The sequence below is a fragment of the Phaethon lepturus genome, unplaced genomic scaffold, assembly GCF_000687285.1.
Source record: "Phaethon lepturus isolate BGI_N335 unplaced genomic scaffold, ASM68728v1 scaffold11966, whole genome shotgun sequence".
In the NCBI taxonomy this organism is placed as follows: Eukaryota; Metazoa; Chordata; class Aves; order Phaethontiformes; family Phaethontidae; genus Phaethon; species Phaethon lepturus.
In genome coordinates this window covers 1-60,330 of record NW_010544136.1, presented here as the reverse complement: position 1 = coordinate 60,330, position 60,330 = coordinate 1, and the positions used below count along the sequence as shown (strand labels likewise).

Here is a 60,330-nt window from a genome sequence, read left to right as displayed (position 1 = left end):
TGCCGCTCCGCAGGCGGAGGAGCGCTTGGTTTCCCGCACGCTTTCCACTTGCACTGCCGGCCTCCAAGCCAGAGCCAAGGATCCGGCCCCCTGGGACCCACCTTCAGCCAGGAATAACTTCTGACTTGAGGCAATTTTAGTAGGTCACTGAAGCTGCTGGCTTTTCCCTTTGGCAGTTGTGCCTCTCTTCCCCACCCTATGAAAATCAAGTTTTCTTTCAAACATGAATGTGCCCCTTGTAAGCTGATCTGCAATATAATTATTTTCTCCCTTGCTCAGCAAAGTTTGTGAAACTGGACATTTTCCCCGTCAAAGCCAGACAATGAGGCCTTGTCTACGCTGGAGCACGGTAGTAAACAATTCCCACTGTGGCTGCCATCCGTTCAGCTTGCCTGGTGGGAGCCATTTATTAAAATTTCTTCCTGGAGACTAAGCCTCCCGGTTCAAGTTGATTGCCCCATATGTCAGAGCCACAAAACAGTTGTGGAGTGAGATTCTGCAGGAAGACTTTTGTCTTTTTTTTTTTTTTGCCATGGACATTCAAAAACTGAGGAAGCAAATGTAAAGCTTTGCAAAGTGGTCATGAGCTGGAAGTCTGCTTGAGCCATTTTTTTCAAAACCAAATAGTCCTTGAAACCTAGAAGGGAGAGCACCGGTTGAGGAGCCCGAGTTAATCATTACTATTGCAAAAGGTTTGCAGGCACCTCCTTTTTCCATCATGCTTTTGCAGCCAGTCACCTTAACGCAAGTTATAACAAGATCACATCAAATCTACGTCATTAAAAATAGAAAAGCATCGAGATAACCAGAGCAGGAAAATCCTTCCTGCTGTGTTATCCATCTCGTACATGGAAACGTCCACGCACATTTGAACTTTCTCAAGCTTGGCCTGTACAAATTTATCCAGCCCCACAGCCTGTCCCAGCCCCTCAGAGAGGGGCTAGCGGCCATCAGTGGGCCCCACCACTGTCTCCCACAGACTCCAAAACCAGCAAGCCAGCGGCTGCCCCTCACCTGCATCTGAGGGGCACATTCTGCAGGGGCTCCGACCAGCCTCCCACCCGCCCCAGCACCTCGCTCCTGCAACGGGGCTGCCTGGGCAGGGGGGACCTTGTCCAGGCCCTGCTGCTTTCACAAGGCTGAGCATACAAAACGTGGCTCCAGCCAGGCCCTGAAGGGCCACCAAGGGTTTATCGAATCACATTTTCCTCCAGCTGCATAACGTTGTTTTATAGCGAAGTCCAGGTCCAGCATGGCTTAGAAATAAGGCTTAGCGTTAGCTAATGCACTTTCAAGGCTGAGCGCTGCCTGTGCCTCCGGCTTAGGCCAGGACGGACAACGCTGTCCAGCCGAGAGCTGTGCCCCACGCGACGAGGGCCGCGGGCTGATGGCTGAGGCCGGCGCAGCTTCATCCGTGCCAAACAACAAGCGGCTCCTGCAGGAAGGGGCATCTTCAGCTGCTGTTTACCCCAACAGCTCCGGGCTTCATTCGATACCCAAAGAAACCAGACACCTAGTCACCACTGGTTTTTTTTCCTTCAGGAGAAAAGCAACTCAGCAAGGAATTCCAGGATCCCTTCAAAAATTTTATCGCTGTTTTAGGAAGCCTCAGGGTGGAAGGCTGTGAATAAAAGAGCGCAACCGGCAAGCCCTCAGTCACACGGCGAGCCCGAGGGACGCAGAAGGGAGCAGAGGGCTTGCCCCGATGCGGCTACCCGGCCAGACACGGCCAGAGGGGTGCAAGATGTGCACTTGCTGGTTGCAGGGTAAGGGACGATAGGCAGCACCCGAAGGAAACCAGGGTATAGCTGGATAGATACAGAACACGTAGGAGGCCAGTGCTGCGGACCCGCTGTTTGCAGCTTTCAGGGCCCTGCTGCAGCCCCCTCACGCTGGGAGGCTGCCCCAGTCGTGCTCTCAGACGACAAAACCCAGCATCTCCTTAGCACCTGACTTGAAGCCGGAAGGCGAACGTAGCCACGGGCCTGGGCTTTCAGGCGCCGTTGTGTGCGTGTCACGGCAGGCCAGGGCGGAGCACGGGAAGCAGCAGGGTTTGAGCCCCTTTTCCTTATGCAGAGGCTGGGGACTCAGAGGTCGAGGCCCAAGCAGGCAGAAGGACTGGTGGAGGAAGGGGAGCACCGGCCCCTCAGGCCACGACCGGCCTGTGCAGCCCCTACAAGGGGGACTGCTGGCAGACGGGCCCCGCGGAGGCAGTGAGGGATGGGTGGTGCAAGAGCTGGCGGTGACTTCCCCAGTTGCTTCTGCCAAACTACCCCGGGGTCACAGGGGTCCAGGGGAAGGGCGAGGGTCATCATGGTTGCCCAGTCCCCATGGGCTGAAAACACACTGCTCCGTTCCAGAAACCAGTGAGGTTTTATCATGCATTCATCCTCCCATTTCATGTTTGAAAACAAACTCTGGCCCCTCTTTTTTAAGCTGACTGGTGATAACACAGAGCCTATTTTAATTCTTTTTCTAATATCAATCACGTATGACTAGATCCCAAAGTCCAGGGACCCAAAGTCCATTTTCCGGGTCCTTCGGCACCTCGGCGGTGTGAAGTATTTGATATCCTTGCAGGGCTCAGGGGCCTCAGCTGCAACTGGAGCATGTTGCTAACGTCCGCTCTGCAGACCCACGCCAGCCTACAGACCTTGCCCAAAAGCTTTGAGCCCAGAGAGAGAGGGGCAGAGCCGCATGGCTCCCGGCTTTCTCTGCGTGGCCGCAGCAGACACCGCCCTGCCCCAGCAGGCCCTCACAGCCCGGGTTTGGCCGGAGAGGAGCGGCTCAGGAAAAGCTGAGGAGCCAGGCAAGTTGTTTCATACAGCTGTTGTCTAAGGATTTAATCAAAACTGAAAGCCACTAAAAACAGCGTACGGCTTATGCTTGTGTATCTTTTTTTAGCTGCTCTTTAATTGCCTGGTTTTAGCCCACAAGGCATGGCGCGCCGCGATGCTTGTGAGGGGCACCCCTCTGCGTCAGAGGGGGGAACGACAGGGGCCCCGAGGCCGGGGGGAGGCGGGAGCCCTGCCGCCCGCCAGAGAGGAGGAGGAGGAGGAAAGTCAAAAAACACGCAGAAAAGCCCATCTCCTCCTCCGAGCTGGTCCCAGCAGGCTGGCACAGGAGAGGGAGAGCCCTGCACTTGCAGCACCACAGCCCGCCTGCTTACACCCGTGCAGCTTGTGACTGTGGCCAGACAGGCACGTCTGCCCTTACCGACCCCCCCTTCACATCCCACAGGGGCAGGGGTCCTGGTCTGGCTGGCAGCTACCCTCTGGCCGAGAAGCAAAGGCTGCACAGGCAGCTTCTTAGAAAGTGGCCTTCGGCTTCAAGTCCCTCAGCTTTCATTTCCAGCACCTGCTTTTCAGCAGAGGAGAGGCAGGGCCACCAGCTGTAACCTCAGGGAACCAGAGTCCCATACAGATGGTCCTACAAAAAACAGGGAACCCTCAGGAGAGCAAGACAATCAGGTAAGCGAATGCTGTTAAAGCAAGGAGAGGTCTCCGCTTGTGCATTGTATCACCCAAATCCTGCTGCCAGCAAGGGGCTCTTAGAGGGCAGCCTCACCGAACCACGGGCGGGCGGCGGCATTCACACACACGCTAAGGCAGGTCGGACGTGACTACGGACAGACATAACCATGGGTCCTGGAGGCCCTGCTGGTGTAGGGACGTGCTCACGCTGCTGAACGTACCGGAGGTTGTGCGGCTGCAAACCTGGGGCAAAGGGGCTTTGTGGTTGCTTAAATGCTGCGCGGGCCATTTGTGCTGGCAGTCTGCGAGGTCCCGGCAGCCGCTGAGAAGGACAGTGGCTTTCCTCTTCATCAGGAAAGACTCAGACAAGTGGAGACTCCAGATAATTTCCAGAGGTAGAATTCTGTTTCAAAATGAAGAGGGGGACCTCTGAAAGAGCTGTCACCTGTCTGGGGGCTCCAGCTCCCAGGAGACCCAAGACAGACAACACAAAATTCCAACGCACAGGAACAACCAAGCACACAGTGGTGTGACACCACCTTCTTGGTCTGTAGCAGCAGGTAAAAGGGCAAATGGATGATGCACCGAGCTTAAGTGATCACAGATGGCACCACAATTCCTCCACTACCATCATCCCAAATGACAGTAATTAATGTAGATTCCATTTGTTGCTAATTATGGACAAACTGGTCCTCTGCACATTTTTGGGTTGCTTTTACGGACTCAAATCTGGCCTTAAATCAGTTATTGCAAAGGCTCTCCAACTTCTGAGTCCACTAGTAACTGAGCTTATTTGTACCATCATCTGCGTTTCCGAGAAGACAATGAATATGCTGGAAAACACAGATCCTCAGCACTTGGGACTCTATTGGTAAGTTCTTTCCATTGCAAGCCTGACTGGATATACCTTACACTTAACGTTCCTTTCTATTCCAATAAGTAACTTTACCCCTTAAAGTAAGGAGGCCTTGCTGAAAGGTTTCATCAGAAGTTTTCAAAAATATATTACCTGACTGTATCACCCATTTTTATTCATTCTCTTATGAGATCTGATCTTCCTGTTTAAAAAAATTAAACATTTGCAACATCTCTTCTCCAGTCCAGCACTTACCCTCATGCATAATTGTTTTCTTCATTGTATTTTCTCAGGTCAGCAAGTCAAACTTGCTCATTTCTAGACGTTTCCTTTTTTTTTTATTTAGCAAGTGTTATTTGCCATTTAATGGTTATGGAAGTGATAGACGGTAACTTTTGTTACAGGCATTTTACCTGTTTCTTCTAAAACAGCATCTTTCTCTGACACTTCACTCGGAGACACATCTTCTAACTTGTTCCCATGAAGACAGGCGTGTTGTAAAACTTTTCTAAAGGAAATGGATACAGAGGATTAACCTAACTTTGGGGCTGGGGGAGGGAGACTGGAGTGTGATTTTATGTGGACATACACTGTTGGTGTTTTTTTTCCTTTTTATGCCATGATCAAATGTCAACCCCATTGGCTTCCTGCTTAAGATACATTTTGGTGAAAATAAAGCCCCTTCAGCATCTTTTCTGTGTTTAGCATGTCAAAATCCCTTTTTACAATCAATAACATTTCCTGCATACTGCTCAAGACTGAAGAGAGAAATCTCCTACGCGTTGTCCAATTACTTGAACCAAAAAACAGATGTTTGCGTTACCAAAGCTTCTGCCTCCGAGCATATGTGTATGCCACTTGCTCAGGTCCAATGCCACGTGTCACCATCAGCACGCCACCACGTCATTTCTGCTCCCTCTCCCTCCCTGTAATAAACTTGCAAAGCCAGTTTCTAGTTGATCTCGATTGGTTTATTTTAGTTTTACACTTTGTCCCTCACATACAGTTATTTAAGAGTTCTGTACTGTTAGATTTCTACAAAAATATCAATTTTTCAAAAGCAGAAAAGAGGGAAAGATATATTTTAATATATAAAAGGAAAAAAGCTAAATCTGACATTTCATTATATTCTTAAAAACATTCCAGTCTATTTACAGATGCGTAAAAAACAAAGAAAATCTCCATGTCTCTTGGTCTAGTGAGAACGTGCGCCTTGCAGGGGTTTCCTTTGTTCTCTTGATTCAAAAATCTTTTCATTATGTGTCATATTCTTGCATTATTGCCTCAAAAGACAGCATATACAATTTTAAAAAGGTTTGTTCCAAACCAATGTGAGTTTGAGGGGAAGAGTGAAAAAAAAGTCAGCATTTAAATTCATAGCAAAATACTAATCTGCAGACATGAGACGGTGGAACAAGGAGAGCAAAAACTAAGAGCATTTCAAACCTGCTTTGTTGCCTGGTAGAACCCATCATAGATCCTTCTTGGAACTGCACCAACTACCACTTTTTTCAGCCAAATTTGGGGTCTGTTCTTAGTTAATTTAGTAATCACGTTCAGGAACCAAAAATTTTTCCTGTCATCTTTAAACAGCACATTTTTATTGCAGTGTAATTCCTTACTGCCCAGTGCCAAACAGTAAACATACCCAAGCATTTTCCATTACCTTGATAATGGACAAAACATCCTCAGAAGTACAGCGTTTATTTTAGGTTTTCATGTTGCGGCTTTCTGTCCCGCAGAAGTGTGCAAAGCACACGTACTTTTAAAAAAGTATTTACCTATAATTAGCACACAATTCTGTAATTAAAATTAGCCATTTGGAACCACAGAAGGATAGGCTGCAGAAAGAAAGGCCAGTGATTAGGAATTTGAAAGGAATCGCAGCGCAGTCCTGGTTGCTGTTTCACGCATAGGAGGAGTGAAATCTATTGGCAAAACAAACTGCCATAGGTTAAAAAAAAACAAGCAACTTCAGCCTATTAGAAATGCTCAGAACCAGATTCCCAGGTAAACAAATTTAAGTTTGATGTACTGCTACTAAGCTGATTTAGTTACTCCGGATTTAAAAATAAGGTTAAACAGGTTTAAAATAAGGTTAAAATTCTTCAGTAATAAGCAACGTATGTCTAAATACTTAATCATATTGTAAAGTCCCTTTTCTAAGGCGTTCAGTGACAACTGTAAGACCCTCCATGGCTCATGCTGACCTGTACTCTCTTTTCCAAATCACTAACCCAGGACTTGTATCAAATATTAAAATAGGAAATATGCAAAAGGCAATGAAGAGTTGGATGTAACTGCTTTAAAACACACCATTTAAAATGGCCAGGTGAAGAACCTTTTTTATGTAGGCTCTGGAGTAACTTTACACATACCAAGCTTGAAGGGCTTCTCTCCTCTGCAGCATTATTATATCATCAAAAAAAAAGACAAGGAAACACCCGAAGTACGTGTATCCCCGGGTGGATCTAACCTAGGCACAGATCCAGAAGATGCAGCTTACTGAACAGGGCATACGGTTGCACTGTGTACAAACATTGCTCCCTAACTGTGGAAGAACATCACTCTGAACACCTGCACCATCTTCAGTGCTGGAAAGATGAAATTCCTACATTACTGCACCGCCAAAGACGGGGAATTTCGGGGCAGGGGGGAATCCCAGCTGCTGTTGCTGGAACAGTAAGACAGGGGATTACATTCCTACACAAAGCAAAATGCACCACCAAATTCTGTGTAATTTTGATGGCAATGTTTTTTACCTTTTCGGAGCAGTTAAGAAGCCCCTCAAGCGCACCGTAACTCATATTTACAAACTTGATAGGAAAAGATTGTGTATACACTCATTAACAAATCATCTCTCCTAGGCTGAAAATTTCATTTGTCAAGAAAACTATGAAAACAAAAATTGTGTACAAAAATATAAATATCTTTACAGTCTGTAGGCCCTTCACATCCAACAGCTGAACAGCGAAGAGTATCTACAGGTTATTGAGTAAGCAGTGGCAGAGAAGAATAAAAAATACATCTTGTGATTCAATACTGCCCTATTTCCCTGGTAATGAGCATTTTTGTTGACTTTTTTTTTTTGCTCTACACAGCTTGTGCAAATGCAGTGAGGAACCTCTGAGTACCTTTCCTGAATTTATAAAGAAATTGAAGGTTTGGAAAGATATACACATATTTTCATATATACATTCACATATACACCTCGCTCATTTATGCTAGGCTACAACAGTCCTGAAAGCATTCTGTATTTTTATGAAGCAACACTTCCTATTAACATTCCTAGCCACCAAATACATCTTGAAGAATGACAGGAGAAAAGAAAACAAGAACTGGGAAAACACTCAAGCTACTTCAGCAACGTATTTAAAGACATAGCAACAGGGTGCCCAGATTTCCTTCTACTCTCTCTAATTTTTCCTTCCAGATGCCCTAAGCATCAAAGGAGGGAGTATTTGTACAGGTTTTTTAGGCAAAAGTGAGGTGTTTGGGTTTGTGTTTTTTTGTTTTTTTTTTTAGTAGTTTTATTAAAGTTAACATACTGTCATACTTCTAATCACACTGGGAAATATCATATTCTTCCCCATGTAGTGAGAGTTATAGATGTTTATTAAAATCTTTTGCGCGTAAGCTCCTAAAAAGTCTCCGACAGAGAACAATCTAGCACCAAAGAACAAAAACTTTTCACTTCAGCCCTCTGCAGTGTCTCAGATTTCCCTTCCGCTGCTCTAGGTAACAAGTTCAAGAGTAACCGCAATCTCATTTCTGCACATTCATCATATTCTGCAAACATCAAAAAAAGCAAATGTGAACAATCCCATTTCTGCATAGATAATTTGCCTGGTACAAAAACAAATAATCCAGATTTTTTTCCCCAACAAGACAGCTGCCTCCCTATGGGGGTGGGGGAAGGAAGAAATCTCTTTCAGTAGCCTAGGTTTCTCAGTCCTTTGACAAACTATTTCTGTGAAGGACTCCATTTTGGAAGGATACCATGTGCCCAGCAATGGTTATAGATCATCCTTCTTGTTTTGTGAAGGGGAAGGAGAACACCCAGAATACAGCTGTGAGGTAAAAATATGTCAGCATGCTTAAAGTTTCATAGCACTTATTTGTCAATTTGGGGCCTGCCCTCAGATGAAGAGAGTGCTGATGCCATACAGAAAACGAGCATTGCAGACAAGGGAGGTTGCCGAACTCCGACACTGGTTCACACTGCTCCCAATTTCCATTCCGGTCTCTGATAAAAAAATATATGCATTTATTTGCCTGCTGAATTTGAAGGCAAGGTCCCAGTAGTATTCAATTTCGTAACCACAGGTGCTAACGTGGGCATCACTTTGTTATCCTGTCCTTCTTGAACAGTTGCAGATAATGAAGTTTTTGCCCCACTGGGTGCCAGTTTTGCAACTACAGGTGCCAATAAGGGCATCACTTTGTTACTCTGCCCTTCTGAGTCCAGTGGCAGACTTGCCACTTTCAAGCCAAGTGGTGCCAGCTTGGGCATGGGCCTCCACAAAGTGTCGGCACTACTAGCTTCTGGACTAGTTTTCATCTGCAAAACCGGTGGGGTCACATTAGTGGTCTCTGACAAGGTTGTTACGGTTTTGCCATTCCCACCACTGGTTACGGACAGATTGGGAAGAGGATCCTTCATTTCAGCACCTATTACTATCTTTAAAATATCTGCTTCAGATGAAGGCTCCCCGGAGTTCTTGTCCCCGTCAGTAAGGTCATCATCTTCCAGGTGCAGCAGGAGAGGGCTTATAGAGCCACCACTCCCTGGAACTTCAGAAAGGTCTTTAAAACCACCTCCCAAATGGCCAAACTGGAAGGAAGACCCATCTGCAGCAGTGAGATCACTGGCTGTTCCCCGACGAGCTTCTGCATCTTCATGAGAGAACTCTGAGTTTAGAGTATTGGGCAGTTCTGACATAGCTGAAGCATCATCGTTCAACTGCTGATTGAGGAAGGCAATCTCATTGAGCAGTGAAGTGAGGGTTTCATCGGTGTCATCACTCTCCTCGATGCTGCTCAGCAACTCACTTGCATCCAGTTCTGCTTCCTCCATTGCAGATGCTACTTTCCTCAATTCCATTTCTATCCTGGAGTCTTTGATCTGCAGCTTGCGGAACGGCAATTCTTTAGATTTTAATCTTTCCCCTCCGGGATCCCCATCTTTCCTCCTGGCTTGGCTTCCAACAAACTCACCAATGCAAAGCTTTTTGCTGAAGGACTCTGGAGGTTCCTTTGTAGATGATACATTCCGGAGCTGTGGAAAGCCATCTTTATTTTCAGAGAAAACTTTTGTGGGACCTGTGGCATTTCTTCCATCTCCACCACCATCTCCAGGACATGGTTTGGCTTTTTCTTCTGAAAGGATGTTATCACTCTTCCTACTTTCAAGGGGTGTTACAACCAAGGATTTCTCAGAAGCCTGAGCACCTGCAGCTGTTGTTATATTAGAATTTTTGTTTTTGTTCAGGTTTAGACTCACGCTTCCCTCAGCAGCCAGTGATGTTACATTAACAATCTTTGGCATCATGAATGAATCTTCGCTTTCTGCAAAACCAAAAAAAGCAGCATCCATCAGGATCCATGCTAACTGCAAGGTAATTCCTAATTAAATATAACTTGCTTACTTTCAGGTCTTCCTCAAGGAAGCTGCTATTCACAATTTAAATCACTTACACAATTTTGTTCAACTGAAGCCTTAAAACACTAATAGTTTAACTTTCAACCTGTAGAAAAAGAGCAAGCTCCACATCTGTTATCCCAGAACCACTTGCCCAGTCCCTTCCTCCAGCAGGCTGGTACAATGCAAGTAACTGTAATGCTTACAATTCTGACAGTGATGCACAAGGAAAACAGAATGACAATTTTCCCCCTTACTGTTTTCTCATGCTTTACTTTTATGCTTATATTTTGCAATACTGGTTTTGTGTGCAATACCACAGAGGCATTTCAGGGACTACGTGACTACTGAAGTGAACTTTCCTTTTTCATTATGACCAAATGACTACAATGAACCCCACGATGTTCAACAAGGCCAAGTGCAGGGTCCTGAACCTCGGTCAGGGCAACCCCAGCATTAATACAGGCTGAGGAATGAAGGGATTGAGAGCAGCCCTGCCGAGAAGGACTTGGAGGTGCTAGTGGACAAAAAGCTGGACGTGAGCCAGCAACGTGCACTCGCAGCCCAGAAGGCCAACTGTATCCCACGCTGCATCCAAAGCAGCATGGCCAGCAGGTCGAGGGAGAGGATTCTGCCCCTCTACTCCGCTCTGGTGAGACCCCACCTGGAGTCCTGCGTCCAGCTCTGGAGCCCTCAGCACAGGAAAGACACGGACCTGTTGGAGCGGGTCCAGGAGGGCCACAAAAATGGCCAGCTCTCCTGTGAGGACAGGCTGAGAGTTGGAGTTGTTCAGCCTGGAGAAGAGAAGGCTCCGGGGAGACCTTCTTGCAGCCATCCAGTACTTAAAAGGGGCTTGTAAGAAAGATGGGGACAGATTTTTTAGCAGGGCCTGTTGCGACAAGACATGGGGTAATCGTTTTAAACTGAAGGAGGGTAGATTTAGGCTAGATCTAAGTAAGACTTTTTTCACATTGAGGGTGGTGAAGCACTGGCACAGGTTGCCCAGAGAGGTGGTAGATGCCCTATCCCTGGAAACATTCCAGGTCAGGTTGGACGGGGCTCTGAGCAACCTGGTCTAGTTGAAGATGTCCCTGCTCATTGCACGGGGGTTGGACTAGATGACCTGAAAAGGTCCCTTACAACCCAAACTAATCTATGATTCTATGAATGAAGCAGAAAGTGAGCGGCTTGCTTTTAACACAACAGACAGCCAGCAGCACACTATTGGCAGGAACCACCCCACGCCTAAACCCAATGTACAGTACTCAGTCTTGAAAATCATCTCTCCAATGGGCAAGCAGAGCTGGCAGGGTATTGGAAGGGGTTGTGCCAGCGCAGAAGTCTGGATATAACAGGCAAAGATTTTCAACAGCCTCCCCACCACTTTGTACTGCAGCTTCCACAGCAGGATGCATTACACCACAGACACATTCCAGTCCCCACTTACTCTCATTTTGCTGAGGGCAAGGAGGCTCAGTAAGGTGAAGGAAAGTTAAAAAGCTCTCATCTCTAATCCCCTAGAGGCCCCCCTAACCTGTTCAAAACATTTAACAGCTATTTTCTTTGAATACCCAAACAATAATACCTATCATTACTTCATAGTGAGAAAACAATTTAGCTTCATTTTTGCATGGGTAATGTTCCCTGCATGCAAGCAAAAAGATCCATAAAAAACAAAGAGCCTACCTGAATGGGGCTCTGTAGCCGATACTACTGTTGAGGGCACTGGGTTTCCAGCAACAGTTGACAGTGTAATGGGAATGGTAGAATTAGTAAGGATTCCTTTTACTTGGACAGGAACTGTTGATCCTGGCAGCTGAATCATCACAGAAGCAATACCTTATCCAAGAAAATGGGAAGGGGGAGTGAGGTGGAAACAAGAGCTTTTCAGATACTCAGTCAAGCCTGGAAAATAAGGGCCTTGCACTTCTAGGCAAGACTTTACACTGTAATACCATCTGAAAGTGGTAAAAAATAGAAATATGGATTGGTAGGTGATTAAGAAATCTTCCCTATGTTTCCCTAATTTGGGAATAATGAAAATTTAACAGATTTTACTCACCTGTTGATAAACTGATATTTTGAGTTATTTATATCAAATCTCTCTTATCAGAAGCAGGTTCTACCTCAGTCAGTAAAGTTGTAAAAAAAAAAACCAAACCCACAAAAAGCCAACAACAAAACCCCCCCAAATTAAAGCAAAAATTAAGTAACATGTTACTTTGTAAACAGCTATGCACTGCTATGAACAGCATTATACTGATTTTCATTAACATGTTCTCATGTGATCATACCTGGCTGTGCTGCCATGGTAGTACTGACAGCTCGAGGCTTTAACTCAGCTTGCAATAGCGTGGACGGAACAGCTGCCACCTGCCCTGGTACCAGTGGGCTCTTCAGTGTAAGCACCTGCCCCTGCGGAGTCATCACTAGGCTTGCAGCAGTTAGTGTAAGAGAGGATGAGGTGTCCCCTGTAAAAAAATATGTAAATCAGTAATTTATTCTGGCATAGCACTCTTGATGGCAAATGATATCCTGCAATCCAGTGTTAAGTACAATTGTGGAAGGAACTCCAGTTAGAAGGTTTACAAGTCCTAGATTAGAAAGCTGCTAGAGAAGCTACACAGGCTCCAGGAACCTCAACTACACAGCTAGAACCAGGCTGTGCTACCTTTTTGTGCAGTGTAACATAATCCTAATTCTCCAGAGTGGCATCCTGATCAAGCATCAGAGCAGTCTCGCTGAAATTATAAAGGGGACTTGTTCACTCCAGAGAAAGAAAGGAAGTTCTCTCACCAAATCCAAATTCTGATGCCAAACTTCCCCAGGACTGGACAAAAATGAGGCTTGGGAAACCAGAATGATTAGTTGTTTATGTAAGCCCAAGACCACTTCAGGTATGGTCTATTTGTTTTTACTAAAATAAGAAACATCACCAGATCCTTACAGAGTATTCTAGTGGTACCATCATGAAAGTTTGGATTTCTGCCATTCTTTTGTTCCTCACTACATTTATGGTGTGAACATCTTGATAAATGCCAACTACTTCTCCACAAGTTCTCAGCTCCAAAAAAATTGTCAAGTGTCTAACAATTCTGCCATTTAATTTAAGAGCAAGTCTTCTACAACCTTGAGAGCTAGCTTGTTTGGAGCTGGATGTTTTAAAAACTGAATCTATTCTAGCAGCTCCAGTATTCTGGGGGTTAATGGAAAACAACCACTTTGACTCTCAGAAATTACTGCAGTGAAACTCCGTAAGACCAAAGGGCAACTTAATAAGCATTTACTTCCCATCATTCTGAAACTCGTAAGTCATGCTCATCTGAAGACCTCAGTACTGCTGATCTCATCCTTACTGAAAACAAATTGTTTCCACACCTACTGGATGAACACTTCCTGGTCCTGTACCCAATTATCCTTCAAGAAAGAAGTTTTCTGTATAAGCAGGTTAGAATTCTCCCATCCCATGGGGTGCTGCTTCAGTGTCTGCCTCCCCTTTATGCAAAAGGTGTGTCGCTTTTAGCCCACCTGTGGCACGGCCTCCTTTTCTGGTGAGTATCAATGGCTTGCCTCTTCTATTTGTCATAGTCATTTGGGTCAGCTCTCTGGAGGGAGCAGAAGATCCTTCTTGCTGTGTGCTAGCAGTTGAGGTTACAACAGATTCCTCTGGCTCAGCTTGTTTCTTCTTTTTTTGTGCTTCTACTGCTTTTTGTTTGGCATAAATATATTCGAGCTTCTTCAGGACAACCTCTTCTGTCTTCCCTACAGAAAAATTACCAGAGGGTCAACCCATCTTCAAACTCTTTCCAAAACTAAAAAGATGAAGACAGAGCTAAAAGTCCATTAAGTTGACAGCATTCAACTACCATACAACAGACAACCACCAACCCCACAAAGTAAATAGCAAATTTAGTAACAGAGGGGAGTAATTACCTATTTATTCCAAGATTTTTTTTTCCCTTCAGAAACATCCATACATTTCAGAATTTATCAACTGCAGCTTTGATGAGCAGAAATCAGCCTGGACAAGCACTAGCTCTTGCTGAACAAGTACCATTTGAAAATATCCACAGCTGTGAAAGAAACCCACGTATCTCCTAATGATGAATGTATGACTACCAGACAAAATGTTACCTTTACCTGGTATGAAACTTCTTGGACTAACAGACCCTGTTACTCAAACGACATTTAGAAGTAAATTCACATACAGTTTGCCATTGACATGCAAGTTGTAACCTTGAACAAACACGAAGTTTTTATAACTAATTTGTTTTCTGCAGATGCACACGATTTAATATGATCAAAGTTGAAATAACTATGCTGGCTTGTTTCCTGCTTAGTATTTATGGTCTAACATCACTGTCTATCTTTAATTAAGTCTCTATTTAACTATCCTGAGATGATGTTTTTCCTCATCAGTTTTGAGGTACTTCACCAGGAATGCAAAAGATCAGAAAACTACTTTATGAAGTTATTTGCTTTCATTCCCTGCCCAAAAGGCCTATCACACATTTCTGAATTAAGATGAGGGTTAACTAAAACACTTTTTAGTATTTATTTGTTTTAACCAAGTACCTCAAATATACATGAATTGATTCACATAAATACACAATACTTAAGTATCTTTCATTTCTACTTTACAGGTAGTCTCCTGTTTTTATTCCCAGACAGTAAGAATATTGCAAGAATAATTTAAGGTTTTATTTGCTCACACACATTTTGGTACTGGCTGGACATGTGTCACAGCTTTCCTACACATCCAGATGAGACAGAAAGACACAATAAATGCAACATGGTTTTGTCTTGAAATGCCTAGATGAGTAGCAGCTCAGAATATAATGCGATTTTGTTCTACAGCCAGAGCTGCCGCCTTCTAGACACTACTTGCACAAGTTCTCAGAAAAGCAATACAAGGATAGTTATTTGCAAAGTTGACCAAAAGAGTCTGAGGTTTTGGTCAAAGACAGCTATGCATACTTGTGAAACACTGAGCAGAAAAGCCGTTTCAGGAAGTGACCAATAACAGAATGAAGTGACTTTCCCCCTGACACACACACGCTGAAGCATACTCAATGCACAGGAACCCAAGCCTGTGGCTTACAGCAGAGAGATCATTGTAGACTTCCTTTAGGCATATAAAGGAAAATAAAAGCAGTTCTTATCAGCATGATGAGTGTATCACTGAGTCAGAGCTTAGCAGGTCTTCGTTTGGCATCAAGAGTCTAAATTTTATGTGAACTAATGACTCACCTGGATCCACAGAGGATTACTCGACTCACTTCCAACTCTTAAAAGCCTTTTCTTTCATTATTCTAGCTAGTCTGTATCCAAAAACAGTCTCACCTGAAAGCGTAGATACTTTTCTAATCAAAACATCCTGTTTGCGTGTCAGTAAGTTCTTCTGTCCAATAAGTTTATCTGCCTGATCAGTCAATCCTTGGATTTCTTCATAGGCCTAGAAAAGTGTCAGGGAACTGATTTATAAACCAATGATACACAGTAAAATAATTTTCCTTCCCAGAAACTTTTATAAAATTTATTTGAACGCTTTCATCATCTTGAGAAACTAGGACTCAGAAAAAGCATGTGCAGTACCATGTAATGTCAGCTTTCCCTAAATGCAAGCTGCAAAGTGATAAACATCTATCTTGTTCATTTTTCCTCCAAAGTTCACCTATTTTAAAGGAAAAACCAAACTTTTATCGCACAATTTCAAGGTATAGCTGATAAGCATAATTACGTATCTACAACTTATGCTTTGTTTCCTGTCATTTACATCTTTGCAATTAAGTTTTTAATGTCATTGTAATACTTAATGAAATGCTATCTTTTCCTGCATTAAAAAAGTAAGTTTTCAATGTATTTCAAAATTGGCTGATGTATACCACTAAGGAATAAGACATAACCTTTGATACTTTAATTAACAAAGAACACAGCAACGAGAGAGGTGATCTGAAAACATGCATCTGTGTCATCAAGATTAAGTTTTTAGGAATACAGATTCTTTCAGATAGTTTTATTCTAAGGAGTCCCGTAAAGGTGACACAAGCTCTCTATCCACAATATCACTGGGACTTCGAACAGTTCATACTAGCTTAATTACTCTGTCCAGATTAAATGATTCTCCTCCTCACTTAGGCTTCAAAATACTTACTTGCTTGAGAATGTAGCATTTGGAGACCTTGGGAACGTTGTGTAACCCCAGAGTTCTCTTCAGCTTTTCAAAGAGATCTCTCATTTCATTACGTCGCCGGCGTTCATTTGCTGTATGTGTCTGGCGGTAATGAGCAAAGGCTTCTGCCTCAGTCTTCAGCTTTCTGTTCCAGAATTGAGGTTTCTGCTGGAGAAGTAACCATATTGACCAGTTTAAATAAAAAAGGTAATGTAATGGCAAATAATGTTCAAAGGCATGCCTGATTTACAAGGTTTCTACAGACACCTGAAGATTTCAGGTCATGCTAGTCTCTTATTATGTCTTCATGAAAGTTCAGTGTCAGAAGCACACGCAATAAGCATGAAATGCTGACCAATAATCATATCAACCCTAAAGGAAAAGATCATGAGCAGTCCCTTCTATTCATAAGCTTTTATTTTTTGCAATACAAGGCTACTTAGGTAAACCACAGGATTACAGCAAAATCACGCATGTTTGAGCCTAATTTTTTTTTGTTGTTTGCTTGTCAAAAAAGTCTACTAATGAATGAAACAACCGCATCACATATATCAAATTGAATTTTTCCTTGGAGTTAAACCAGTTTGATTTCTATTTTGTTTCATGTGTACATATGGGTTGGGGCCAAGAGAAAGAGACATTGTAGGTGAAAATGCGAAAGACAGCATTGAAACTTATCACCCCAGACATCTACCAAGAAACAGAAAGTGTCAAAGACAGGCTCTGATTTTGAATTTGCTTAAGTTTCCAAAAAGATTGACGGGCAATAGGCGTAATTACTAACCTCTACAGATTTGAAGGTTTGTTATTTCATCATTACTCTTACAGGTTTTGCACAATTATGTTATTTATTTCATGATGAGGTAATACTTAATAAGTAGCATTAACGTGTTTTTTACATCATTTTAGGTCTGCTCCAAACCCCAGTGAATCAGTGGAAAGACTCCTCAAGTCCAGTGATACTATTTCTGAGCCTGCTGGCCTTAGGAGGAATCTGAAGACTGTCTCCTGAAACCTGGCTCTTGACATCCATTTTACACTGGACTGAGCAGACTAAGGCTGCAACTTGCGTTGGGCAGTAGGTTCCTTTCAAGGAAGGGCCTCATGCTGTAACTTCATGGGCAGAGAGAAGAATACATGGAGAAGGCGAGGCAGGCAGAGCATCCTGCAACCCATCTCCATCTCAGGCAAAAGCATACATACCAGTCTGCTCTAATGTATAAGACATACACCTGGCTCCCACCCCACCTCAAAGTCCCACCCCACCCCAGCAGGTAGCTGCAGATCTGACATCAAGTACATCACAAGATAGTTGTCATGGACAGTTAACAGAACTGGCTTGAAAGCCACCCTAAAGTACAGCATAAACTTCAGAAGGATTGCAATGAGTTTTGGTTTGTAAGGACTCTGCATTATCTTTAACTTGCCTAAGCACATGTTATTTGAACTACTGTTCTCAGAAATCCTTCATGCAGTGCTGTGCCTATATAATCCTACATACTGTCTTCTTCGACACATGAAAACATTTCTCAGTTGTTACATTATGGGTGCTGTAAAAATGATTTATGCCAAGAACACAAAATCTAAGCAAACTTACTAATAAAAGGCAGATATTCCTCCCGTACATAAAGCTGAACCTGAAACCCACGGATGCCAGTAGCAGTCCTTTTTATTTAATGAGATTTGGACTGAGCCCCTTCCCCCCATATTCACATTTGGCTTCTCGCATTTAATCATAAATATATGGAAGGTAGATAAATTGCATTAAGAGTTGTACTTGAGATGAAAGTTTATCTTTAAAATGGAGGTGTGATACCAAAAGGAAAGAGGAGAGCGAACATATACCTTCGTAGGTTTTTCTGATAATTTTTCATCCGAAGATTTACGAGCATGGTATCTGGAAGAAAGGTAAAAAGTTTTTCCCAACGCTACTCATCTCATGCACTCTATCCTCATTAACTACATTCCAACAGCCTAAAATTGCTCATTTTTATCCCTTGAAATTAACTCTTCCTTGTATAACTACATGAAAGCTGGCTACTGTTGAGCTTTCTCAGGAAAGTGAACTCTTATCTCCAATGCCATCATCCTGGAAAAAATTCAGCTGTTCTGAAAACTGTAAAATTATCCCATAGTACGAGACAAACTATTTCACTATGTGCCAAAGAGAAAAAATTCAGCCTGGGACTGTTAGCTGCAGGAACTTTTTTTTTATTACCTTTTGGTTGTTTTTAAAAAAACACAGATTCAATACAGATGGCAGAGCAATCCCTCCCACACCAAGAATAACCAACCAAAATCCTCGCATTTATTACTATCCAAATATATAATAACAGCTTCCTCATATCTCAAGAGCTTCAAGAAAACAAAGAACCATACACATTTGAAAGAATTATTTTTTTACAAAACATGACATCTTTTTCTCTCTCACTGAAAGATTTTCACAATTTATAGCAAAGTCAACACCTAAGGATAAAAGTTGAGCTTGTATCTTTTAAGATAAAAAACAGGAACTATCTGGGAGGTATATAATATCACCAATCAGATTTTTCAAAGTTTCTACAAAAAATTCTTCAAACAAAAAGAACTAAGGATGCAACATTCCCCATTCTCTTGTTTGATGCAACTGAGAAATAGCCATGAGCAGCTTTAGATACCTCAAGCCATGTCTTTTTGTCATTATAAATGCAAAAGCAGCAACAATAACAAAAACAAACAAGCAAACAAAAACAAAACAAAAACAACAACAAAAAAGCCAAGCTATCCAACCATGGCAGACTATATGTAAATAAGAAAACACTTTCTTTGCTGGGGCAATGGTCCCAAAGACAAAGCTTTCATTTACAGAACCAGGGATTAAGCCAATGACTGCTCCTGCCTAAAAATAACAAGTCCACCAGCAAGAATAAACATAGCTTGCAAAATCACATTTAAAACCAAGACGACCCTGCTCGTATTCAGACTGCAGGAAGGGAGGCGATTAACTCATAATAATTTTACATTACAAGATACACATCGCCATGAACAAATTAATTAAAAGGGGGGAAAAAAAAAGGCTAAGACACTCGAATCTACTCTTAGCTCTGACAGCCCCGTCCTCACAGACACTGGGAAGCACCAGTGCTCAGGAAGACCTGACACAAGCCTTACTTTACCTTACGATCACATTAAACCTTCTGTTTAATGGGTTCATTCAACTCCAGCTCATCAATAAAATGCAAAACTGTAGTGCTCTCCAAGGATGCTTACTTCTGTTTGGAAGGTCGGATATTAGCAGCTGTGGCCTTCAGACGGGCAATGTTAATCTTCTCTGAAAGCTCCTCCACGGTCTCAATGTCCACCTGCTCGTCATCCTCACTGTATTCACACGCATCCTGGAACAGTTTTTGTTTTGTTTTTTAAAATGAGTATCTACTTAGCAATAGAGCTCAGGCCAAACAGTTTCACTTCAGTCTCAAAAGATATTACATTATAACATTACGAACCATTAAAGAATCAACATCTCCAGCTACACTGGCCAATAAACAGTACTAAGCAGGTGGTTATTTTAACTGTCACCTCAAGGAATTCCTCCCACTAGCAACTCTGCAAAATGAACTGTGGTAAGGGCAAAACCCATCTTTGTCATTTATGCTTTTACTACGGGCAAGATAAAAAGCTTTTCACAAGGCAGAGCTTTCCTGCCTCCATTTTCAAGTAAGATTAAACTGCCTTTACAACCTATTACTGTAGACTCTTGCTAACTAACATGTTTTTGACAAGAGTCAAGATAGTTATCACCTTGGTAATGGTCTGTCATACCTAAGATAGCAACAGTCAGAACATCATACAGCAGGCTTCTTTGGGTCATACAGTAAACTGCTTACATGATGAAGGGTATGATTTTGGCTCTTTCCAAAACGCTGCCCAATAATTATTTTAAATATTTATGATATTCTGAAGAGTACTTTTTCTCCATGCTTGCCTGACCAAGAAAACTTGCTACCATCTGTGAAGACAGAGATAGAGAACAACTGCAGTGCTGTGGCAACTACAGGAGTTAATGTCAATCTCATTACAATCTTGTGGCCATTTGTAGTATCAGGTGATTCTCCCCCTCCCCCCAAACAGAACAAATCTTATTCAAGCAATTTTTTTTATCTCAGTTTTTATTGAAGTTTTTTTATATTATAATCTTTGGTCTGCTTACAGAATGCAGAACTCTTTCTCCTCCTTAAGCAAGAAAATGTAATTATACTTCCATTCTGTACTCTTATTTCAACCAGTTCCCTGAACTAACCCAATCTCGTCCTCCTCCTATTCTTCTCTTCTGTCTTTCCTTCCTTCTCTTTGTCCTTCTTTTCTTTCTTTTTGAGGAGCTGCAATCTCCTTCTTCTCTGAACTGAATACCTACCTGAAATTGATGCAAACAGTTAATCACAAAAAACACTAAGTGCAGAACAGGAAAAAAAAAACACCAATGTGCAATACTGGATCAGTAAGTGTCCTCTAATAAATGCTTTTCATGGTACTGATTATATGAAGTTATCTGCCACTCACACTGTTTTAAGGAACTGATTAGAAAAGAGAAAGCGTTGCACTTCCTCAGATGACCACAGATTAGGCTATACACAGCACTATAACAAAAACAAACAACAGCAGCCTAAATTACCACACAAGTATAACTAACAAGTGCTTAAGGATGCACATTTCCAATCATCAGTCATGAAATTTACACCTGTGAAATCTGCAGCTGTGTTAGTTTAAAAGGGGCTCAATTTATAACCAGATGGTAAATCTTAGCTGACAATATCCTTTTTGACAGGGAAGCAAGATCTCTAATAACCTAATGTTCGGTATAGTATTTGGCTTCTTCATACTGACTAAACACAACCTTTTCTAAACCAAAAAAAGACGACAAACACAAGCCTGAAACCAGCAACTTGTGGCAAGGCTACTGTCCTGGATTCAGCTGGGATAGAGTTAATTTTCTTCCTAGTGGCTGGTATAGCGCTGTGTTTTGGTTTTACGATGAGGTTAATGTTGATAACACACTGATGTTTTACTTAGTGTAAACGCTGCTCAGCAACAAGTCAAGGACTTTTCAGCTTCTCATACTGCCCTGACAGCAAGGAGGCTGGGGGGGCACAAGCAGCTGGGACAGCTGACCCCAACTGGCCAAAGGGGTATTCCATACCACATGACATAATGCTCAATATATAAACTAGGGGGAAAGCTGGCCAAGGGCTGCTGCTCAGGAACTGGCTGGGCATCAGTTGGCAGGTGGTGAGCAGCTGCATTGTACATCACTTATTTTGTCTATTCTTTTATCATTATTATTACTTTCCCTTCTCTTTCTGTCCTATTAAACTGTCTTTATCTCAACCCACAGATTCACCCACCCACTCCCCTCCGATTCTCTCCCCCATCCCACTGCAGGGAGGGAGTAAATGGCTGTGTGGTGTTTAGCTGCCTGCCAGGTTGAACCACAACAGCTCTCTCAAATTCAAACAACAACGTAAAAATTGCCACCTTAGTTACTGACACTACACATTGACCACCATTGTGAATCATGCTGCCAGAGAAAATGATCAATATTTTTTAAACCCTGTGTAATACATCATCTCCCACGGCTGTGTGATCAAGGCTACAGAAAACTGAAAGTCAGTGTGAAAATACAGAATCAGTGTGAAAAATTAAGCAAGCTTGCCCTCCCTTACTAAAGGTTACACTGAGCATATAACCTTTGTGAAGTACAGTAGTGTAGACTCTGTAGTGATGTAGCCTTTAGTAAAGTATATAGTGAGTGTATGTGCACATATACATATATGAAAAACAGCATACATATATATGAAAAAGTGTGTGTATATAGTAGATATATTTTAGTGTCTAAATACATACACACACATATGCAATACTGCCTGTAGAATCTTCCAGCTTTTTAAGAATGAAACCGTGCAGCATCCTCCCCTTGTAAAACCACTCTCACATACTCCCAAGTCTTCCATCACCTTCCATTCACAGCATGAGGGGTCCTACAAGGTGTTGGTAGTATACATTCTGTGTAGGAAGAGGTATACGCTTCCAAACTACTCACTTTCAGAGAAGCTGACGCCCCTCTTCCTGTACTATGAAGTATCGAGATACTACTACTGAAACAAAGAAAAGTGAAGCTCGGGCTATCAGCTATAGCTGATAGATCTGAACAGAAAAGTATCCGTACTTCTGCAAGTTGCTATGCACACTCCCATGTTACCTACTATCTCTATGCTTGTAAAAAGTCATGTCTTTTGAAAAACAAAAGAGAAGAGCAAGGAGAATGACCTCAGATGAGAAATTACTAGCCTTAGAGAACAATCTCACTCTTTCTTTAAAGATATTTTTAACATGTGCTGACTTTAAAGACACCATTCTTCTCTGCCCAGGAAAGCAGCTCTCATCTCTGGTCAGTTCTGTATTTGGAAAGGACATACATAAATTATTCTACTATTCACTTCTGGAGTTTCTTGCAGCTTTCCTTCAGAGCAGCTATGAATTTGTGTTATGCCATGACAGTTCTTGTTATGAGTATGAAGAGCAGCATGGAGGTAAAACAAATTCGCATCCAACTTTGAAAGTATGGTACTGGTACTGGCAGGAACTTGAGGAAATACTGTTTCTCTCTGTGCGTAAAAGCCCGTAAAATCCTTATTTGTTCCATCTTGTAAATATTCTCCCGCAAAGCAAGACTTGTTAGCACTGGGACCAGGTAGAGCACAGAGAAAATGGACTGTCTTTACCAAGGAAGCAGTGCATCACTCTGAACTTGACAGGCTGATTAGGAGCTACATGTCACCGCTGCTCCCCAAGACAGCAGGAGGCACCACATCCCTGGGACCTTGGTGAGGTCCAACAAAATACTGCCTGCAGTCTAGATCCAGAACACGTATGCAGGGGCTACCAAAACTGTGACCAACTTAAGACTACATTGCACTTCAGTATAGGTATTTCAACAGCTTTCAAACACTGCTTGTGAACAGTATGCAGCTTTGTTTCCTGTCAAGTGGCTCTGTATCCTTACAGAAACTTAAGAAATCTTGAGTTCTACTATATAAAATCACACTTGAAGAATAGCACTTATGCAAACAACCAGCATTTACTCAACAACTCCTCCTCACACTTGCTTTACTTGTTACAGACTTGGTCAAGATCCAGTTTTAATGAGGAGCAACTTTTTGGATACATCTTTTTTATCAAGTCATTTTGTTCTTGAGACAGATGCACCCAAGCTGTCTTTAAAAGTCAATTCTGTAGCTTCCCCATTGAAAAGCAGAGACTAACCCATTTGCACAAGGTCACAGAAAGGCAGGAAAATCAAAAGCACAACTGAAGATTTCCAAATTCTCTAGAAGTCCTTAATTGCTATGCCAGGGTTCACAGAGTGAACTAGAGGATGTGCTAGAGGACCCAGAGTGCTGAAATTCCAAGAATTCCTCACCTGTGAAAAACATAAGCTTGAATCTGAAACTAAAACGTCTACTAACTGGTAAGAGTGGAGGGATGGCAAAGAAAAAGAAAAGAAGTTGGAAGATATCAAAATTACACCATCTCCCCAGATGCAGACCTTCTGTTGAGCTACAACAGGTGATGTAAACATGCAGCATAGCTGCTTCCACAGCTTTTTTTTTAATCTTCCCCAGGGCCTGATGAGAGAAGGAAAAGCATCACAAAGCCAGCGGAAAAAACAACCTGTCTGAACAAAAATTATTCAAACAAAGATACTATTTAAATTACAGAACTACTGAATAGATACATACCATTATGTTGAAAATATTACATGTGCAAGAGGTACAGGGTTACGCAATTTTAACAGGTCACATTTCATGACAGCACAGTTGTATTTCATTACACATAGAGCACTTCTCATCCTTGCCTGCTCTCCTGAGTCATCCATAAAACCTCCTTGATGCTGGAAGCCTCCTGATATTTTCTCTAGCTCTTCCATTTCATACAGTATTGTTGCTATGATTCTACATGCAAGAGATACATACTGTTTTTCTTCAGTGGGAAGGACTACTCTAGTCCTTTCTGTGATTCTGTGAGTCTAAACTACTTTTGGACATCATTACACTGCAGGGAAGGGGCACATGCAGGGTAGTTCAAAAGATGCTGTAATCCATACAGTGAGGAGAAAAACACCACAGGAAATTAGCTTACTGTAGAAACACTATCATGGTAAAGCTTTTGAGTGCTGACAAGTTATACCGGGCTAACCAAAGGGTTGATAGTAATTACCCAGCTAGAGCTGTTCTCATGGTGGAACCTCCTACATGCTATCGTACTCGAAAAATGGTATTCAAATCCCAAGATGTGGCATCTTTTTCATGCAAGACAGCGAACAAACCAGAAGTAAAAACTCTCCACCGCCCACCAAAAACTTCACATCTTTAATTTTACAAATCCTGATTGTGGACATATATAAAATAAAAACCATTACTTTTTTCATTCTTGCATCTAACAACAAAGGGAAAATGCTTCAGATGGTAAATCTTTCTTCTCTACCTCTGACTTCCTAATGGGAAAAACATCACAATTGTGAAGATGATCAGAAGTAAATTCCACTGAGGTTCTGCCATAAGAACAGCTATTCCTATGTAAGTACTGCCAACCCATCATAGGCTGAACCCTATTTATAACACAGCATAACTTCTTGTCAGGGTGCAAAACTTTTAAAATGCTTGTGGAAGCCCTACCTTTCTAGCATCAGTCTTTCCACAGGTCCTGTAGTTACGAAACTTCTAACTGCCTTTGAGCTTGTAAGAGTAAAATACCTTAAGGAATGGAGACACAAAAGGAGCAATCCCACGCTACAACAGAAGTTCTGAAGTTGCTACAGAAATTCAGCATTTTCCCTCTCTGCATCGCAATGCCAGTTTCTAAGCACCCTCTTCTATCTGTCTGTTCCTGGCAGCCCATACCCCTATTGCTGGTTCCCGAAGAGCAAACTGCCTGACAGCAGAGCGTCCTCAGTGAAAGTGCTGACAAAGAAGAAGGGTAGATAGCAACGGATGCTGTTAGATATTACCCAAGCAAATGCCTCATTCTGGATCTGCCTTCTATGCTACAAAGTCTGCAGATTTCACACATGGTCCATACCAACAGCTCAGAACATATGAGCAATTGTTAGAACTTAATTCATCCACAAAACATGTCACTTCCACATTTTATTAAGCTTACAATATTGTAATAATTCACAATAGTTCCTTATCACTTTAATGTTCAGCTCAGAAAAAGAACAATTGAAAAACATGCATTAACAACATTTAAAGTAACTTGCCAGACACAGAAGCTATGTTTAGACTATAAGTTAAACAGGACCATGGGACTCTATCTGTAGCATTAAAATACTAGAACAATCCCTAGCATGCTTTTAGCTTAAGCCAACAAGCACTCATGCGAACAATTCACAGACACAGTCTGTGACTTAGCCCAGGGCCAAGAAGTCATCCTCAAGAGGAATTTTGTGTGCAATCATCATGCCTTGGAGATCAAGAGTTTAACACAATGTCCCAGACCACTGCACTTGAATTTATGCAGAGAACAGGTCCTGATATTGATTAGTTTGCTTATATATTCTCAGAAGGTTTTATTCATATCACCAAACCCAAGACGGTCAACCCTCCTAAGTTTCTGTTGATGCAATTCAGGGTAGGAAATGCAAAAGGGGCAAAGACACCATCTCAGGAAGCTTCCCTCTTTTTGTAGAGTAGAGGAGGGGTCTACAAGAGTCTCTCAAGTACGCAAAGTTAGCACAAGATAAGAAGGTAATGTGAGGAGCATCGATATGCAAAATTAAGAACAATGAAGTCATTACTGCAATGAGAACCAGTGTGGGGAAATGTACTAAAAGAGAAACAGTAATAGCTACTACAGGTAAGTAGCAATCATTCTGACTCTCACTGGAGTTTTCTGGGGTTTTTAATGGCTATTTCCTGAGTAACTAAACCCAGTCCATATTCCAAATTAGTAGCGAAAGAGCTGTCATTAGTATTTCCACTAAACAAAAGTATTAGTGGACATGCATGTACACTTTGCTTCCGTGTTTCCACTAGCTCAATGAAACAGATAAACATCATCTAGCAGTCTGTTTATATGATCTGATTTCATCCAGACTGACAAACAGTACCAGTGCAGCCTGTCTTGGAAGCACTGCACAGATAAAAGAGTACATCCTAGTGAAAAACAACAGAGACTTAAATATTTAGATTTAAAACTGAATTCTCCATTAGGCATTGACATGCTAACTTAACCTGCAGGCAGCACAGACTAACAAACCAAGAGCTCACCCAAATTTCAGACCTCTGAGACCTCATTCCTCAGATTTACTGCTCTAGAACCAAAGCTAGCTTACTCAAGTTCATGTGAGCTTATGGTGAAGGCATACCCTTGTATGGCTTACCAAACCGTATGAGTCAAAACCTGCATAGTAAGTTTCTTCCAAAACAAACATTTCTTATAATCTCTGATAATTTTTTTTTTGGTTTCATCATCCTTTTGCAGGACAAAAAAAAACCCACACAAACCAACCACATGTTTAAAACATCAATTCTGATAACAGGTTACTCTGTGACTTAAGACATCTGTTGGCTTACCAACAAATTCCCAAGACTAGCTTGTCTGGAAAGTTTATTGGGCATCAGGCACAAATTAACCATGGTTCTCAAAGTTTGATGATAAGTCTGCTGAAGTTAGTGAATGATACAGGAGTTATCAAACTGTCACTGTCCTACTCAAGAGAAGACAGCAACAGCTCAGTTTTCAGCTTGAAAGAACTTCCAAAAATCACATCTGCTTTCAGTTTCCTCACCTTCATGCAGCTGAGATGCTATCATCTTGCCTAAGAATAGCAAGCTGGAATATGAAGTGATTAGTCAATTTTTCTGGAAGTTAAATAGATTCTCTAAAAGCTAGAGTTGCTGACTTAGCAGTTAAGTTACTCTGGAGACAGAAGAAAAAGAAGTCTAATTTGGTTTTCAACTGTAAGAGGACTACATTAACACAAAAGGGCTAAAAGAACTATATGCTTTCAAATTCCTGAAGACACTAACGTGATTTCTCCTACTGTTAATTTGTTCTTCAATTCTTCTCCGCTTTAACCTTTCCCTTTCCACTTTTATCTCATCGCAAGAAACGGCTATCTTATTTCTTATGTCCATTGGACTGACTCGCAAAACCCCAACTTAAAATTTAAGTAACAATGCACTGTTTAAGTCACATACTGATATATAGAAAATACACCAAGGAGTTACCTGTGGAATTTTTTTTTGTGTGTGTGAAATTTGATGGAAATTCTATGAGCATTAAAATCTAAATATATCTTAACTATACTAACCACAGTGTTTTACCCTTTTTCTGTGACTTCTGGAGCAATCTGTTTTCTGTCAAATATGGAATGACAGTCTTCACACACTACTTAAATTTATTACTAAATTTCAAGAGAGATTTTTTTAGGAGATTTAAGGAGTGATTCAAACATCCCTTCCAGAAATAAATGTTGAACTAAGGGCTATAAAAATTAAGTAGAAGGAAACAGTTTAAAATGACAGAAATACTAGACTGGCTACTACATTTTAGGATCCTAAGTCATATTACAAGGAACCAAGTTGCTCGAGTAAATACCGGAGGAAGACAACATGTGACGGTTCTGTTACAGCTTGCTCATTATACTCCTGTTACCTGAAAAATGGACAATTTCTAAAAGGCCACTACAATGCTACCTATAAAAAAAAGCATGCAACTACGAAGAAATAAGAGACATTTCCACTGGGAACCTCGATCTAGATTTAAGGAAACTAAAATCCAGAACACAAACATCATACTACCTTTCAAATCCATAGGTTGCAACAGGTTAGTTGGGTCAATTTAAAAAAAAAAAAAACAAAACAAAAACCACAAACCACACCAACCAAAAAAAAAAGCCACCTTCATAAATAGTTAAATGCTTACCACTTTTTCAATATCTACTTCATCTTCACTTGGGAAGTCAGAAGCACCATCCAGCATCTCATCAGCAGAATCATCAGTTTTTTCATCCTCTTCATCCTCCTCATCATCTTCCTCTTCTTCCTCTTCCATATCATCAGCAGTTATATCAATAGTGGGCATGTAACCCTTTTTGTGATGCCTGGGTTCCTGTGCCCTCTGTTCTGGTGTCAGGAAGTCCCTTTTCTCAGATGTATCAGCTTTGTTATCCGCCTCGCTTTTATTTTCTAAAGTGGGTACAATGCTAGATATTTTGCTCCAAGAACTGTTGACATGTGTTACAATCTCATGACCTGTTTTCATTTCTTCCTGAGAATCAAAAGCATCTTGTTCTTTGTTGTTATTGCATTCCTGCCTAGCTACGCTTGCTTTGCCTTCCTTGGTATTGACTGTATGCTTTTCACCTGAAGCATTATCCTGCTCTCTTGCAGAACTGATTTCAGACTTAATTCCTTTTTTCTCTCTTATGCTTTCTGCTTCTGTAGAGCCCTTGTACTCCTTCCTTTCCATATCTGGCTGCATGGCATCACCCTGGCATTCTTGTTTGCTCTGAGACAGTTCAGTCCCTCTCTGTTCATTCTTGTTCTCCAGCTGTGTATCTTGCTCTTGTTGACTCTGTGATGACCCAGAACCTGCCTTGTTGTCCTCCTTCATCTGTGTCTGCACATCTCCTTCCTGCTCTTTTACTGGTTTCTCTTCCTGTTCAGCATGTATTTGCTCCTTCCCGCAGTTCTTCAACTGTGCAGTCTCCTGATTCTCAAGACTCTGAGGATGTGCATTATCCACAGGAACAACTAGAGACTGATCTGACAACCCACAAACAGTTTTGGAGTTGGCTGAAACAGCCTCCACTACAGTTTCAGAAATGACGAAGTCCTCTTTCTCCTCAGAGGCCCCTTTTTCTTCCTCATCATTTGGCTTCTCACTGATGTACGAATGATCAGATGATATGATATCTGTAGAAACATCATGCTGAGAAGAAGAGCTATCATCACAAGAACTCTCTAGCACCTTTGAGTCCTTCTCCACCATCTCTAATGGAGTGGAATTTCTATCAGGAGTGATTGTGTCAGCTGCTAACTCTTCAACATTATTTGACTGGTTAACTGACAATTCATTTTCTTCTTGTTTCTTATCTAATAGTGCAACCTCAGACTCTATAACTTCAACATCATCTGAGCGTGAAGCCTTCCCACTCTCCTTCTGCTGAGCAGCACCCGAGTCCTCCTTCTTACATATTTTCCTGTAATCCTTCTTCATCTGAAGAGATGCAAAATGGTGAAGAATGGAGTTTGGCACAGTCTTCTGTCCTGGGAGCTGAAGTAAAGCAAAACTACCGGATTGTAAAGGTATGAGATTAGCAGTGGTAGCTGGCAGACCACCTGAGCTGCAGGTAATTTTAGACTCAGAGGTTGCTTGATTCGTCACGCTGCTAGCAGCGGGAGGAGAGATCCTCAGAGTCAGAGTGCCTGCCTGTGACACAAAACTTGTTACTGAAGGAAGAAGAGAAGATGCTTGAGTGGCTAGGTTAGACGTGGGGGATAATTTGGGTACTGCAGTTTGTACAGCTGAATTTGCAGCAGGAGATGCGGAAGACACAGAGGAAGTAGGAGACACAGGTGACTCAGAAGGCTTAGAAGGTGCAGGTAACCGGATTCCTACAACAGATCCTGTGAGGAAAACAAAACGTCAACTAATACTTCCTCAAAGAAAAAAAAATTTTTTTTAAGTTTTAGTATTTGATGCTGTAGTAGCCAGCATTCTCAAGGATCACGATGTAATCAGGTATTTGACCAAAAGTTCTCAGTGAAAAGAGCTGGTACTGCATAAAGACATATAAACTGTTGAATTTTTATATGGAACACCCCAATAAAATACATGAGGTGGCTACTCTAAAACTAGCACATTTAATGGTAAGTTCTAACATTAAGCTTTTTGATCAAAAAAGGCATTGCATTTAGTTAAAGTCCTCTGCATTTTACTTTCCCATTTATTGGAAAAGTGGCAAATGGGGATTTTGACAAAAAAGGTAAGAAAAGAATATTTAATTTAAAAGTCCCCCCCTCCCCCCCCAAAGACTTCCACAGAGAAAAACTATGACAAGATTACACAATTATACCATGGTCTTTTTTGCCTTAATAAACTCTTCCATAGTGTTTCAGAACTCTGTAAAACAAGGAGGAAAAATACCACCACTGGCAACTAGTTTCTCTTGTAGAGCAAAAGCCCCAAACCAGAAAGGAATTCAATGAACTTTCTGACAGATTCTTTATTACACCTCATGCTCGAACCTCCACTAAGGCACGGGATTATTTTCTCTTCTCCCCAGTTCTCTCATCTACTGTGCTTGTTCTCGCCTCTCTTTTCAACATGACTCTGCCTCCCTCTCCTCAAGATGCTTCTTTATAAAGAGAGAACAGAAGAAAAATCCTACTGGAAAGTAAATATGCATTTAAAATGTATTTTGCTTATAAACATGTTTTATTTACAAATACATATAGAACAGTATGCTCAACAAGCATTCTGCCTATTTTCTCTCAGATACCTGCAATTTCTAACTCTTCCAACCTTATTTTCAAGTATGCACTAGAGAAACACCTGAAAATCGAACTTATTTTTCTTCTCGCACTAAGGAAGAAAAAAAAACCACAACAATTTTGTACTGTAGTGTAACATTTGATCTGAACATCTGCTGTAAAAGCACTAACAAACCTGCAAACCAAACAAAAACAGAGCAGCACACATAACAGCTCATTCTTCTTAAGAGAATCTCCAACAAGAATTATTTTTGAATCACCAGATTAACAGAATTTCTTTTAAGTTATGACAGTACAATGTAGGTGGCTCCTTTGCAACATACATACAGGCCTTTTTACTTGGTGCACAGGACTCACAAATTTTGGTGACTTAGCTATTAACTACACTTTCTGTACTTTAGACACATGGTATTTAAGTTGCATTACGTCTGAATAATTACACTATGGTCTTCAACTACCCATGCAGAACCAACTTAGACTCTGTTCAATTACTTTCATCAGGGGAGAGGAGCATCACAGAAATTATCATTGTAATAAATGTCTCTGATGCTCCCTTCCCCTGCTGAAAGTAGATGTCAAGAAAGAAACGCTGGACTTTGTACCTGGATTGCGGAACATCACTGGCTGCACACTAGGCTGGGCACCTGCAGCTCGAAACTGCTGCAGAGGAACAAGCTGAATTATCTGCCCATTAGGATGTCTGAAGAGGTTCACACCACCAGGGCTCCTGAGAGGCTGAAGGATCATCCTCTGCCTTTGAGCAACCTGCGCATTGTTTACCGGTCGCAAAGCAGGAGATGTCTGATGCACTGGAATCAGCAACAATCGAGGTCCTACACGTTTCTCTGCTCCAGGAGACATCTTCTGAGGAGTCTTACTTACAGCTTGTGGAGTAGCATCTTCTGAAACATTTTTAAAATTATATAAAAATCAGCTTAAGAGAACAGCCTACAAATCAGACCTTATCCTTAATAAAAACAAGCACAAATATTTTGGAAACAACTAGATCTCTTTAAATTTGTTTGAATGCATTTTTTTTCTCTCTTTATTCACAGAACACACATAGAACCAACCAGCCCAGAACAGAACAGTCTTTTTTGTGCAGTTCCATCGACATGTCTCAACCATGACTCAGAAGACTTCCACGGTAACGACGAGAGAGTAATTCCATACCTACTTCTTGCACTCTATGCCAACCATAAAATTCTAGCAGTCATAACCATAATTGTGCTATACATTTCTATGGGCCAAGAAGTTATGAGACTTCCAGCTCATTTCATAGCAGTCACTGACCAGATAGCTGCATTTTTTTTCCTCCTCTACTGGCTTAGGCTGGAATAAAACAAGCAACTTGGGATTACATTTCTTACCCTATTTTGGAAAGAAGGGTGAGGCAAGTGAATCTATAATTAAATTGGGTTCTACAGTTGCAGACTGTATTCCAGCTATGAAGGAGGCAGAATTAAAAACAAAAAAAAAGGAAGCATCTGCAGTAATAGCCCAAAGCACCTAAGCCTTACCTCTTTTTGGATTTAGTGAAGGACTTGAATTAACTCCTGATAGTATAATTGGAACAGAGCCAGCAGAGGAAGTTGGTGTGGTCACCACAGATGTAGCTGTTGCAGTTGTTAGTACAACTGTAGAAGCGGATGTTGTGACAACAGGACATGTAACAGTTGGTGGTGTTACTACGGTTTTAGGGGATGATGTGGTTGCTACTGGTGCAACAATCCCTGTTGCTTTTGTTACGTTCACAGTGGCAGTTGTGGATGAAGGAATAGTACAGGTGTTGATTCCAGGTGTTGCAGGAGCAGCTATAACTGTATTTGCAGGAGGAGAGCAGGCAGGTTCATTAGCTCTCGTTTGGGTAGGAGTAGTCACAGTTGATGCTGCCACACCAGTACTTTCCACAGTAACTGGAGAAATGGTGGTGGCTGTAGTGACCCCAGGAGAGACTGTGCATTGAGCTGGAGATGGCCTTGAGGGAACCACGGGAGCAACAACCATTATTGATGTAGGCTTGACACTGAACTTCTGTGGCCCTGAAAGAGGCTGGCGCGTGCTCGCTCCAGGAATCTTCTGTTGTAGCGCTCCAGCTTTGTTCATCACAAACTGTGTGAACACACCACCAGGTGAGGGTCGGGCAGCTGCAAATAAAAACTTGCAGGTCAAAATTTTAATAGATTTCCTCTGCCTTTCATGAGGTGCTACAATTGTAATTTCAGCATGAATTTGAGCCTCCATTTTCTTTGTACCTTGTCATTAAATTGAAACTTTTTTGTGAGTCCTGAACATGCCTTACATCTTAGAAAAGTGTCTGCTTTATTCCACTTCTACAGCTTTTTGTTGCATTTCTTCCCAGCCACACAAGAGTCAGGTCTTGAGGGGTTGTTCTTTATCATGAAACTATGACCAGACAATTCTAATTATAGTACAGGAAAACAAAAACCTAAGTGAAATAATGGGCTCAAACTATTTTCTAAACCTCAGTTCTTCCTCTAACAGCATGTGTGATCTTCCTCTTTTCACTGCTTCTTGGTTTTCATCCTCCTTCTACTGTATTCACATCTTACACAACCATGGGGGAAAAAGGCAGGAGGGAGTTAGAATTTGCCATGTCACCTTCTCATTGCAGTGACATTTATGCAACCGAGGACTGGATGGGACAAATTTAACCAATAAGAAGTAAACACTATTGGAAAGATCCTTTCCCTCATCCCTTACTCTCCAAGGGATCAGAATACTGCATCTACATTATTCCAGATGCCTACATATGAGTATAACAGCATAGAGATTATGGAGTAAGTCCAGCTTAAATAGTGTAGTTATTTATGCATTTGGCATTTTTCACACAGAATATGCCAGAACACTTAGATCATATATGCAACGATCACTTCACCCATCAATGAAATGCAGCCAGCTCTTTAATATTGCATAAACACACAATACAAGAAGTTTTATTACAGGACAAGAAAAACAACACACCCATTTACACGACAATGAAAATTTAAGCAGAAAGAAACAAAACAATCAATCAGAAATTAAAGTTTTGCCAGGACACAGGTAACATCCTTTTCTCTTGCAAAGCTTCTTCAGATGTTTAATTAACACGTGGGAATATGTGGATGGGCACTACTTATTTTAATTTTTTTAACTAATACAAAATGCAATAGCTAAAGGCAACTTCCTCTCTTGCCATGCTGGGGTATCAGTATCAACTGACACAAGTACCACATGCTTCTTCCAATACTTTTTTTTTTAAAACTCGAAGTGATGACTAAGTCGAACCCCGTTTAGCTTGTGAAATCCAATGAGATTACAGGCCGGTGTGGTTATTGGCTGCACACCTGTTGTTTCGCTAATCCAGGTTTGGACCATCTTGTCTTTCGCTGCTGCTTCACATATCTTTGCTGGTCACAAGAATTCCAATTATAAGTGCAACATCATCAGAAAAGCTAACGCTGAAGAACCAAATATTAGAGTGATCCTTTACTCATTTTAAATTAAATCGATGTTTGATGAAAAGCAATTAAAAAAATCATAGTAAGGAAACTCTCAAAACAAAAATCCAACCTTAACATTCAGCGTGTCTCCATCCACTCTTTCTTGTCTCTTGAAAATATGCGCTAGTAGTACTAATAAAATAACTAACAGTCACACCTGTAATCTTATTCTGAAGTAAAAATAAAACTTTCTGCTTTAAAGAGGTTATTTATTGCAGAGGCAGTTTAGGTAGGCAATGCAGCCAAAGGCAGCATGCACTGTTGCACAGAAATCAACAGCAATCCTGTACACTCACTTTTTACTTCAGCTTCACGCAATTTAAAACACAGTAATAAGTTCCAACCTACCTATCTGTCTCTGTGCTGGGACATGGGTTTTCAGAGTCGTCACAGTGGGGGTTGAAGTAGTGCTGGTGGAAGATGTAGTTTTGGGAGTTGATGTTGTGGGCACCTGGACTGATAGTGTCCCAGAAGCAGCTGCTTTAGCATTGGATGCTACCTTGGAGATCACAGTACTGAGGGTTGAGATATCAAGTACTGTGGGTCGCAGCCTGCCTGTGACATAAGCTGCTAGCCGACTGGCGGGATGTAATGCCCCCATCTGTCCCAAAAGCAGTTTGGCCTGAAGATACCTTTTATCATTAACCTGAAAGAAGTGGAAAAGGGAAATTTTGTGAAAAGAATGCGAATTCACCACCTCTGGAGAGGCGTTTCATTCCATGGGACCTCCGAGTGTCCTTTTCAAAAAAACATTGCAATTCAGAATGGGAATTCCTCATTTCCTTACTGCCCCAGAGAACTCCAAACAACTCTGTTTTATCTTTAGAATACAGATTTTAGATGCTACTCAGACTCTCACATAGAACCAGAGAGAGTCCAATGGAGCATGTGAAATCACTGAAATCAGACCAAGTGAAGCTAGCACTTATTTTTCCTGTCCCTTACTTATGCTACAGTCCTGAATAAAAAATGAGTTCCCAAATTCAAGGATAAATTTGGATAAAATTCTCAAACCTAATTAACACCTAGCATCACAGAGGAAAGAATACTTATGTCATATACACTGGGACAAAACTCTAAAGAGCTTGTAAAAGCTTTATCAGCTTTTGTCTTATCCATACTGTCATTTAATACTGTAATAAAGGTATGATGAGTTGACTAACTTCAAATTCAGAGTTGTAGCGGTAACTGATTGCATGGGAGAGAAGAAACAGAAAACATCTTTCTGAATGTCAGGTTTTATGCCTACTGGTCAATGGAAAGTTTTGGTAGTGCGGCATTTTACTCTCAGGTTGTTTGATAATACCTTCTAAAAGCCAAATATATTTAACACACTACTAAATAAGGTCTTGGCTCTTTTTATTAATCAACTTTTAATAAAAATAAGAAATCTTCCTCCCACATTTTTGCTCTCCGCTAGCTTCTCTTTGTCAGGGCGCCATACCTGCAGAGTGTCATGAAAATAAATTTTACTCCTCTTCTCTAATTCATATGCTTCTCTGAAAGTGGTGTTACTATAACCACAAATACCTCTGACTGAAAAAGATCTTCATCATAGCCCTACAGTTTGTACCACCAATTCATAATACCAAGTTGGCAGCATGGAACTGCAGGGAAAGGACTCACTTTGAACTTTCTATTATGAAGTCTATTGATGAACAACATATATTCTGCAAAGAGGACACAGGCTACTAGTGAAGATTAAAGTAAGCTGTAGCAAAAAGCAATTTAGTGTTTACAGTTTCATTTTCAAGTTCTGTCCCAGTGTACACTTCCTCAGAAAATGTTCTTTTGTGGCCTCTAACAGCCATTCATATAGAAGTATCATCTGTCAAATGCATCTGCATGGAATTTGCCAAAGCACTGAAAAGATCTTGAGGGAGATTCTGAACTTGGGCCACCAAGACCCAAATGGCCAAAAGAACAAGCTAAACCATCAGATTTCAGACTTCCAATCAGATTTCCTGTTATCAAGTCAATTTTGAAAAGGGACAAGCTTATGGAGAGGCAGGAAAGACACCAGATACTAAGAATCTTTATCTGGACAGGCAAAAGACTAGGTAGACAAATTAAAGAGTGTTCTCCCCTTCAAGGAGTTCTGGGATACTGGATGAAACTGAATCTAATCTCCACAGTAAAGGCAGAGGGACCCACCTGAATCAAGCCTGAGGGGTTCCTATTAGCTTTGCGTTTGTAGACGACCAGCTTTCCCGCAGGAGAAACCCCTGCATAGAAAGGCAAGCCTTTGCCCCCATGCAACTTCTCCCGCAGTTTGTCCAATGTATCTGCCCGCAAGAACTTTAGCTTTTCTCGGTTTTTGCGTGACGGCACTCCGCTATCAGGAGTCTCCAAGACAGGTATCTCAGGCTTCTTGTCCTTGTCACGATAGGACGGCACTGAAATTTTCACTCTGGAGGAGTAGACAGGAGGGTGGTTCTCATCCTGGGCCTTGTGTTCCGAAGCCAATTCAATAATGAAGCTACCCACTTTGAGGCACTGTGGTGCATTACTGTTGATATGCTGTGATAAGATGGTCAAGATCTTACTGTGATCTTCCTCCCAGTTGCAGTCAGAGATAATCTCGATAAGTTTGGTTGGTCCACCTTGAGTGGTGTGATGAACATAGGAGGTGGAGGAAGAGTCCCCCTCACTACGGGAAGACCACCAGCTTTTCTCTGAGAAAGAATTGAAATAGGTTTCTGCAATACTATGGCATTTTAATCACCTGGATATTCAAACAGTTTTATTCTGCCCACACCTCCACCCTTGTCTCAGCTGCAGGGCAACAAGTAAAAGAACTGTTTAAAGCATCACTTCCCCTTGCAGAGCTTTACAAGCAAGCAAAAACTCACTGCAAAACTACTGTAACTATTTCTCACAGTTCATTCCCTGCAGCCATACCATCTCACGCTGTATCCCATTGCATCACAAGCTAAACAAAGCTGGGTTGTTTCAGTACATGGATGAAAGATCTCCAAGCAACACCAACATGCAGTAGAAAGCATCGCTGGTTATTCGAGATGTCACTTTTATCTTGGAGTCAGAAAAGGACCAGTGTCCTATAATGCCATGAGGGGCAAACACGCCACTAGCAGAACTGTCTTTTGCAGAAGATGTAAAACAGAAGCATGACCTTTTGTTGTCATTAGAGATCCAACGTCAGTTTTTGCAGAACTGTAAGGATGTTGAGCCCTGTGTCCTGGCCATTTAATTTCACCTACCAATTCACCAGCATTTTCAACTAGTTGTATTATTTTTCCATTCCCATCCTTAAATGTAGAGTGTGCTGTTGTACACATTAAACAGGGAAAAAATTCAGCTCAAGAAGGCAGCTATATTTCATTAGTGGATGACATAATGCCTCTAGTGTACGTCTCATTTTGAAGTTCGTAACACGATTTAGGCCACTTCAGACTGAAGGAGAACACAGATGTCTAGCCTACTTCTTTATAAACTAGAAACTCAAACCCAGCATATATAATGTAGTAGAACTTCAATTCAACCTTTCAACTTGAACTAAAAGAATTAAACAAATCTCCAAATAAAGTATAGGCGCTTCCTTGTCCCATATAGTCCTAAGTGGAGAACACGAGGATCCCATCCTCCCAGTACCACTTGGATATTTATTCAGTAACTAAGAAGTAATAGTAAGGGAAAAGAAAAAAGGAGGGGGACACAACCAAACAAACCAAAAACAGTGATCTCCATTCCTTCCCAAGTATCTAATTAGCATTCTTGAAGGCAAGTCTGCTGTGCAGTATTACCTTTTATTGCTAAACAAGCTACTGTAATACTGGCCATTTTAACCTTAGAACAATAGCAAGTACTGGATATTTAGCCTGCTCCCACAACATCTCCCACAACACACACACAACTCCTTAAGAAAACACGAAATTGTAAGCACATCATAAGGTTTTTTTTATTGACAACCGTAATAACTCCCCCAGCAAATGGACTTTTGTTTCATCAATAGCTGTAAAGTCTTAAAAAAATAAAGCCAACACACAACAAAAAAAGAAAATGTGGAACTACCAAAGACATCAAATTATACTCAAGACTCAGCTCTTACCTCCTGATTTATCAGTGTCTTTGTCTATCTCACAGGTTGTTTTCTCAGGAGACTGAAGCTCTAGTTCATGGTCCTGCAGGAGGAAAGAAATGCAAGAAGAATATTCATCCAATGTATCTTTCTTCCATGCTAAAAATCACATCACAAAATAAACTAATTCATCATACTATCATATGTATATGATACAAATCATAAAATTATAAAATATATGCTAACTTTGACAACGTTACAATTCGCATCTTAGAACAGCTCTTTCAACAATGAACATTTAAGCCTTACATGATAACACACTTGGCAGCCAGGAATTTCCACAGACAAGACAATGTCTACTGCAGTAACAAGATAAGTCTGACAGCACTGCTAGGTGATTTAGGCTCCGGTTCCATGGCCCTATCACCATGAAATGTAAGTCAAGCCCTCATGTCACATAGGAGCTCCTGGGGAAAAAATTACTTCAACACTTTCACTATTTCTGCTTGTTCTATGACACATCCTAGTTACAGTGTCACTTCTTACCTTTACAATAGAACTCTGTGAATCACTTTCATCTTTTTGTTGCTTTTTCTCCTCTCTCCTGCATTCATATGCTCGGACCCTTGCACAAGTCATCATACTTTCAAAGTACAAGTAGACAGGATCCTTGTCCTCCTCTCGAATCTATGAAGGAAAAAAAAAAAGAAGAAAACCTCTAAATTTTAGATGCACATTAGATTTGTGAAACTGTTTTGCTTTCTAACAACACTTCAACATTAATGTTTCAATAGTAAATGTCAAAAGAAAGGTCTAGTACTTAAAGCTGAAACTGCCCTCTTAGTATCACATAGCCCAGTCTACACCTTGTTTCCAAACTACATATTCAGGGCAGGGGGGGAACGGAACACCATGACCACCCCTAAAAATCCAAACCTGTTCAGATACTCTTAAGTGGGGAACTGAGTCCTAAGTGTCATGCATTGTTTAACATTATCTGGTATACATTAAACAGCAACTCTGGTATGTTTGTTCTTCAGACATAACTAGACTCAATTCTTCTGTTCTTCCTCTACTGCTGCTGTTGCTTTTGTTAGATAAACAACAGGGTGTTTAGGGGAGGGGAGAGGCAAAGGCAGATTCTTCCAACATTGGCAGTGAAACCTCAAAGAAGAACAAAAAAACAGACTCCAGGACTACACTGAACAGTGCGTCTGCATCCCAGTATTATTTTTTTTTAAGTACTTAATTAATTACATAGGCTACATTATGCAGCTAATAACTTACACAAACATTACAGGACAAGCAATCATTTTGCCAGAAATAGCATATATTAGTGCATTTTTTAAATGAGGCTATTAGTGAATCATAATCACCTTCCACCATCTGCATATTGCTACAGCAAATTCTCAACAGAAGACAGACATTATAAAGGTTTATATACATTGAATTCATCCTAGCTTACCAACATACCTATGGGCAGAGTCAATCTTAGGTTTTCATCTCAAATTTAATCTAAAATGGCCTAGCACAGAAGCTTTTGACAGTGTTTCTTTTAATTTTCAATACAAAGAAAAACAAAAGCATCACTTTTCCTTTCTTACCACTGGATTGGGTTTAGGAGTATACACTCTGCCTGGTTTCATTCCACCGGAAGACCTATGCTTACTAGAAAGCAATACTTCTGGGTTTGGCAGTACTGCAGATTTAACTGGTTCGATAACAGAGGGTGTTGGGATGTAAATTGGCTCTGGATCTATTTCACCTTCTACTTTCACCCACAATGGACAATTCCTAATAGGCTGTTCTGGCTCCGAGTCACAGATAGCTGAAAAAACAGGAAAAAACAAAACCAACTTACTACTAAATGAAACACCATCTAACACAGCAGTAACAGAAATTTTTGTTTGTGCCTATGGTCTAGTCATGCAGCAATCACTAGTTCATACTGCCAGAAAATACTACTGGTTGTTTTTCTTGTCTCAAATTCTAGCCAAAAGTGACTGGAATTTGTCCACAAGAAAGAGGAAATGAAAATAAAAAATGATTCTACACTAATCATCGTTTCTCACTTGTACTGTGATAGCAGACACAGAAAAAGACTGAACAATTAGTGATCTTCATGGATGCTGTATACTTAAAAATTACAAAACACCCCCAAAACCCCAGACTCTATACCACAGCTCTATGGCAGAATTCGTTTATTCCAATGGAACACCAGATAACAGTTTCTTTTTTGCTATTGATAAAAGTACTACTAGCAAGAAACTGAAAGTATAAATTCATGGTCAGTTTCTACCAATTTGGTTTTCTGAGCATCCTGTAGGCCAGATCTGAAACTACTATAGATCACTGTATTTCCACTGAAGTCAGTGAACTATGCAGCCATATACAGCAACTGAAAATACAGCTATAGATACTCACTTGGTAAGAGGGAAAGAAAACAGCACTGTGACAGTGAAGATTACCAACAGCGATAGCAGTAATTATCTCAGAGCCTTAGTCTTTAAAGATATTTGGAGAGTTGAGCAAGAGTTTAAATTATCAAAAAGAAACTCTGGCTATTTGATCACAATAAACTAAGTAGTGTCCAAAATGCTGATGGGATAAGAGCTAAAAAAAAGGGAAAAGGTATTACTTCCCACCAGTCTCTTGGAATTCACTCCCAATTTCTGGATTTAGAAATGGCATCACTACTGCATCCTAATAAAAATGCCCACCAAGATAGGTGGTTTCTGCAAAGTTGTAAGTAATCACTTTTGCCCAGCAATACTCACTGTATTCCACTCTTTTTCTCTTCTTCTTATCTTTCTGCTTCAGCTCATCTTCCTCCCCATCACCCTCTTCTTCCACATCTTCATCCTCTTGCTGTTCTTCTTGTGTTCCATAGAACACAAGATTTCCACGCACAGCCTTTTTCATTATTTTCTTATGTTTTGATCCACCCTTCACCAGCAACACTCTTCTCTTCAAGCAAGTACAACCAAACATACAGTCTGGCCTGCGGCAGTGGGTAGGCTGACGTTTCTCCAGTGCTAGACTGGCACATATGCAACCCAGTCGACAGAAATCATTATTGCAAGGAGGTGCTCGTCGTCTTATTATTTTGTGGATAGGTTTGTTTTTGAGAGAAGCCTAAGAAAAGTTTTAAAGAATTATACACTTAAATTTTAATAAGACAAAATTTTAGCCAGATTAAATCAAGCATATGCAAAATTGCTATTCAAAGTTCATTTAAAATAATCCCTCCACCTACACGGTTTACATATGAAAATTTGTCATCTACACTAAAACAAAAAAAAAAAAACCACACACACCACCAAAAACAGAGGAGAGTTTGCATTTGAAGTATTCTGAGAGGCAATCTGAGACAGCTAAACCATCTTGGTAATAAGTAGGATGTGAAGAAAGCAAAAGAGGTTATCATGTGACAACCAAGTACATGACCAGGCTTTTTTTGCAGTTAGTTCAATGGAAAAAAGAAGTGACAAATAGTAAGGAAATGCAGTTACTGAACAGCAATTGTATTAACCAGAATTTTTTAAAGTTGAAAATTTGAGATAACTCAAATCAATGATTCATATCAACAGCTATTACCACAATTATTTTTTTCCACACACTGCAAAGTCAGCACTTCTCAACTTTCATTGCAAAGACTACACCACAGAGGAACATCATGCTTTGTCACGCTCCTTAGTGGCTTGCTTTGTCACGCTCCTTGCACAGATTTGGAAAAGCAACAGTACAGAAAGAAAGAAACTATTACAGATCTACCTGAGCCGTAAGCAGGGTTGCCAGAGAGATGTCTGCTCGTTCTTCTGTAATATAGGTCCGTGGTTTGCCATCCCAGAGAGCACAGTCTTCCAAGTCCATTAACTTCACTTGAGATTTAGACAAACCTGGTGGACGAGCTGCATGTTGCTGTTGTGGTGCTTGGCGCAAACTAATCTGTTTTGGAAGTATGTTTTCATCCAGAGCTGGCACCACAAAACTATCCGCTTGGTTAGTCAAACTGCTATTTGAGACAGACTTAGCAGCCTTTTCCCCTGATCCTGAAGAGTTCTGTTTCTGCTTTGAAGAAAAAGGTGAAGGCAGGATAGGCTTGTAAGATGATTTTACTCTACTGTTTGTAGATGTCTGCCTGTTTTGAGTCTTTGTCTTCCTAGAGGTAGATGACAGGGGAACAGGCTTGAATGTATAAGATGTTGATGGAATTATGGTGGACTGCTTCTTCAAAACACTGTCAAGTGTTCGCACATAGCTAGTGCTCTTAGTGGGAAGCTGATACACCACAGGAGAAGTGGGAGTGCTAGAAGAGAATCCAATACTTGTTTCCATCAACTTCCCTTCATTTTCCAGGTACTCATCCAGCTTGTCACTACAGAATGCTGAGCGATTCTTCAACGAACCTTCTGAACTGCCACCTAAACAAATACAGAGCACTTCAACTAGTTCCTGGGAAAATATACTGACAAATCTTATAATAATTAAAGAATATATGAGGTAAACACCTCTCTCAAAATATATACAATTCTTTTAGAAGAGTACAACACAGGCACACCAAACATAACCCACTCTGAAACACAACCAGCTGCCTGGTTTTGTGAGATTTTGCATGTGTATTCATTCACAAAATCAGTAAACCTTCAACAGGCAGTGCTTCTGTGCAACTTACTTTGTCCTGAATGTCTAGCCTGCCCGGCATGCCACAATACATCTGGCATATCCCAATGCAACATTGTATCAAAGTGCAGAAGGTACAATGTAAATATTTAATCTTTATATAAATTAAAAATTGGCCAATTGCCAAATACCCATTTCTTCCTGGGGCAGGGCAAAGTAATCTAGTATGTACAGAATACCTACTCTAACTGGAGTTAAAAATACACTGATATATATAAAAATTACTCTAGTTCATTAAGGTCCTTGGGGCAAGAGAATTCTGGAAATACCATATGCTGAAGTAAACTCAAAACTGATGAACAAAACCAAAACTATTACAGCTTTTATCTTCACTCAAGCCTTTTGTGTAAAACAGAATATATGTATTTTTTATCTTACTCAAAGTAAGTTTCTCCCTTCCCTCCTAAAGCTCCATTCTGACCAGGGAAACATTACAAAAAAATTCTTTATGCATGACAGTTTCAATATAAAAAAATAAATCTCTCATTAAGACACACAGAATTATTAAATTGCAAGACCTATAGAAGGTCAAGTAAAAGGCCACATGTTTGAAATATTCTCATCTCTCTCTCTTTCCGTCTTTTTTTTTTTTTACCTTCATTTCTAGAAGCACCATGAAGCTTCCCTCGCCAGCCTTTGATTTTTGTGAAGTCATTTGTCTTTCCTGTCCTGGAAACAAAAGGAAATCCGGTATCTGGAAAAGAAGCAGCCTAGCCTCAGTTTATGAGCCATACCTGACTGTGCCAATGTCCTAGCAAACTCTGCTTATTCCTTTTCATGGACATATGAACAGTAGTAAAATTAAAGACTGAAGACAGACACTTGATTTTTACTTTTTTTTTTTTTTTTTTTTTTTTTTTTTTTTTTAACTAACAGAATAAAGCCAAGCTTCCTGTAGAGTTCCACTGTATGGCCATGCATCTGCTATCCCATGCAAAAGATGCCTTCTCCTGTATTTTCAGTTTTAGTCTCCTCAGCAATGGTGCAAGCAGTTGATTCCAAAACTCAAACAGGCAAATCAGCTACTTAGTAGGCTAAAACGGAACAGGCAGATTTTGAGTTGATACTACAGCCTCTTTCAGTGAGATGAGCCAATGGCTTTTGTAAGACCTGTGGAAACTTCATTTAATAGTTGCTGTTCTGTCAAATTCAGCTGATTATCAATTAGGGGTAGAGACAGGGAATAATCACAAAAGGCAAATGGCAACATCTCTGTCAAGTTATCCATCAGCTCTGGAGCCAAGGTGGAATGTAAAAATACTAATAGGGATCTTTGCAGCTGTTTTACATATTGCTAGGCTAGAAATAATTGCATTTGACACTGAGCTGACTGAGGTCTTCTGAATTGAACCTGCCTCTCTTGCCGTGTAAACAGCCGAGATACAATATCTGTCTCTTTACCAGCTCCCAAAAGCAGCAGATTAAGACAGACACAGTAATCAGAATATTAAAGTAAGAAAAAGAGGTAAGTAGGAGAAAGCTAAGCACTCCTCTACTTTGTCGAACCAGTTTATTAAAAACAGTATCTAACAACAGCATTAGAATCATAGTCACATTATGATGAGGAATGCATTTGTTTGCATATCAAAGAAGTTTAAAAAAGCACAACTGTTCAGCACTTTTGTAACAAATAATTATCATGAAGTTACAGGTTAGCCCCCAAGTGGCACCTCAAGCTCTTCTGGAAAGTTCTGATACTCAGCTCTGTGAAAGACAACTGTTTTTGTTTTGCATGTGAGCAACATCAGAGAAAAGGAGATTGCTTAGGCTTTTTCTGAGCCATTTGAGAATAGTTAATGTGTGTATTTACATTTAGAAAATCTGGCTCCAACAGACAAAACATGCCTGTATTAAAATAAGCTGGACAGATACTATTATTGGATCACAACCACCACAAAAATGAAGGCTAAAGACAACCTGGTCAGAATGACTCAGGACTCCTTGGCCAGTAACAGCATAATGATTTAAGGAAGTGATGACACTTTGTCATTTTAATAACTACTTTAATCTCTTTAAGATATCAAGTTCAACTAAACAGCCATTCCCTCCTTCTGATCATTGATAATAAAAAAAGGTAATACTTGCGATTTCAGCAAATTCATAGTCTACCCACCTGGAGAATTTGGATTGGTTCCTGGATAGCTCCACAAAGAGTAATTTGAGTAGGAAAGAGGCAGCTGCACACCCAAGTATTTCAAGTCAATGCTCATTGTTGGGTCCACAGAATTCAACTTCAGTCCCACTACAACAGGCAATATCAGTAAATGTCTCAATGCAGCAAGATGTTAGGAAAGTCAATGCATTTACTAAAAAATAAACCAGTAAGTTATAGATAAGCTTTTGTAGCATCCACCCACCATTTTAAGAGACCTGAAAGAGAATATTATCAATTGTAACCATTACTTATGCTGGAGTTGCAGCACATATGAATTAAAGAGTATTTTAGGGAATGCGAAATCAAGAAAAAAATGGAATTAGTTTTCTTGATTACTACTGAAGTTTCCATAGAAATTTATTAACCGAAGTGCCAGTGTTGTAATAATTCCCATAATAAAAGTTTTTGTTTGTTCATTTCTTGAAGAAGTTAGCACCAGTTACATCCTTGAAGGCTAGTTACTTCCTGAACCAAACCAGCCGACTATTTGACATTTCATATCACTATATAAATTATCAGTCCTGCCAGTGGTACTTACACACCCCCTCCTCCACTGAAACCTATTTTTGTGCGAGAGATGTACCACACACACTTCAGTTTCAATCAGCAGTAAGAGACAAGAGTAAACCACATTTCAATTCTGAAGAAGTGTGTGTGCATGTTTGGAAATCATGATATAAACAAAGCTGTGTTCAGACAGTGCTCTTAGGACTAGTTCATCAAATGACCAAGATCTCAGTACGTTATTTTTTTCCAGACTTGGCAGTTTCCAATAAAACACTTTTTTTAAGCAGAGAGAAAAAACAACTAAAGAAACTAAACAATCCATGTTGTTGATGCCACCACAATGCTTAACTGCCTATAACACCTTCCTTCAACAACTCCCCCAAAATACTCAAATTGAAAGACTTGACTTGGTCACAAAAGGTATCTAAATATAGATACAGAAATGCTGAGAAAAAAGATGCTACTAAATTTGACTTCATAACTTTTTCAGAAAAATATCGTTACACTAAATTCAAGAAATTATTGTTGTCAATGAAATTCAGCTCACAGTATGAAGTTGAGAACATGTATTCTCATTTTTAGCTACAGAAACCTAAAAATGTTGCTCCTGTTGCCAACAAATCTGAAATTCATATATTAAATATGTTAGTTGGAAATTGAAAATGTAGTACTTGACAAGCCTCAGGACACAAAGTTGTACTTGCACATACAGTAGAAACCTTGTGTTGGTGGTACACATTCATTTTTGTACGTGGCAAAGTGACCCAATTACTGGCAGTCCAAAAACAATGGACATGGAACAAATCTCAGACAGTTGTTTGAACAGATACCATTCTCAAAGACAGTCTAGTGAGATATAATTTTCAAATCTACATCGGGAAAATGAGCAGCAAGTCAATGCAGCATTTTGTATAAAAACATGTCAACTGCCAAATGGATGCCATACACTTCTTTTCAAGCAAAATTTAAAATAAAATGGAAAGAGTAGATACAGTTTATTTTTCTTGATACTCCATTTGAATTATTCTGTGATCTTCAAAAACAAGCCTAGCTTTGTTTAACACTCAAACGAAAATAAGAACACCACCCATACAGAAAATCAATTATTTCAGTTTAAGATCATGAACTAAAAAACACCCAGACAAAAAACAGAGGATGGCTCCAACAAGTGTAACATGGAATAAATGCAGTAACAGTAAGTATATGTCAGTACAGACATGAACTATCATGAATACATGACATGAACTATCATTTTTATTAATTTCTATCATCCCATGTATTGCTAAATTTCAGTTGCTGTAATCAAATAGTAGCAAATGAAGAACCATCTCCTTCAGAACTTTCTCCTCTCCATCAGATGCAGCTGCTAAATCTGAAATAAGATGCTTGACAACAGTGCCTTTGATTTTCAGGAATATAAGGGATTCGAATTAGCTCAGATAGAAGAGGCATCCCATAGTACCCATTCCAGTACTCCAGCAGGAGCTTTCACTCTAACATGCTTAAGTTGAATCCCCTTCTTTCTGAAGCATCTTCTTCCTGCAGTCCTGGTGATTCTAAGATTTAGACAGCCTCAATCACCATTTTCTTAACTTCATATATCAACAGTAACTGTGGGGTTCAGGTACTCCTCCAACACATCATTAGTGAATCTCAAAAGAAACAAGCTTCTTGACTATATTGTTTAAAACCAAAAGCATGAGTTAACATCAAAATTGCTATGTACGTTTCCCGTACTGCAGTGAGGACAAGAAAGCCAGTAAGCTTCTACAAAATGGCTGAAAGCACATTTAGAAACATGCGCTTCACATCTTCCAGACATAAGGGAGTCATGCCTCTATACCTGTTCTGTAGTAGATGACAAGAAGGTATTAGTCATGATCTATGGCGAAGAAATTTTGGCGAACAAGCATCAGAATCAAGAAGGCCAATGAGGCTGCACCAAGCTACAAGGTGCTACTTAGAATCAGTATGTCTGGGAAAAGGTACAGTCCTTAAGTTTCACCTAAAGGCACTCCTCAGCCACCTCCTTATGTCTTACTGACAAAATTGTAGAGAGAGAGAGAAGAAAAAAACCCCAACAATCCCTCTCTCCATTAACATAATTGTGTTCCTTCCCCCATCTCAAGTCTGCAACAAGAAGGCAAAAGATCTGTAACTTTTTGGAAGGTGATCTGAATAAAGACTGACTCCAGTTCACATGCAGCAGCTAAAGTCTAACAACAGAAGTATTTGTATTGTAATTCACTTCACAACCTCATCAAATTACATCTATATCTGTCTGCAGTAATGCTCTTGCTGCAAATAGTCTTCACATAACTTCTTTTCCCCTCTAAGAATTAGACACGTGAGGGTCATTCCCTTCATTGTCGACTTACAGTTTCACCATTTAAGAGGCTCAGCAGATCACCATCCAACACTGGAAAAGGTGGTCACCAGCATTCAAGAAAATCAAAATTTTTCAGATCTTTTTCTGAGCTTGATGCTTGACTCTTCTTGTCTATTTTGTAGTATCTGTGAACTGCTCCACCCTTCAACCACACATTTCACCACCACTCATTCAGAAGCTGGAGGAGAAACAGGTGGGTTTTACACATTCCCAGCTTCAGTATCATCTCATGAGTAAAACAGCCCTTGCTAGTGTTCTGGCTGCCAACATACCATAGTTTTATTACACTTTTCTTGGGTAAAGATAAAATCTAGGAGACCCACAACATAATCCAAAAAAGCCTTAACGTTGCTGTAACATTTGCTTAGCACTGTATCTAGCATTGCCAGCAGCTGACCACAAAAGGGATTTTACTACCATTCTTGAAATATGACAACACATGCAGACCTGCGAGGGCAGGTTGGCCAGTGAAGTCATTAGAAAACAGGGACACTTATTTCTGGAATCATGGGAGGGGAAAACTGCATTTAGACATCCATGACACAACTAACAAAGTTGATACTATACCACTGAGGTCCAACCTGGCTGGGGACAGGTTATCGTGTTTCATTCCCACCACATCCAGGACAGAGCTCCAAGAGCTCTCTATTACCCTTCTTATGACCACTTTGCAAAGGTGGAGGACAGGAATGTCAGCTCAACACTAGCAAGATGCAAAGGCATCTCTTTAAATGGTTGCAAAAAATGCCAGGCTAGTTCTCATCATACCCCGTGCATAAATCATTCAAGATAATCCAGGGTTCTTCACAGTAGAAGCTCTGTGAGGACCCAAAATAACTAGTATCAGAGTCAAGATCAGTATTTGGAGTCTCAAACCCTACAGCACCACAGTTGTATGTTTGAAAAATTCAGGGCCAGAACCTCAAGAGCATGACGTATGATGCTTCCATTCACATCAATTTCTTCATCATCTGCTCTGATGGCTATGTTAATGCCATAGGTCTCTATTGCTGAAGACTCTCAACATCATCAGTAGAGAGAACATTAAGTTCTGCTGTGTTGATCCTTGACCTCTTCCAGGTTGTGATCTGTCATTTATATACAATATTATTCTGAGGTCAGCTGGAAGTACCTTGCTTGGCCCTCTTATGTGGCTAGTGAACCTGTATCTACAGTGACTCAAAGAAATACAGACTCAAACATAGCAAATGTAGTCTTAGCTAAATGTTTCTGCACATCTAGCTCGTCTACTACCAGGAAATGGCTATTTTCTATGAAGGAGTAAAATCAACTCCATCTGCTCTCTACAAGGATTAGCTCATTACAAAACAGGCATGGCATGAAGTCTGAAGGCTCAGCATCTTTTGCAAGAGGCATACAATGACATGCAGACTCTTGCTCTGCTGTTGGACATTCAGGATTCGTCACCTGCCTCCTCCACCTCCCAGAAGTTTGCAACATGAATGTGTGAAAACGAAAACATCTTTACTGGCTGGCTGAAACTACTTTTAAAGCCTCTAAGAAAAAAACTGGGTCAGACACCACAGATTCTCTCTCATTGCCACAAGTGGCAAGAGGAAAACTAGCAGTTTCACACAAATTCCTTTCATACTCTCACATTCGTACATACACACTTGTATGCTTTACTGCATTTGAAAAAAAAAACAAACCACAACCAAAATCAGATCCCAGCTGTATTGGACATACACAGTATTACATCCAGTAGGAAATTATCAGCTCAGTATGATTAAGTATAATGTACAACCATGTGCAACAATATGTACACTGCCCACTTACCTTCCTGAAGGCTAGGATGTATTACTTGCTTATGCCTCAAGGTCTTCAGCTCTTCCATCAATTCCTTTTCCAGTACTTCTATTCTTGCTTGACAATCTACTCAAAGAAATAAAAAAAGAGAGAACATATAAAAAACATTTACCATGCAAAAAATTTACTTAAATGATTATTTTTCCAGTATGTCTTTACAAATTCCCTTATTGCAGGGAACAGCCACTTACAAAAAAATACAAAAATGTACCTGGATCATTTGTAGTCAACAAGGGAGCTTGAAGATTCTGTGACTCTTCTCCTCCAGCTCTATCAACAGTGTGAATGTCAAGAGCTTCCTACACACACAAAGAGCCTTGAGTAAGTATAAGATACCTTAAAACACTGACTTTGATACAAACTAGGCCACTTCAAAACATTACTGAAATATTCAAAACATTAGAATTAATTAAACATTTGAAAGATTGTTTAATAAACAAGTATACATTCTTTTATACAGACCTCTAGATCCTACTATTTCCCCCCAAGTTGCTAAGAAGTAAGAAAATGTTACGATTAACATAGAGACAAGGTAACAGATTTGGAAAGAGGCCATAAATCTCAAAATTCAGTTTAACATAAAATATACTTCCAGCTTATAAATTCAAAGGGCTTAAAAATAAGACATTAAAAAAGGTTTTGAATTCTGCTCAGAACAGTTAGGTTTTACCTTTGATGCAAAGGACACAAAGAGGACTCCATCAACATCTTCAAGGTCCGGCTTAACATCCGGAAGCATACTCCCAGGCCCCAGAGAGGTGTTCTTGCTTGTTATTACAGTTTTCCCTATACCTTTAGGTGGTCGACCAGCCTTGGAAATTTTCAGTTTCCGTGGCCTTCCTCTTTTAGTTGTAACTGATGATAGGGTGTTTTGATTGCTACCAGAGCCTTTCAGGGACATAGGATTCTTCAGTATACCAGGTCTTTTTCTTCCACAAATCTCTTTAGCTGAAAAGTGACAACTTACTGAACCCCTGAGATTAAAATTAGGAGATTTAGATAGAGCCCACTGGGCCTCTCTGATTGAAGAGTATTTCTGTGACATTTTACTCCCAGGAGATTGTTTTTTCATCATTAACTCCTCAGTTACAGTGGCTGTGCCTGAGCAAGAGCCTTTGTGATTTTCAAAGCACACAGGCAAGGAATCTAATACTGCACTCAAAGGGGATTTATCCTTCTTGCAAGAGGAGAGCATGGTCTGTGGCAGCTCAGATACCTTCACTGTGCTCTTTGTGACTGCACAAGGTTCCAAATAGACCACAGGCATCTTCCCACTATCCAGTTTTAACATTTTTGCTTTGGCAACACCTGAAGGACTGGTTAGCACACGCTTCCTCAACCTGAATTCTCCGTCAATTCCACCTGTTTCACTGCGTCTCATCAGGTGTTTTTGTAAGATGGGATCATCATCATCAGTGTTGGAATACTCATCAGTTTCTTCATCTGTGTCTTCCTGTTTCACACTTACTCCTTGTGTGCAAATATTTGATTCATAGTCATAGTCATCTACTGGTTCCTCTTTAATGACTACGTTAAAGTGTCCGTTTGGGTCCAACGGGGATGCCACACGGGAACTGCTTTCATAACTGCTAGCAATGGGACTGCAATGGAAGGGAGGGAACAAAAACAAAACACAACACAAGATCTTTATCACATCTCTTCCTTTACCGAAATACTATCATCTCCCATAATCCTTGGTTACGTATTGCAAAAAACTTTCAAAATGCTCTCAGCCATGAGTCTGCCAAATAAGCTGTCATTTACAAGTTTACATTTTTAGAAGTAAGCACTCAAAAAAAATTAAAATTGCCATCATTATAAACAATCCAACTTCTTATCTGAAGGCAGCAGGACAATTTCCTTCCCTAGTAACATCAGGGTGACATTTGCATTTTTTCCTATTTGCGACTCAGCATGAACTCATGCTAAGCTATCACATTTTAAATGCTCAGAAGTGGCCTTAGTTTGCTGTGTATCTCATTGTCACTGTACTAAAGCCATTGTGCTTGCAAATAAGAAGCCAAGTGAGCACCTGATGCACTTCAATTCACATGATTTAACTAAAATTTTAGTTAGTTCATCCTCAAGCCACATACAGAGAACTCCTAAATTCAACTTGTTGCTTGAATGCTTACAGAATGTTAATATCCTACTGAATTATACTCCATCCTCCATGAAGTCTGAGTATTAACCTAACCAGAATTCAACATGCTATGCGTTAAATACTGAAGACTAATGGTGCAGCCAGTTACACTCTGACAATGAGCTTTTTTGAGGAACAAATACGTCAGTCAAAAAACTGCAGTCAGCAGTTTTGTTAGGCGCATCAGAAGCTGACTCCTCATCATAAGGGGAAACAGCTAAGATATAAAACCAGAAACTCATATCCACAATGAACCTCAGAAAACAATAGTCAGAGTTCATTTACTAAACGTATCACACAGTATTCCAATACTCCTTTTATATGTATTTTAAGACACTAGATATAGTTTAATTATGTTAGTTTATTATTCCAATTGTTAACCTTATGTTCTTCAAAAGTTATTTAAATAACAATATTAATGTTAGTTAATGCTCACATAATTTTAAATATAACTTAATGCGATATTAATAACAATGTATTATATATAAAGGGAATATTGCTTTTTTTATATATATGTATTTATGTGTTTTTTACTATTATTATCCATCCCCCTGTCTTTAAAGAATGACTATACTCAGCTGAATCCCTGGCTGAGGGAAGGGAAGATGTGGAGGAATAGGCTGCTTCTGCCTTGTGTAGACTGATGACATACTTAAGGGAGAAAAGCTGGGATACACAAGAGTAACAACATGGAGTTCGTAGTCTCCACCTTATGAAGACAGACTGCAGTGTTAAAACAGGGAGCAGACAGTCAAGACACAGATTTACATATCTACATACAAAATTCCTAAGAACGAGACAGAACTTATCTAGAAAGCCTGCTGCAATTCAGAAGGACACCAAGTACCCAGCACCAAGCTTGAAGCAAAACCCTGCCTTGTGAGGGAGTGTGCGGCAGGAGAGTGGCATACCAGTCCTGTTCTGTCTACTGTCTTCTCTGGACAATGAGTTTGCTATTAGAAAGTTTCTAGCTTTCATTTAATTAAGAATGTCAAGTGTGGAGATTAAAAAGCCTTCCTTCAGTGAGTTTACAGTGAAGAAATTCTAAGACAATCCACTTACAGGTTATGGGCAACTCAAAATCCTGTCACATTACAGCCAGAGGTTGCTTCATTACAGCAGATCCACAATTAAAGTGAAGGCTACTAAGAAGATCTGAGTCATCTGCTCCTCTATCTTAAAATTCTCTAAAATAAAGGGACAAAAACCCCTAATAAATTTGCTGTCCAGGAATAAATGTCTCATCTGAGTTCTACTGTTTCCAGCTGGAAGCCCTGTAAAGCCTGGACTTCTCTAGCCATTTTTCTTTATTGCAAGATGTATACTCAAGCTAAGGATTACCTTCCTATTAGGGATCTGGACAATATCCAAAACAAAGAAGCCCTGCTGTATAAATAGAAATTTCTAGACACAAATGTTATTTATTGAAAGTACTGAGATATAGAGATTTTTTTTTTTTAGGTCGATAATTTTAAGATACACCACAGAGAAAAATAAAATCTGATTTCTTTTGGAATTAATCTAGCAATCTGTGGCTGAGGTCTGAAGGATGATCACTTGCCTTCCTCTTTTGAAAGGAAGGTAAGAAGGGAAGAAAAGTAAACTGTCAGACTAAAGACAAGACAACTAAATTACAAAAATAAGACTATTGGAGCATTAAAAATCCCACAGTATTTGAATTCCCTACTTCAAAATTCAAAAGACCTTGAATGGTAGAAAGGGTACCATTAGCCTCTAAGACTTAAGAACCAGTAAAGTTTGCTAGTGGTTCCCTCCATATCCCCAACATCTGAGTGATTCCAGGAATAAGCATTCCTACAGAAGTAGCCACGACTCAAATTAAACATTTATTTTCTTTACAATTCACCTGATGAAACTAAGCATACTACCAGGCCACAGAAAAAAACCAAACCATACTATCTTGTATAAAGAAAACAGTCCTTTATTTCCAAAGTGTGCTAATAACACAGGGTTAAAATTATTCTCAGGTAAATGCAACCTTTTACATAGTTCAATTCTCAAAAATGTCAGAAGAATTGAGCATTGGTGGGAAATATCATACACTACAGCACTAGGATCTCCATTTCCTCTGGAGAGCGTTATCTGCGAGGCAGCAATTCCCAACTTCTAACCCGCACTGAAGTCTAAACTCAGCAGAAATCACCACCTTGCATAAAAGCAAGACAGTGCCTATCAACTACTAGTAACAGGTTGCCTAAGACAAAAAAAAATTGCCCAGTCTTCATTAATATGTAAGTATTAATGTGTCATTTGATAAAGAAAAATGCCACTTGCTCAAGACTGTCCTTGAAAGGCTGGCATATATATGAATGGATCTCAACTGCACAGCATGAAAACACTGTCAACAGATCTGAAGGAAAAAGGAGAACTAATGTTCTGAAAAACACCAGCACATAAAAAGTTCTGCCATTTCTGGGATGAGATCAATTTTTCTCTTTCCAAGTACAGAATCTGACTTTTTCATATAGATTACAAAAACCTCAAATTAAAAGCCAGACAATGCTTGAGGGTAGTTCTAGGGCCACGGTAACATTTATTCATCAAATGATAGATGCTTCCTAGTCCAGAATAGAGAAAAACCTTTTACAGTCTTCCCCTATCTATGCAGCTTTTAGCACCTTTCAGAGATAAATTGTCTTGGAGGTGAAACCAGGGAAGGCATCTAACACACTTTGGACCAAAAGAAATTAAGCCTGCCAATTTGCATCATCTGTTCTTAAGGAAGGTGCTCAAGTCCTTACAAGAATGTTTTTTATTCCTTGGGGAAAAAAGGGAACAAAAAAACCCCCCAAGCTGTCCAATTCAAACAGTTCTCCAAAAAAATTTTCTTCAATGACCCCTCCACGTGAACAGAATTATCAAAATTTTAACTTTTTCAACTGCAGCTGACTCCCAAAGGAGAAAAAAAAACACTTTGAAAACAAAATAAACCTTTCAGTAATTATTGTCAGACTTTTACTGTTTTATTCCCTATATGAAAAGTTATTTAAACACTTCTCCATACTGTATTCTCAGGATCTAAAGAAGGCCCATCCTTTCTGTAATCAGTGTCCTATCAGCCTTCAAGATGTGTTTCTCTATAGAGAAATTTACAATAACATATTTGAAAAACAGAAGAAGTCTAGAAGATGTTCTTCTTCCTCATACACTGACACTGGAAGATACTGCAAAAGAAAGGTTAGGACACTCTAGACCCCAAAGCAATTCTAGTATTCTTAATAATTCTTACAACTAAACTCAATAAAGTCTCAAAGAATAGAGAACTTTGAAGTTTTTCAGTTACTCAAAGGCAAGGAGATGCTTTCTGCAAGGGAGAAAAAAAAAACCATAACACAATTGAGCAAACTTCTGTCCTCAATATACTACTTCAGTGTGTTTTAGAAATACAGCCTTTGAAACAAAACTGTATAGTTATGTCATAAATACAACTTTTTTCTTCTAACAACTTGCCTCTAATTACACCATTAACATTATCCTGATATCCTGCAGTTAAATCATTTCTTGGTGTACTGATCTATGTAAGGCTGCTTTTGCCACTAAATCTTTAGCAGATTAAGTCTGGTATTCACAGACATGAAGAAACATGGCAGCAGATAAACCTTTTTTTTTTTTAAATCACTTCTTCAAGTTTGAAGTATTTCTAGCATCTCTTGATTTTAATTAATAATTAATGTTATTAATTAAAAATAATAATATTAAATAAATCATTTAATAATTAATAGATTAACTATTCACTAAATCTGCTCTATTCTATTGCTTAGATTTTGGAAATGAAGTGAAAGTGCAGTAAAGTAATAGGTTTCGCCAGGCTTGCTTCACCAGCACAAACACTTACTGGTTAGCAGGTTCCATACTATGGGTAGGCTCTCAATATACCCTAGATCGCTGCACTACTGTTTGTGTGATATGAATAGAATGGTTCAAAAAGTCAACACTGGGTAAGTACGTAGACATAAAATTACCACAGAGTAAATTAAGTCTGCACAGTGTAACAGTTATTCTGAAGTACTTTCCTGGGCAGATTCTCTTACCTCACGGCAAACACATGGCAACTCACTATCAACAGGCAGGCTACCTCGTATTACTTTGTGGAATAAAAGAATTCACATGAGCAGTTATTGACAAAACAGCGGCATGCTGCCAGTTACAACTGCCTTCTAGCAACCCCTACACATAACAACCTAAATACCCATACACACCACACATCCTCCCCCATCTGCTAATGAAAACCAAAGATAGACAGACAGCACGTCGCTGTGGTAAGCAACCCTAAAAAGAAAGCCAATGTTTTGATGACTGCAATGTGCTCTGTTTAAAACTCTGACTGAACAAGTAAATTTAGTATTCTAAAATGCTAAGAGGGTTAAGAGAAATCTGTTAACACTTCTTTACAAAGGGAGTTAAAGCAACATAGGAAAAAATACTGAACTCTTACACTCCTCAGACACATTAGAAAGTCCAGACTGATAGATGACTGTTTAAGCAAAGTTTTTAATAATACTAAGTGTTCCACCATTTCAGGTCAGGCAACCTTTAGCTGTAAATCTGTATATTAAGCATCCTATTAGTTAATGTTTTACCAAATACCCCACTGAACCAGTACCTGTTAGGATTTAATTTAATTTGCTACAATGTTAACCCACCTTTCAGAGACTTCTTGTTTTAGCTTTGGCATATCACCCGAAGACAGGTCAGTGTCCAGGAAACCCAGGAAGTCCCTTTCTGTATTAAAGGACTCTTTGTCCAGATCAATGTCTGATGGGTTTTGACCAACGAATGAAGAATCTAAACTCCTCTGATGCAAATCTAATGCATCAACTTCAGCAGGGCGACCACGAATGCTAGCAGCGCTAAAAACATCACCTCCTTCCAATTCTAAGTTGCTGTTTTGTTTCACATCACGCTGAGGTCGACTATTCAACCCATCATCTCTGAATCCTTTAGCAAAAGGATTGTAATCTATTTTCAGCTGGGTAATCTGGATGTTCTGGTAGGCTGTAACTGCAAAGAACTCTGTCTGTGGAAAGGTAAATGTATGGACATCAGGACCATTAAGCTGAATGACTTCTGTAGCTTTGTCTGCAGGCACCAAGTGAAGTCGTGGCAGATAACGGTGCATAGAATGCAAGATTATATGACCCTCCTGGTCCAAGGTGTTGTTGGTAAGTTTGAGTTTGTAGAAGGATACTGGCTGGTGCATCCAGTACTGGCCAGTGGAAGGGGATTCTGGATGAATAAACACTCGCCCAAGAACATGTGGTTCTGCCTTTCCACTGGGCTCCCACCAACGGCCATTCCATTTGTATCGATGATTGTCCACAGGGGATATGTCCATGACTAGAATGTACTTCTGACTGGCATCCAGACCTGTAATCCAATATCGGCAGTAGGGAAACATGCGCCTCCCCTGCTTCGTCAGAATCATCTCTGTGTTGCGATGGTAGAATTCATTCCACATGCTGTTGTTGTCTAGGGTGACGGTAATGCCCCCTGAGACACAGTCAGCTGGGAGGCAGGTCTTGACTTTGGATTTTATTGGAGTTGATACACTGCTGGCGAGAGCACAAGCATCACGGTTTGCTACCAGGATTCCTTGGTCAGCTTTACTGTTTCCCTGCTGTTGTTTCAAGATGACAAAAAAAGTAGGCGCTGCACCAGACACAGTCCCACCATCCCGGCCACTCAAGACAATCTGCTGTTTCTCCATGATGAGCACTCTTACAAGCTCCCAAATCAAATGGAAATTCTACTCAGTTCTGATAATCTTCTCTGTGTGTTCACCATTCTGCAAAAAAGGAAGACTCAGTTAAAATTATTCAAATACAGTCTAAAAAAAGTAATTAAAAAATCCTTTTTGTAACAGTAAAAACTTAAAAGATAATCAGTACTCTAAAAGCAAGCACAATCAGGATGTATCAAATCAAGGTTGCCTGTGTGCATATAATTTAGGCCTTATAGACATGCAGGCTATGACACCTTTAAACTGCATTCTCATATAATGCTTTGCCACAACAGGACTCCTCGCTTTCCTTGATATTTCAAAGTGCTCTTTGTTCTGATATTGCCTGAACTCTTCAGATCATTTGCTTAACGAACAGCATTTGGCAAAATGCGCAGAAGTTTTCAGAAGAGCAAATGACACAAAGGCAGAAGTCATTCGCTCTTGCCAGAAAGAAAGAGTTCCCAGAGGTCCAAAACTTCTCAAAAACAAGAAGGGGAAAATAAGGGAGGGGTGGAAAGAGAGAGAGAAGTTAAAAAAATTTTCCCCAAATCTCTTTATTGAAAAAGACTGAGTTTGTGTGGTTGGGATTTCTTTGCCCTCCCTCTCCCCTGCCCCAACTCCAAGAACTTCTAAATATCTGTCCAAGGCAGAGACAACGAACAGAAGGGAAAAAATAGTTCAAATGGATAAGCCTTGGGGAAACACAGACAAACTAACCCCCCCAAATGCAGCCAAGACTAAATGGATGAGTGTGAAGCACCAGGCAACCTTAGCTACCTCTACCTTCTAAACTATGGAAATAATTTAAATCAAATAAGAAAACATTCATACTGTTATGACTAGCAGTTACCTTTATCTGCATATACACAACTCCACTTTTGCGTGTCTACCTCACAGGTTAAGTATTACATCAACATTAACAAAAGATCATAAACAACTTCGTTTTTCAAACAGCCTGTACATTTCTCAATGTGAAAATTTAAAGCACTCCTAGTAACTCACAAGAATGCCATTCCCACATTGAGAGGTTTGCATTTTGATAATTATGTATGGAATATAACACTGAAAAAATAGTTGATTCCTGTGGGAACCAGAGACACAAGTGAATCACCACCACTAGGAGTTAGCTGCTTGAAAACAATCATATTTCTTTCCAGAGAATTAACTGAAAGTCACGAGTTTTAAGTGAACTAGGTATTCAGTAAGACATATTTATTTTGTTAGGACTGGGTTACTGCAGGAGGAAACACTCCTCTGTGCAAACCAGCTGCCACATGCATGTGGGAAATGACCTCAAAGCCCAGGAGGCAGGCAGTTTATACTCCATGATAAATGTTCCTGACACCTAGGAAATACAAGACACCTATTTCCACCCTTTAGACTTTGCACTTTAAAACTTCATAGAAAAGTTAAATTGAAGGAAAAAACCAAAACCGTTCTCCACAGGTTTTGAGACCTGTGAAGTTACAAGATCTGGTTTTCAGTTTTACTTTGAGGAGGCAAGACTTTCCCACAACCACCCCCCCACTCAGGACTACTTAACGGACTCTAGAACACAAAATGAATTAGCTGTTCAAGATCAGCTTCATATTTTCTGTTTTAACAATGCTGAAGCAACACAAAAAGTTATCTCCCAAAAAAAGCTTTTTCATGTTCATCTATTAAAAAACAGAAATATGAAACTCTATTAACAATCAGACACACGGAGTGGAGAGAAAGAAATCACATCCTACGTTGTATGTGATTTCCCATCAACCTACCCTCTCTCTCTATATATATACAGCATGTTTATATGTATATTGAGCATACAATCAGAAAGTGAGTTCACATTAATGCTGTGCAATATACATCAAAATTGTATTAGCTCATGAAGGAAATACACTATCAAAAGCGATATCACATCTGGTTTAAGGTATGCAGAAAGCCTGTAACTTTAAATTTACTTGAGGTAGAAATTACACATGCCAGAAATCAATTCAAAAAAGCTCAACAACCATGCATTCAGCAAAAATTCTATGCATAAAGAGCTACTGAGTCACAGTTTCTGTTTTCCAACATTTAAAGTTCTTACACTGCACTCTTGTAGTTATTTCTCCCATAAGCACTGCTCACAGTACCAAGTCAGTCTAAGACGTGTGTGGTTACAATGTGATTACGTGCAATTACAGTAGCCAAAAGCTACAGTATTTCAGTGCTAACACGGTGTATTACAAGAACAATTTCACACATTTTATGACACTTGCTCATACAGATTACCCTATTTTATTATAGCATGCAGTTTCTAATCTAGTAGTATTTCAAGGAAAATGTGTGTATTTGTGGAAGTTGAAGTTCTAATTGGCTTTGGATATTTCACCTCTCTACCCATACACAGACCTTATATTTGAGAAGCAACATCGAACTAGACAGCAGTGGCCAAAAATACTCAAAGTTGCACTGGGTTGTGCTAAAAGCAAGAAGATAATAAAATGTGAAGAAATCCGCTTAAAAAACAAAAACAAAAAACAAAAAAAAAAAAAACAAAAACAAACACAAAACTACACACAAAAAAAAAACCCCAAACCCGGCAGACCCCGACCTGCAAACAAGACGACTATTTATGTACACAACGCTCATGAGCAAGCAGCTCTGCACGGGTTTTCTCGGGCCGAAGGGCAAGCAC

At 40.2% G+C, this 60,330-nt stretch overlaps 1 protein-coding gene across 1 annotated transcript; it reads right to left on the bottom strand.

Annotated features, from left to right (window-relative positions):
* Positions 1–8,596: 8,596 nt before the first annotated feature.
* Positions 8,597–57,729, bottom strand: MGA (MGA, MAX dimerization protein). Its single transcript, XM_010288580.1, has 23 exons — positions 56,590–57,729; positions 50,453–51,383; positions 49,994–50,081; positions 49,753–49,848; positions 45,018–45,146; positions 43,500–43,598; positions 41,996–42,645; positions 40,999–41,356; positions 39,826–40,049; positions 38,705–38,908; positions 38,252–38,324; positions 36,337–36,857; positions 34,531–34,828; positions 32,200–32,826; positions 31,282–31,578; positions 28,107–29,812; positions 19,392–19,516; positions 17,988–18,039; positions 16,125–16,310; positions 15,314–15,425; positions 13,499–13,732; positions 12,265–12,441; positions 8,597–9,897 (listed from the first exon to the last, which is right to left on the bottom strand). The coding sequence occupies exons 1-23, from the start codon at positions 57,651–57,653 to the stop codon at positions 8,597–8,599; spliced, it is 9,552 nt and encodes a 3,183-aa protein (XP_010286882.1). The 5' UTR covers positions 57,654–57,729.
* Between the last annotated feature and the right edge of the window lie 2,601 nt (positions 57,730–60,330).

Coding starts and splice junctions, on each gene's coding strand:
- MGA (XM_010288580.1), bottom strand. CDS start 57,653: ATGGAGAAACAGCAGATTGTCTTGAGTGGCCGGGATGGTGGGACTGTG. Junction 40,050..40,998: donor GAGAAAAAGAGTGGAATACA/GTGAGTATTGCT, acceptor CTGTTTTTTCAG/CTATCTGTGACTCGGAGCCA. Junction 13,733..15,313: donor AAAAGTATCTACGCTTTCAG/GTGAGACTGTTT, acceptor ATTTTTCTGTAG/GGAAGACAGAAGAGGTTGTC.